At 36.4% G+C, this 72089-nt stretch overlaps 1 long non-coding RNA gene across 1 annotated transcript; it reads left to right on the top strand.

The window, feature by feature from the left end:
* The first annotated feature begins 38234 nt into the window (after positions 1–38234).
* LOC139356966 (uncharacterized) lies at positions 38235–59583 on the top strand. The gene is made up of 3 exons (XR_011609535.1): positions 38235–39678; positions 42486–42620; positions 57695–59583. It is a non-coding gene; the product is annotated as an uncharacterized lncRNA (long non-coding RNA).
* Positions 59584–72089: the final 12506 nt, after the last annotated feature.

Raw genomic sequence — 72089 nt, 5'->3', positions numbered from 1 at the left:
TTTCACCTTATTGTGGAGCCATAAGCAACACTCATTCTCTTCCTCCTCCACTATTAATTCTAAATGCCCCCTCGCTCTCAGCTTTTCCCTGTCTGCTCTTGCAGACTAACTAGTGTCCAAAACTTCATTCCTGAGGGGCTGAACTCTTGGCAACCATACCTTGCTACATGTACTCACAGTTACAATGAAATGAAGAAATGCCAGGTAAGGCCCAAGTTGATCACCTGAATTCCACACCTATCTCCTCCCCATGTTCTACTGCGTGAAAGCAGCCCTACCTCCTTCTAATCAGGGTAAACTAGGAAGATGGTGACTCCACTTTTCACCTACTGGCTCCTAGACACAAGAAATCCCAAGTACTCCCAGATGATGGATGGTGCAGTCTACCTGTTCAGTGTTTCCTCCAAGACAGGACTTGAGCTATGTTTTAGAAGGCTGTTCCTGCATTCTACTCGTCCATCTGCTCTGGAGAGTGTGGCATGCCACAAAACTCATAGATGCCATGGTCATAAGTCCCCTCCAGCACCACCACTGATGTGGATCCCCAGGTAAGATATTATCCCGTATAAGATTCCTAGCTTTAAATCATTCTATAAGTATTCCATGAGAAATTGAATAATGGGTTGGTTTAGGCTCTTATAGAAGGAAAGGGAAATCCTTGTTCATAGTAGGTCTATATGTCTAAGAGGAAAAACCTGGTCCAATGCAGTTGACTTGCCTTCAAGAGTCTGGTTTGTCAGCTGAGTGCAGGGGCTCACACCTGTAATCCCAGCACTTTGGGAGGCCGTGGCGGGCTGATCACGAGGTTAGGAGTTCAAGACCAGCCTCACCAACATGGTGAAACCCCGTCTCTCCTAAAAATACAAAAATTAAGCAGGCATGGTGGTGCACGCCTGTAATCCCAACTACTTAGGAGGCTAAGGCAGGAGAATTGCTTGAACCCAGGAGGCGGATGTTGCAGTGAGCCGAGATCGCGCCACTGCACTGCAGCCTGGGGGACAGAGCGTGACTCCATCTCATAAACAAAAGCAAAACAAAAAATGGTCCAGTTTCCCTTCTTGAGGAATGATAATATTGGCAACTAGACATTGGTCTCTATTGTGGATAAGCTTGACATTCAGAGGCAGCAGTAGCTAAATCTGCCTTTTTAAGTGTGAGTCTGTGCCTTTGACACATATGTAACTTTCATCTCTGCCACCCTGGCCACTCCATTCGTGAGCTCATCATGTTGTTCCAGGGTGCCTAACGATCAAAGGTTTGCTATTGTCAAATGGCCAAGTAATTTTATATCCCTCATTTTTCACTGCCTTTTCCATAATAGATGCTTTCTGGTAAGCATTAAAGTTTAGTATAAAACCCTCCAAATCCTGTGCTCAATCTTGCATGCCCATCTCTATAGATACTTTTACCACAGGCTTCCTTGTCTCTGATCTTTCAATCACTTCCCTAGTAAGCCTCTGATCAGAGAGAATGTCAGGTCATTTTTTGACCTCTGCCCAAGAATCTGTACATATTCTTGTCCCATACCATCACTTTCTTCTCAAAAGTAGGTGGGCAAGTATATCACTAACATTTCTGTCCATTAAGATTTTCTCTGTTCACTGTCTTTCATGTGCACCCATGAATGTGGCTGTAATGCCATTGTTATCCAATTTTTGTTTGCATCTATGTACCAAGCTGACCTATGCATAAATCAAGGTTGGATTTTTTTCCTTCTTCAGCTGTTCTTACAAAGTCCCCTGATGGCCATAGTGCAAGCTGGAACAGAGGTGTTATTGCAAATATGGGGGTGATGTGAGGGTATGGGCTTCCTGCTCATGCAGTATACCATGTCCTCTAATCCTGTTCTGTCTGAAATCTAGATGTTCTATTTCCAACTTAAAATGAACTACTGCTTAGCCTGTTTATCCGTTGACTCTGTATAACTTGGATCTGACAGAACTCAACTCATGATAAAAAGCTTCAGATGCATGGTCACTTTGTATTCCAAGGTCAAGAATTTTATTTCTACCATGCTAGGTAACACTCTGGTATCTGTTTCTCAAATGGTATATCATACTCTGCTAGAAACGTTATAACCTTTTTCTAGAATTCCAAGAGTCTGCACTGGGACTTGCCATGAGCCCTATCCTGGCTTTTACTTTAACATTGACATCTCCATCATCATACGATTGCCCAGATTTTATGACCCAAATCCAGTGACCAACCACACCAGTTTGTCTAAGACTTTCCTAATTTTAGCATTCCAAGTCTCATGTGCCAGGGAATTCTTTATTTCCTCTGTTAGTTTTTAAATTTTCAGCACTTATATCTCAATTTCTGAAGCTCTTCTGTCTTTACCAAGACCTCTGGCATACTAGCCACCTCTTTTACATTTTGTTCATCAGCGTGATGTAATCAGTCTAATGATCTGTATAATGTTTTTTTGGATGTCCAGGTGGTACAGGTTTCTTCAGACCATATCATGACAGAGCATGAGAACATCAGCATAAAAGTGAGGCAAAACTATAAATAAATATTGTTGTCTACCCCACCTGAATGCAAACTGTTAGATATACTTTTCTATTCTGAATGGAAAAGAAAGCATTTTCTAAATCAGTGGCCACATACAATGTCATGAAGTCTTAATAATGTGTTTTTGCAATAATATTATATCTGGCATAGTAGCAGTTGCAATCTGTAATGTCTATAGTCATATCCAGGATCCATCAAAGTTTTACTGGGGCTGAATTGGTGAATTAAATGGAGATATGATAGGATCCTCACTCCTATATACTTTAGGGCATTAATGATGACTCCAAACTCTGTCTACCACACAGTATCATATTGTTTTTGATTTATTATCATGGTAGGGAAAGGTGGGACAGTTTCAGAGGTTCCTACTTAGCCTTCTCCACTATGATAATTCTTACTCCCCAGAACATTGTATTAGGTACGCTAAGAAACAGATGGCAAGAGGGGATTACATGTCCAAGAGATTTACTGGAGTAAATGCCGTGAGGGAAAAGAATGAGGAAGCCAAAGGAGGATGGGAAAACTATCAGTTTGTGATGCAGGTCTAACCACTGTAAAGGAGAGAGGGAAGAAAAGAGTTTTGGATAGGCAGATTTCACACTGCAGCACAGTTCTAAGAATTCTGCTAGGTTGATGGGGAGTCCATAGGTAAAAATTTCCTATTGAAGGAATCCTACACTTCACAGGAAAGCCATTTACTTAGTGTCCTTGCCACACTTGTTCACTGTGAGCAGCCCAGGAAAACATGGGCTCATCACGTACCTGGTGGCTTCAGAGTGCAGCAGCTGGGATTATCCATCCATTGGCTTCTGCTCACAGGAGATCTGAGTGATACACTTTTATGGCCACCACTTCCAGTAACTCTAGCAGAATATTTCGTATAACAAAAAGACTTCAGTCAAAGATCAAATCCAGGATGCTGTGAGAAATATGTGGTTTAAAGATAAAAATGAAGCAAAGGATGACTGTAACATCTTTTGTAAGACTTCTGAAAGGTTTAAGGTGGTGTCTCAGAGACACCACCTTATATATATATATATATATATATATATATAAGTGTATATTTGAAAGTATAGTATATAAAAGGTCTTTCTCAGACCTGCCTTGTTAAATAAGCACTAGGGGTTCTAAGACTCTTAAGGTATTATCTCACAGAAGCTTTACAGAGTTTTTGAGAGAGAATAGACTTTTAGGTGTGGCTTTTGTCCAATAAAGTGGATGATAGATCAGCACACAAGAAACACACAAAGTTTTATAATTTTTATACAAACTTGGACTTGAAGGCACACAGACAATACAAAATTTAAAAAACAACTTTGGACCCTTTGCTTTTTCCAAGTCAGAATCAGGTTGAAATATTTTTTCAGCTGCAAACAGGGCATACATTAAAAACAAAACAAAACAAAACAAAACAAAACTCAGGAGACAGAACAAGAGCCCAGAGTGGGAGGTAACAGGCACAGATAACTCTAAGGCTGACAGCCAGAAAATAGGACTGGTCACTAATTTAGAAATCAGCAACTTATACTTGTCTGGATTTCAGAAAAGCTATGGATCAGTGACCATTGTGTAATTAATTCCGGTCCTTTTCTTCTCTTTCTCCCAACTGTTTATTTTTGAGCTGCACTACCACTGTAGTTATCCTATGCCTATTCCATCAGTGTAGTTTGGTTCTTTAGTTCTCCCATCTTCAGATGGAGAGGAATTGGACTCAAGGACTAAAATTGTACTAGAGGGATCACACCAAGGAAACTTATTCATATCTGGACCTGATTCAGATGACAGAATCTTGGACCTTGAACTTGAACTCAATTACATACAAAGTTGAGACATCTGGGGGGTCTTGGGAACATCTGAATCTATTTTGTAGACGTAATAAATATAAATAACTTGTGACCAAAGACAAACTTTGGTGGCTTTAAAAAACAATAATAGCAAATTATTTGACCCTTCTCACATGAGAGGTAGTTTCATGTTTTCTTGCCACCAGTATGGACGGGGTTGTATTTGCTTCAACCAGTAGAGCCCAGCACAGATGATCCTGTGTCAGTGGTGTTCATTTATAAAAGTCTATGCAACTTCTTGGGATGCTCACTTTCATGACTCTTTCTCCTGGAAGCCAGCCATCGCGTTGTGAGAATCCCAAACCACATGAAAAAGCCTCGTGTAGGTGCTCCAGTTTATATCCTCAGCTGAGCCTGTCCTTTAAGTCACCCTAACTCTGGTGTCAGAAAGCCATGAGAAGAAGGCTCTAGAGGAATGTAGTTCCCCGCTGGAATATTCCCAGGTGAGTCTCAGACGTTGTGAAGCAGACAGGCTAGCTCCATTGTGCCCTGTCCTAATTTTTGACCTGCAGAATTCTGAGCACAAGAAAATGGTGTGCTTTCAACTCCAAGTTTTGTGTGGTTTGTCTGGCAGCAATAGTAACTGAAATGTCATGGAATATTTTTTATTGGAAAAGCTAAAAGCAAAAGATCTAAATTCAAAATAAGACTCTAACTTAGGTTTCAAGTCTATTCCAAATCAATTGCCTGTTTGTTTATTTTTTTCCCAGAGTATTTGAAACTACAACAGTCATTATGCCTGTTGAGTTTCTAACCACATTTGTCCATAATTTTGACTTTAGAATGTGAAAGAGACATCTAAAATGATGCTCCAGGAAACATTATTATTCCAAAGTAGCATATTTTGGAATGCAAAATAATATTTGGCACTTATTCTTGAGTCATTACTAAATAATTATTAATCTGACAATATTTTGTTCTCAGGAAAATGAGAAAAATACTTGCATTGCTAGAATATGCATAGAAATATAAGTATTCACTGAATATTTTTAAACTTTAATTCATCAAAAAGAAAATACATGTATCTGTTCACGGAAGTGAAGGTGTGCATGCATGAGAGAGAGAGAGAAAACAGAGGAGGGGGAGAGAGAGAGTGATGGAAGGGGAAAGGAGAAAGGAAGCATATAAAGTATGAAACAGTACTTTTGTGTGCTTCCATGAACTACATTTTTCTAAATTTACACAATACGAGGCTACAGAGATAATTTTCTCATTCATCAATTAAATTTAGTCAATTTTACTTGACTACTTTTTTTTTCTGAGTAACAGTATTTTTGGAACTTAAGGGATATTTAGGTTCTTTCTCAGAAGGGCCTTTGAACAGCCTGTGGTGATAGAACAGACCTTCATTCAGTGAAATCTTGCTGACAGCTGAGAGCAGAACATTGCATTTTGTACCCTCAGGATAATATAATTGCTGGGATGCAATTGCTCTTTCATCTTTTGGTGGTAATCAATCAGTGATTGACAAGTCTAATTAGAAGCCTTGGTATGTGCAACATGATAGCGCTTTCTAGCAGCATTGTAGCCTAAAACGTCTTTTTAACAATCCTATAAGAAAAAACATAACATTTTATGGATATTTCAATTACATTTCTGTCATTATTGTTTGCAGATATGGAAAGGGTTCATTGGGGTAGGAGAATGCCACCTTTGGAAGTATAAACATACCACTCTAATGGTTTTATGATGTCTACTAAGGCCTCAGTATTTCTGCTCTAAAGGTTTGATTATTTTTCAAATTGGCAAAGATAGATTTTGCGTGTGTGTAATTTTTTATTGTATTCATAATATAGTGTATTTCAGGTGCATAGATTTACATTTTAACAAAAATATTTTCCCCGCCTTCTTCCCAATAGAGGTAATTCATAATGGGATAGAGTAATCTGAAGAGAAATGGCATCTGCTAAAAAATATGGTGCTTGGTTACAAAGTCAAGATAAAATATCATATTTTGTTAGGCACTGAAAATATCTAGAAAACTCAGTGCTTATTTCTTTCTATAATATGACATGCGTTAAGTCTCTGAACAGATTTTTTTTTCACATAGAAATATCTTCAAAAATGTTAAACTTCAAACTGGATAATTACACTGTATATTTGTCTTTTAGCATTTCAGTTAGGATCTGTTAATCTTGAACTTGTGCAACTTAATTTGTATGCAGAAGGAGAAAGTGGAATTACAGGAAGTATTAAACCATTCTTTTTGTTCTTGATAAAATGATGAAATAATGTACAAAGTGCTTTCCTTCACTTTTCTGATATTTCTTTTAGAAAATGAGCCTTTCCATCATACAGAAAGTGATAAATTACTGAGAAGGCATACTATCCTTTCTTGCAGAATGTGGATTGTATTGAAGACATGGATTTTCCTGAAATGTCAAAGGAAAAGACAATATAAAAAATACAATTATATTTTTACTCTGAATGTCTTAGTACAATGTTTTGAATTAAATGTCTCCTTAGACATTCTGCAAATTAGTTAACACATAATTTCAAAACTAATTTTAAAGCTGAAAACTAAATTTAAATCTGAAAGGTCAGTACAATCTCTAGAAAAGCACCAAAACAGTCTTTAGAAATGTTTTGATAAGTTGACTGGGGGATTCATTTGAAAGCACAACAGAGAGGATACAACTCAGCATTTTTCCCTCTGAAGATGATTTTTGATCTTTATATGAGATATTTATCATTTTTTCATACTTTAAAACACTACAAGTGTTCTCTTTAATATGGTCACTCCACACACTGCTGTGGTACATCTAGAACTCAATAGAAATATCCCGTTTCTGATTACTTCACCTTGTCACCACCCCCCCACCAATTATATGATTGCTTTTACATTCAAAGTGAAAATACTACCTGCATATGATATTTGATGTGACCCAAAAATCAGGTTAAAAGACAGCAAGAGAAAGGCATTTATTTTATTTAAAAAGAATGTTTAGAGAATATATGTGAAAATCATTCTCTGTCTGCATTGGAAGGTAATCACAATTAAGATGAATCACCTTGTGAAATCACACCAACGTATTTCCAAAGAAAAATGTCTAGAATCTGTACTCCCTGTACATCCTCCATCATGATATCCTGTCGACTGTGGTTTTCAAAGTACCTTTTTACTTTACATGTATGTCAAAATCCTATTTCCAAATGTGCAAATTACTTCCACAAAATATTTTAAGTTATTGCCCAGAGATCCTATGTATCCCTCATTTACACATAAAATTACATTTTATATCACCACTCTATTTACAACCATTGTCTAGTGTGCATGTAATAATAAGGCCATGGGAAAACATCATCTTGCAGATTGTTTAGTTTGAGTCCTGGAGGCAGTAGCCTAATGTAGTTGCTAGTGGGAGATGTACAAGGGAAAAAAGACTTGTGAATAATGGTGGTGTTGCAGACAGCACACATTCCAAAATATATTGGTCTGCTTGCCCAACCCAGTGAGGTTTGTAACATGCCATGCCCTAGTGCAATGGACAGCCTTTACAGGCCAGGAAATTTGTCCAGCCTGCTTATATTTGAAGACATCATTCACTTGCGTCTCTTAGAATCTTTAATTTGCAGGCTGGGTGCAGTGGCTCACACCTTAATCTCAGCACTTTGGGAGGCTGAGGTGAGCAGATCACAAGGTCAGGAGGTCGAGACCATCTTGGCTAACACGGTGAAACCCTGACTCTACTAAAAAATACAAAAAATTAACCGGAAGTGGTGGCGGGCGCCTGTAGTTCCAGCTAATCAGGAGGCTGAGACAGGAGAATGGCGTGAACCCAGGAGGCAGAGCTTTCAGTGAGCCGAAATCATGCCACTGCACTCCAGCCTGGGCAACAGAGCGAGACTCTGTCTCAAAAAAAAAAAAAAATCTTTAATTTGCAGAGATTAGTTCAAAGCCTTTTGTTCATAGACAGAGCCATTAAGTAAGAGCAGAAATGTGTCAATTTATGCTAAGATGATGTAAAAGACTTCATATTTAAAATATTAACTTTTGTTTAATTGTAGTAAGAATCTAAAATACTGTTGATATAGCAACTGATATCAGACAACAGTCAGAAGTAATTGATTCCTGCTTGGGGTATGTGGGTGAGAAGAACAGAATGATAAAAAGGGAAAACATTTCAGACTGTGACTAAGACACAGAAAACCCTAGTTATTGCTTGCTTTAGAAATATTTTCAAACGATTAGGAGGAAATAACTTCAGATCCACCTTATAATTATAGCCATATATTGTTTGGAATTTGCCACTAAACATTTTTTTCATAAGCTGTTCTCTTTATTTGCTAATGTTACTTTATATATTTTCAAGAATACTTTATTTGGTTTTATAAGGTTCTGAATGTAAAGAAAAAATAAAACTGGAGGCATTTTAGGGCATGCTTCAAGAACTAAAAAGAGCTCCTGCATATATTGCCAGTCACCTTGTCTCCAGCATCCTGTTGAATATTCCCCCTACGTGAGCTTCAGCTAAATACTGTATCATCATCATCATCATCATCATCATCATCATCATCATCATCATCATCATTATTCTGCAATCAGTCTTCATTGACTAGCCTCCAAAAAAGACTAGGCATTGGGAAGATTTGCTTAGATTTTGCATTAGGTTGATGCAAAAGTAATTGCGGTTATTGCATTGTTGAAATTTGCTGTTTGATATTGGAATACATTCTTAAATAAATGTGATTATGTTATACATCATTTTAATACTCATTTCTCACTTTATGTTTTTTTGCTAGTAACTACTTGCTATTTATTCTGTTTATTTTAGACTATGGAAATAATATTAGACACTAGACAAATTTCAGTAACTTTCTTATTCGAGTTCAAAATGGGTCATAAAGCAGCAGAGACAACTCACAACATCAACAGCACATTTGGCCCAGGAACTGCTAACATACAGTGGAGTGGTAGTTCAAGAGTTTTCCAATGGAGAGGAGAGCCTTGAAGATGAGGAGCATAGCACCCCGCCATCGGAAACCGGCAACGAAGAAATCATGTCGTTTGCAGCAACATGGATAAAATTGGAGGTCATTATCTTCAGTGAAATAAGCCAAGCACAAAAAGACAAATTGCATGTTCTCATTTATATGTGGGAGCTAAACATTTTGAACATGTAGAGGTAGAGAGTGGAAAAATAGATAACAGAGACTGGGAAGGGTGAGAAGAGGGGAGTGAGGAGAATGAAAAGAAATGGGTTAAAGGGTAAAAACATACAGTAAGATGGAAGGAATAAATCCAATGTTTGATAACAGAGTAGAATGAGTAACTCAACAAAAACATACTGTGTTTGGGTGATGGACACCCTGAATATCCTGATTTGATTACTATGCATTTTATACATGTAACACAATTCTCATGTGCCCCATCAATTTGCATGAACAAAAGAAAAGAATATCATATAGGAGGAGTCTTATGGAGCTTTCAACACAAAATCAAAGTTCTTCAAGTAAGGAATCTTTCTTTGGTTTAATACAGTAGAACTTCCATTTTCAAGAAGAGTTTTTCCATATGTGCTTGTAAGAGAGGGTGCTCTTATTAGTTTGACATATTTTTAATTAGCTGACAAGTTATAATTCCCTATGTTTGTGTACAGTGAGATTTCATCACTTTAACAAAAAAAATTCAGATTGTCCATACCATGAATAAAATATTCTGAAGCAGATTGGAAAGAAAGATGCCAAATATTCATTCTATTTTCCTGGATTCATTGGTGAAACTGCCCTGTATCTGAGCACTAACTGTAAGCATTTTGATACCCAAAGCAGAGCTTGCCCATGTCAGTTCCTCACATATGCTCTGTGTCTTCTCAGCAGTATTTTCTTCCCAAATATTTACTTGGAGAACTATAAAGAACATTTAGTGCACTAAACTCATCAACAACAATGTTCTAAAGAGCCTATAGTGTCTGACTAAAAGGGTAACTAAATTTAATTGTAAAATTCTTTGAATAGTGAACAATATTAGGTGTTTTAAGTGGAAATTGAGATAAAGCATCATTGATTCTACCTTAAACTGTCTAAAATTAAATAAATGACAAAGTTTCCATTTAACCTGCATTTCTTTATAGCATATACCTAGTGCAGGCAATCTCTTTAAACTCAAATGTTACTGAAAACCATGAAGTACAGTTTGGTCATGAACCGTTGCTTTCAACCTTTCAGGCATAAGTTGAAATTGGGTAAATTTGACTAATGGGCAAATATGCTGAAACATAAAGTATAAACATTTTGAAAATTTACTAAATATTCCAGTTCCTAGACTATTAAAACTTCCTAGGCAAGATATATGACATTTCTTGCTAGAGTGAAAATATTAGGAGTGGAAAGTAAAGGACATTACTATAGATACAGAAAAACAGAAAAATAATCTTCAGCTGATGGAGAAAAAAAGATATATGGAAGAAAGAAACACAAAAATTACTTAAAGAGGTAACCTAATTGGGATGATGTTAAAGATGTATCTTAAGAAATAATGTAATAAGGATAAGAAACCCATTGGGGTCAGAGGAAACAATAAGTAGTAAGTCTCTTTAACAAACAGACAGCTGGATGCCTAAGATGAGTCTCAGAGGAGGGTGATTGAACAGTAGGATTGGTGTTAACCAAACACGAAAGTAATGTTTACATCCCTCCCTCCCTTCTATTCAAGGATGAGTTTGGTTTTCATCTTACCATGGATCAGCAAATATCGTTGTATTTCAAGGAATTAAATATCTCATTACAAATTAATACAATGGCAATTTGCTTAATTGAGGATACTTTGAAATAGTTAATTGGAATGGATTCTCATACCAGACTGTCTAGTTTGATCATTTTCTGAGTATATTGAAACTAAGCTCTTGAACTTGTAAAGAGAGGACCAAACTCACTTTAAATAACAAGGAAGTATTTAAGGATGTAGAAGTTACATTCATATCTGGTTAGCAACTTTGTCTACATTTCAAATCCTATGTAAATTATTTTGTTCAAGAAAAGCTTGAGTAAAATTCATCTATTCTAAGATGCCTGAGGGTTTTCATACAATAAAGATAAGGGAAGAATGATAAATCTCAATATACTTAGATTTTCTAATCTGTGTAAAGGGGAGCAATAATACCTACCTTGTCGTGTAGGTGTATTAGTTTACTTTCATACTGCTATGAAGACATACCTGAAACTAGGTAATTTGTGAAGAAAAAAAGAGGTTTAATGGAGTTACAATTCCATATGGCTGGGGAGGCCTCATAATCATGGCCGAAAGCAAAGGAGGAGTAAAGGCATGTGTTACATGGCAGCAGGCAAGAGAGCCTGTGTAGAGGAACTGCTCTTTATAAAACCATCAGCTCTCATGAGACTTATCCACTACCAGGAGAACAGACCAGGAAAAACCCGCCCCTGTGATTCAATTACCTCCCACAGGGTCCCTTTCCCAACACGTGGGGGTTATAGGAGCTACAATTCAGGATAAAATTTGGGTGAAGATGCAGCCAAATCATATCAGTAGGTATGAATTGTAAATAAGATAAGGTATGAAAGCACCTTTCCAATTAACTATTTCAAAGTATCCTCAATTAAGCAAATTGCCATTGTATTAATTTGTAATGAGATATTTAATTTCCTGAAATACAATGATATTTGCTGATCCATGTTAAGATGAAAACCAAACTCATCCTTGAATAGAAGGGAGGGACGGATGTAATTCACACAATTAGTGTTTGTTTTCGTAATTGAGATGAAGATGAAAGAAAGTGACAATAAAAGGAAAGGCAGAAGAACAATGTTCAAAATTTAATTTTCAAAAAAGCCAAGGTCCAGCAGATAGAAAAATAAAAATAAAGCATTTGATTGAAAGTCAAAAGTTTGCCTAGTTTTTGTTCTGAAAATGATCTTACAGAATTTTGTTTCACTTTCTAGTAAATGTTTCTTCAGTTTTACTTACATGTTATTTCCCACAGAATATTAATATCCATTGGAATGTAAAAGAATTCACACTTCAGAAATAAAAAAGCATATTAAAATAAAATTTTAATAACATAAATAAGAACAAAATATAAGAGGCCTTTATTGTGATGTTCACATTTAACAAGATAGAAAACAAAACAAAACAAAAACCTGGCTGACCATATTTTACTTATTTATAATCTGTGGAATATTAGATTAGGAACAGTGCATTTGATAAATACCTCTGAAATGCATTTAAGCATTTTTATTATCTTGGCCAATAATACATGTAAAACATTTTACACTAAGGTTTATAGTAGGTTTAGAAGGAAAAAAAGAGACTTGAAAATAATCTACCAAGCTCAAAGAAGATTGTAATCCATGAGTAAAATATTTCACTTTTTCCCTTAATCTAAATGGACTACTCAATAACTTGGTATTAAAAGTCAGTTCTAAGTTAGGTCTAAGTTCCAACTTTTTCAATTTTATGGTTATCTATAAACCTGGATTTAGTATATGACTCTTTCCCAAAAGCTATAATTTTGGACTTACTGTAATTAAATTTAAGTTCTTATCTACTAGAAAGGATGGTAAAATATCTTTCAAATACACTTAGGGTCAGGTCTTCAGAAGGTTGTGGGCAAGGGTGTTGAGGGTACCTATGATAAGAGCTCACATTTTCTTTCACCTCAGGAGAAATGCTTGCAGGATAATAACTATTCACATTTAGTTCACTGAAGGGAACCGACAACTGTTGGTGTTTTCAAATAACTAGAAAAAGCCAAATTAATTTCAATTTAAATTGATTGGTGTTTGTGGCATATTGAAACCGGGGGCCATGACTGCAATGTTCCTGGGGGTTAATTGTTCTATGATTTCAACCTGTAGTGTTACGTTGTCTATCAGAGTAGGGAATTAATAGTATTAATTAAATTGGAAAGGCAACAGAAGTGATGACAATAAAACCAAAGTATAAAATATAAAATTTGGAGATAGATAGATCGACAGTTGATAATATAGATACAGACAATTTAAGCTTGTTTTTTATTCTGAAATAAAAGGTAATCTCTAGATTCTCAAATATTAATAGACAAGAGGCTTTTAGATTCTAGTTTTTGAGTGAAGGAGGAAAAATATAAAGGCAAATTTATTAAAAACAAAGTACAAAGCAAATACATATTCAAAAGGATAAAAATAAAATAATGCATTTAAAGTGAAATAAAGTCAAGTAATAAGTCTATGAGTTCATGTAGCACAACATAAATTTTTATCAAAAGATAGGAAGATTCCCAAGAAGATCTCAAAGGATAAAATATTTCTGTAAAAAGCTATAGAAACAAGGAGGGTGACATCATCTGGTGCTAACAAATGTGGAACACTTCACTGAGTACTCTGAACAGTTTTTGCAGCCTGTGATTGTGAAGAAAGAATATTGTCTGAGGAGAAGGAGAGATAAAACTGAGACTCTCAAGGTCTTCTCCAGTCTCATGAATTTATGATAATATGAAATATAAAGAAAAAAATAGCTTGATGGTAATTGATACAATGAACCCCAGATACAATTAGGGAAAAAAAGATATAGACAAATAGCAAAGAGGCAAGGACATTTTCATCTCAAGGCAATCATAAATTTCTGTCAGGTAAAGATGGAATGCGTCTAGGTTTAGTTCCTTCTTTTGCTTTTGGGATGAGATTTTCATAGCTTCTGAATGTCCAAAAAATTCAACCCTATATGTTTGATCTTATATCTTAAATTATTTTCCTTGGTCTAGACATTGAAAATGTGCTCCTTGGTCTGTCTTCCTTGGTCAACCTCAATGACTTATGTATAAATTCAGCAATAATTCAACAGGGTTTGGAGCCCCCGTAACACAGATTGAGATGAATGGCCAGCTCAAATTTTCCTAGTTGAATAGAGAAGGGGGAAAATACTACAGCCACAAATCATGATGTCAGGTTGATATTCATGGCTTCAAATATTAGGGCTTCGAAGGGATGAGAATTTTAGTTAAAAAGCTTTCTTCCTCATTTTTATGTCAGCTTCCCTTTGGTATCTTTTCCGTTTTTCTGAGACTAAAAATCTCTAGATTTGACCTTCTGTTTATATAATTTAAATTAGTTATCTGAATAATCAAAGATTTTTATTGCATTTTCTGGAGCAACAACAGCTGGGTCTGCTCATAGGAGGTTTTAAGATTCATAGGGTTAAAGATTATCCTCTCTTTCTCTGTCAAACACAGCAATAATGTAGCTATAATAATCAGGTTATATTTTCTCTACTATGTTGAAAATGGAAGATATCACAGTCTGATAATTCCTCCTGAGTGAGACTTGAATATTAAGAGTCTCAAAATTCTGTGGAATAATAGTGGTAGTTTTATATTATACAGTAGCCAACTAATCAAACCTTTTTACTTTGGGGCAACAATTTGTATGTATTTACATGTTCAGTTGGAAGTATATTTTAACTGAAAAGGTAAAATATTTAGGGGTCTGTCCTCTAAAAATACCTCATTAAGGATTGGATTTGGCCCTATTTTGTTTTTTAGATTAGATTAGATGTACTTCATTAAATAAAAAAAATTTAAAAAGTGTTAAGTAGAAGATATCTACAGCCTCAATATCACTGAAAAGAAGGGAAATGCATTTTTAATTTAAAAATATATGAATTACATAAAACATTCCTTCTGGACTTTTCAACTCTGAGTCAAATTTGCTACTGCCTATTAGCAAAAAAAAAAAAAAAAATACAAGTATGTTAAGATTATAGTTGGAATATTTGATATATCAAAAAAATAGAAGGATAAAACTCTGGGAGTGGGATACAGTCATCAGCATTCTGATTTGTTTTACTTATTTATGTTTTAATGCTCAAATGAGTTAATAGTATGCAGTTAAAGTTGAAAATTACTGAATAAGATTATTTGACCAAAGCCTTAGTGTGTCAAAACATGGTCTAAAATACAGCTTCCTCTTAATCCAGAATAATAATTAGCCTTGGTCACCAAACCAGAATTACCTATTTTGTTTGTAGATAACAATATGATGACTTTGATAGATGAAACGTATGTAATCAAAAGTGGAAAATTAATGGCAAATTGATGTTCTGATATGAATAGAACAACTTGTTTTCCATATTTTCATGGTGCTTGCCAATGACTATGTCTACTGGGCCCAAGTAATACTGGAAATAGCTTTCCAGGGTCAGTAATATCAGCCAAAATAATGAAATAGTGGCTGTGTCAGGAAACAACCTCACCTGACTTCTCTATTAGTTGGGAGAGAATATAAAGTGACCTGCCCTCTCTAACATGATCTTAGACCAATTATCATAGTGCATCTCTTTCAAAAGGCCAAGATATCTTAAACAAATGCCCATCGATAAAAGCTTTTCCCATAAACTCACCCTATTAATTAAATCAAATGTAGCTTTTAAATTGATGAGGCTGTAAAGATAAGTTGTTCCTTAAGCTCAGTATATTTATAAATAAAATAATGTAAAGCAAAACAATGAGGAAGAGTACTGAAACACTTAAGAATCATGCTATCCACATTTAATTGTCACTTTGTGTTCCTTTAAATGGAAAACTAGGGTTACTGAATAAAATTAAAATGAACCAACCAACAAACAAAAAATCTCAGATACTTGGCTAATATTCAAAGCATAAAATGTGGTTGCAAGTCATGTCTAAAAAACTGTTATGGAAAATGAAGGGTTGTTCAGCTAATATCAAAAGTGCTAGATAAAAAAAAAACTAACATTATTTTAGGAAAAAACGATTATAAATTGATATATTTAAAATGTGTATTTTGTTTCCAGCATCAACTCAGATAGAGAAAACATTGTGGAGTATAGAGAGAGGCTAAAACATGGATTTCTGTTGCTCCAGAAAACTAACATACATGGACTTTTACAAACTAGTTTCAAAAATCTGGCAGATGTAAAAATAAGTAAAACAACTTATTTTATCTATTTGAACTTTCATATATCTTTCCATTCAATGTGTATTTAGAACTGAATTTCTGATACTTATCTACACTAATTCTAAAGATTCTGTGGAAAATTCTGATGCCTATCAAAAAAATGGAACGATATTACTGCAGCTTTATGCCATTTCCAATTTGCCTTCAATTTCCAGAATGATGTAATATAAATGTAGTTAATTTCACTAAGCTCGTAAGCAGAGTGTTTCATTAGGACTGAATTTCAGACAGATAGTTCTACTTATCTTGAAGATGAATAGAAAGTGACTCTGAATTTAATACAAGCAAATAAGTATCTCCCACCTTCCAAAAATATTTTGCATTAATTGCATAAAAGTAAGACGTTAGGGAAAAGCCTGCTTAGATCAAGGCAAAACTTCTCTAGTTGGAGGCTTCCGATTTCAAAATACATTTTGATACTCATAATATTAGGATTTCTATAACATAATTTAAGGTCCTCAGAAATATTCACTTTTCATTAAAAAATTTTTTGATGTTACTTCTCATAACCAAAGAACATGTTCTAGTTAATGAATAAAAGTTGAATATTAGCCTTATCAACCAATCCCATTTTCTCCCTTGAGCATCGTTAAAAGCACTAAAATTTTGAACTCAGTTACTGACACATATGTGGAAAGACAAAACAGGTTTTTGATTAGGCAGCTGTAGAATCATCTTTTGGCTCCACTTCTGACAAGACGGGCAGCATTGTGTAAGCTTATAATAAATAGTAGTCACATTTTTCTTAACTCAAAAATATTGTTCACTCAAAATCTGCTTGTTGAGTGCGAGCACCTTTTGGGTTATCTAATTTTGAATAGAACAGACACAGTGTCTGCCCCCATGGAGCTTATAGTCCAGTGAATATTTCTTATGTTTATCTCCTGTAATGTATTGATGTATACATTCTGAAATTCCCTTAGCTTCTAGGATCATACGTCCTCTATTCAAATTATATACCACATTGTCAGCTGTTAGTCTCCACAAAAACAATCTAGATTTAGGGTAGCACACTAAAGGCGGAAAATGGTCTGGCTTACAAAATGTGAGAAAATGCTTTTGACTGTGCTTCCTAAGCCATTGCAGGAATAAGGGAGGCAATGCTTTTATTTCAGCACAACCCAAAAAGATTTATTTAAAAATTCCCTTCTTATTGCTTGTTCTTAACTTCTTGGTCTGATTTCCGAGTTCCTTAATAATTATTGAAAATAAAAATATTTAGAATATTATCTTTTGCTCAAAACAGCTTTCATTTAGGAGCCCATTTAGCTGTCACATTTTTTGAGTCATTTAGGCTCAAATCAGCAGCACAATATTCGGAATTTTATTTTTTTATTAATTTAATACCAAGTTAATAGTAAGATGAATGTTAGTAGCTGTTGAGTGTCCCTGCCTGCTAGCCACTATGTTAAGGAGTTTACAGATATCATCTTGTTCCTGGAAGGAGGGCCTTGAGTGTGAGATGTCCAGGTCCTTCTTGTTTTGAATGAATAACTGGACAAAATGCACAAAGTAACAAAGAAATGAAACACAGAAACGAAGTAGCAAAAGGGGGAATTTATTAAAGTGAGAAAGCACTCTACTGGGTGGGAGTGGGCCTGAACAAGCAGCTCAAAGGCACAGTTGTCACAGTCCTTAGGGTGTCATTTCACCAGCTAGAAACTTCTGTGGCTGGTGCCACCTCTGCTTGGGTTTTGCTTGTGCTCACTGGGTACTGGGCTCATTCCACCCACTCAGCCCAGCAGGCTGCACTCATCTTGAGCTACTGGCCCAGATCCCATGCTTGCCAAGGACAAGCCAGGCGCAGAACGGCAAAGGGTATGTGAGCGAGTGAGCGTGGGGTCTAGCCACCTTGCACAGCCAGGCATGCTGGATGCTGCGGCAGGGCGGGCAGCTACAGGCACTGACACAGGTTCTGGCTCTGTGCTAGGTTGCAACTGAACCAGACATACCTCAAGCAGCTTCTGCTGCAGGTACCAGCACCCGGACAAGGGGGACACGATGGTGCCAGATTGTTCAGAGATGCCAGAAACTGCAGAGCCTCAAAAGGGTATTGTTACAGAATTTCACAGCCCTGGCTTAGGGAGGTCTGAAGGTCTTCTCTCCTCATCACTCACAGTGTGGCAAGCAGGGAAAGGGAATGTTTTGTGGGCGTGTGTTTCAGTTCGTTTCTGTTACTGCTCTTTCAGTCTCACTGCTCCTGTTGTGTTGGGTGGTTGCCTGGTGGCAGAAGAGAATAAGAGGGCTATAGTGTTACCGCAGCTCTGGCTCAGGGAATCCCAAGGTCTGCGCCCCCTGAAGTATCACCATTCTTCATTCCCACAGTCTGGGAATGTGTCACTGTCTGAAGCTCTGCAAGCCAGCCAGGAATATGTTACAGCTTCTTTGGCTCCTACTGTTTGGTGGATCCCAAGTTCTTGTCCCACATCCAGGAAGAATGAGGTTACACAGACAACTGGAGGGTGACCAAGGCAGAGAGGAGCTTTATTGAGTGACAGAACAGCTCTCTTGAAGTGGGTAGCTCCTATCCACAAGCAGGTTGTCCCAAAGAGCATCTGAGGCTGGCTGAGTCCAGGGATCTTATGGGCTCAGAAGGCAGGAAGAGTGTGCTGACTAGTCCATTAGCAGCCATGGGTGGCCCTGGAAAAGGCACCATAAGTCCTCACTCCAGGTGGCAGACTCCACTTGAAACTGGCAACCTGGCACCCAGGCTTCAGGCAGTCTCTGGATTAAAGGTGGAGCTTCACTGGGGACTCACCCTTTCCTACCTAGGAACCCGTCTGCCTCCAGCCATCCTCAACATGCTGTCCACAGTGCCCAGGCTGTCTGTGCTGAGGGACACCTACTGCCCTCAGCCTCCTGGCCTCCTTTCCATGCTCGTTGGCACCCAAAGTCCGGAGGGGACCAAGGAGGCACGGGGCTGATGTGTCAGTGCCGCCCCAAGGGAGCAAACACCTGGCCATGTTACAACAGTGCCCAGGCTCAGCCACAACTTTGCTCTGCACCAGAGTGGGCACCAGGAGCGGGCACCAGGAGCAGGGAGAGGTCAGGGAGAGGGAACAGGAACTTTCGAACCTGCAGGGACAGGGGACTTCCTGGGCCCCTGAGAACACATGGATGTCTGGGTCCACAGCCATGTCTGGACAGCTGCAACTGTGCCCAGGAGCACCGAGCTCCTGCCCCGCCAACTCGGTAGGGAGCAGGGCTTCCACCTGTTCCTGGCTCCCACTGGCTCCATGGAGCTCACAGTGTTGGCCATGCCTCCCTTGCTGCAGCTGGCCATCCCGGTGGTGGCTGCTCCAGATGGCCCCCACCTCCATCACAGTTAAAAAGTTCTGTGGATTTTAAGTACTCCTTTTGAGGTTCCTATTGGTTACCCCTTAGGTGGTCTGTGAATAATTGAAGGCTGAGGTGAATTGGTACCCTGTGCATATGAAGATATCATCCCTGCTTGACCCAGGGCCGGTCCAAGGCACTCTCCCTTTCTATCTGCTATCTGAGATGTGGAGGAAGGGGAAGTGTTGTAGGGAGAGTAGCCTTTGATCCTTTATTATTCAGTGTAGGTTTTTTTTTTTCTTTTTTCTTTTTCTTTTTGGCTTAGCTTTAGGAAGTTTGTGTTAACTGGCCTTAGGTTTCATTCCCCAGACCCAAGTGTTTTCCTTTTGATCCAGCTTTGAGAAGTCAGCACTAAATGGCCTCAGATTCCCTTCCCTGAGACCTTGGTGTTTTTCCTTGATTCAGCATCAATTGACCTGAAGTTTCCTGCCTCAAGATCCTACTCTTCTCCCTCAATCTTACCTAGTCTTCATAACCACCAGGTGAAGTAAGTATCATTTTCATTCCCATTTCACATTTGAAGCAATGAAGGCTAAGGAACATCAAAACATTACTAAAAATTCACCAGTTAGTAATTGAGAATTGAACCCAGGGCGTGTGACTGTAAATACCATTTTATTTCTCTACATTCTTCTTTGCTGACTGAACTGTCTTCAGTTCTTGATTCTTCATTTTCCCTTTATGTCTACTTATTGCTAAGGATAGTCAGCTTTTAAAATGTGTATTTCTTTTTTCAATTGGTCACTTCTTTTGTCTTGTCACAGCCATCATCTTTTTACAGGTTTTCATTAGCTCACTACCTATTTTACTGTTCTAGGTTGTGAATCACTGTCGAACTTACCTTTCTTTCAAATTGCCACTAGATTAATAATCCTAAAACCTCACTTTGTGGAGGTACCTTCTATCAGCTTTGACGGACTGTAGACTCCTTACTCGCCTCTCAGTGACTGCACCCATCTTCGTCCAGCTTTATCTCCGTCTGTATCTTCTAGTTTATCTCCATAATGGAATCCTTTACTTTACCAAAATTGTTATATTCATTTAGTCCTGAATATGTAATTCTACCCCGAAGCTTTCCTTATGCATTTCTCCTTTGAGAAATGTTTCCTTACACATTTCTCTCATCCTATTTGTGTATTCAAACCAAAAAATTCTCCAAAGTCCAGTTCAAGTATGAGTTTTTCTCTTAACATTTTTCCTTTAAAAATCCGTCCTAATTAGTCATCATTTACTTTTCAAAATTTGTGTAATATTGACTTTCCTTTTGACATTTTATATACAAGCTATTATATAATTAGCATGATTATTTCTTATTCACTTATATGATAAGTATTTATTAAGCATTAACATCAACAGAGCCTGTGGTCGATTTTGTAAGATGTTCTAGAATCCACAAATAATTTTTTGTCCAGTAGGGAAGTTTAAGCTGGATTATACTTAACAATTTAAAATAATATTAGAAAAATACCACATTTCCCTATAGCTAACAAACCAATTGTTGTAAGATGCATCATTGATTTATATCAGATTTGGGTTGTGCCAAGTATTAACTCATTACATTGTAGTCAGAATAGGCAGTGATACTTAAGGACACAGTTTCAGGAGCCAAACCTTTGGGATTCAAAGACTGAGGGTACCACCCACTAGGAGTCGGAACTTTGGGAGGATGTTTAACTTTTCTATACTTAACTTTCTCCATCTGCAAAATGTGTAATAATGGAACTTACCAAATAAAATTGCTGGGAGAATGAATGAGTTAATATATGCAAATCACTAAAAAATAGCTGACATATAAGGACTGTATATTAATTACTATCATTATTTTAATTATGATTGCTCTTAAATCATAAAATATGAAAATAATTACACATATTAGAATTGTTGACATTCAGGTCAAGAATAATCCTATGGGGGAAAATAAAGTGCAAAAGTCTGTGTCTAGCTGAATGAATCATTGTAGGTATAGAGATAGTGGCATTTGAAATATACCTTGATGGTTAGGTAGACTATTGACTTGTATTGTGCTAAAAAGCTCAGAGACATGATAGAATGGAGTATATAGAATTAACCTGACATTTATGGTTTTTATCCCCTTAGAGAATATTGTAATCTCTTTTGGAGCATAGTCCTTGCTCTAGACTTCTTTTCAGGTTCTAAGCATCAGCTAGATATTAAGCCCATAGTAGGTCCTCAATAAAGTTTTAATGAAATGAATTAGATATAATGCTGAAAATTACTATAAATGTGCACACTTGTAATTATCTCTGTACAAATCAGATTTTCATCTGCAGGAAAATTAGCATGGTTCATAATGACTTGTGCATTGCACCAATTTTATTAAATAGAAAAAAAAAGTTTGTGATTCTACTCAAGAGGATGACTATTCTCTCTTAAAATAGTAGTTTTTAATATGGGAATTTAAATTAACTAAATAATTAATAGTGAAAATTTAGGTCCAAGGGCAAGAACATTTTACTTGTCAGAATATATTACAGAAGAGGTTGAATTAGAAATTTCATTGTCTTTTCACTGGTGGTTCTTCAAATACAATTTGCCAGAGATATAAGTAATGAAAGGAAATGTGGATACCCATATGCAGCTCTGTAGAATATTTTAACATTATTTCCCACTTTTTACTATTTAGAAATACCCATGATTATTAGGGATGAATGAGTATTTCAAATTATTCAGGACCATATCCTTTGCTAAAACTCTGACCTAGAATTTGCTTCCAAAGGAGTCAAAATTCAAAATAAGTATAAATATACATTTCACTTCATTTAAATTTCTTAATATTAGCTTTAGATAAGGACCAAAGTATTACATAGAAATGCTTTCTGTTTCCCTAGATCTTTTCAGCAAAAATCACCAAGTGTTCAAAGCTTTACCTCTACATGAGAAAACTGAAATTGTTTCTTTACTGTCAATTTACTTACAGAAACATCACTTCACTTATTAGCTTAGCATTAAACAGTTTAGGCATGTTGACTTCTCTCAAAACTTGGTTACCACCAATCACAATAAAAATGAATTAAGTTCCGTAACCACTTCCTGTGATTTCCAGTAGGTGAGGTGAGGTAAACTGACAACATACCATTTCCTTGCATGTTGGTGACAATCAAATAACTTTGGAATACAGAATGATCTTTATGAAATTATAATAATAAATATTTTTTATCCACAAGTGGACAAAAGTAGGCTTTGTTTTAAAAGTTGTTGAGGATTCATTTTATCCTGAGTTACTTGAAATTTTTCTCCCAGATTTGGCAACATTTTAGAGATTCAAAACTCTTCATCCTCGATTTCCCTGTAGAATGTCATAAGTAGGAAGTTGCCCAAGAAGATGGAATACTAGTGTTTTAGCATTGTATATTTTAGTAAAATAATTCCATCAATGTGATCAGTTGGCTCCGTTTCACAAGTATGTACATAAAACGGATTTTTATCACAACAATCTGTATGACCATTTTCACTTTGGAAACTAAATGCTTGGTATGAATTATTTAAAATGCATATAAAATGACCCATAGTAATTCTTATTCTTGATGGCTGAAAATGAAGAAGACTGAATATTATCTTTTTTCTGAAGAGAGTTTCAAGGAGATATTAGGAGTTCCCCAAAATAGGTCTTTGGAGTTGCGGTGTTAGATCTACACTTTGTTGCTTTTGTCAGTAGATTTTGATTCTTTTGTCATGAATGAAGCACAGTTGCCCTTTGGATACTTCAAACATTATTTGGCCAGATTGACATGGCCTCCCAAATGCTGCCTTATACCAAAACAGAGAAAATAATCTCAATTAGAAAAATGCTACACAATCATTTTCAGCAATCACATTCAGATTTACAGTGGATATTCTGGTACCTTTACATTTGCACAATTTCCTTTTCCTGCAATACATTTTAATCAGATACTTTGTACCCAGTTGTACTCTTGTCTGAAACCTTCCGAAGTGCTGTTGTTGCCAAGGAAACGATTTCCTTGCTATCTGTGCATTCAGCAGTCTCACTGTCTGGCTCATTTTTCTGCCTCTCCCTTTCACTCATTCCAGGACTCAATTGGAAGCTTTATGTCATTGCATTAGTTAAAACACATTGCTCTCCTCCTCGTTTAAAAATGCAGAATACAAGTTTCAACAACGACTTCCTACCATATTATGTTTTCGTTTTCTGAAATAAAAGGAAGAAAAGTTTTTAATAAGAGAAACAACTTTTGTTTCATGTTTTACTTCACAATAAGCTGAAATGTGTATGATGTCTTCTTTTTGATTTCCTAGCTAGATAAGTACTAGGAAAGTCTGAAACAAGTGCTTTTTGAGTACTTTTGAGCTCTGTCTGTTTGCATACACAGCATAAAAACAAAAAGGTGAAAAGGAGGCACTCACATGACAGCAAACTTTAAAATAGTAAGCTGGGTTATGGTTAAACATTGTGTAAACTTCTTGCCTGCTTACCCTCTCACACCCTTTCCATTCCCTAAAGTCTTCCACTGAAAACATACTTCATTGTTAGCCCTTTCGCAAAATGCACTTGTGAACATTTTATATAAGAAAAAAAATGCCCCACAGTCTTTGATGACAGGATTGATTTTCTTCTAACAAGTTATACAGGCTTCACACATTGAGTAACACCACACCCAGAATTTTGCAAACATAGATGAACTTCCCAGGATGTGAACAATGCCTACTGAAAATAATGGCAAAATAAGAATTTGATTGCTGATAAAATAAAATTCAGGAAAATCTAATAGTTACAGACTCCTTATACACACACACACAAGCACACACACATATACACACACACAAATATGCATGCTATTTATCATTACATTGTTTATATTTTATACAAGTACACAGGGCTGTGGCTGTTTTATGTCATAAATTAGATATTTTCTTAAGAAAAATGCTTTTAAATTACAAAGGTCATAGAAATTGTTTTTCTTCAAATGTATACACACATAGAAAGATGTAAAAACTTGATCCACTGAAATGCAGAGAGATATGACTCATTCTGGATAGCTAGGTTTACCAGATGGCTAATGATTGCTCTTCCTTTCAGAAAGGTTTAATTTCAGTCTTGTAGAACTTAATTGTCTTGAAATACAACTTTTAATAATGATGGGTTAACTCAATTTAAATTAATTTTCCTACTAAAGACAAACAGAAACACTGGACAAAATATTGGTTTTGTTTATTTTATACTTTTGAGCATCCCTTGGGACTGCAGGAAGAGTGTGAGGGAATGAAAATTTAAGTTCTGAGTCTTCCAAGAAGGAGATGACCCTGGTGAGTATCTCAAATTCACATTTCAGACTTGTGACTTTTCTAGATTCATACACTTCAGAGTAAGAGATCAAAATTTTTCCAGCTATCACAAAGACAAAAACTCTAGGTTTGACTTAACTTATCCCAGGATTCAGAAGCAAAAATAAATAAGCATTTAACTCTCTGAAGGAAAGTTACAAGATTTAGAGACTCAAATTATCCATGCATTTTAGGAAACATTCCGGACAATGCCTGATATTCAATAAGAAAAGTTAACCTTGAAGAAAGCAAAAACTAAATGAAAATTAATAATGAAGAAAAAACATAATAAACACAATACAGACAGATATTGGACCAGTTTTAAAATAACTGAGAAATTTGTTTAAAAAGTTAAATGAACATATGAGGAATGCCAGTGGTCAATAAGTTACATATGGAGAAAGATCTAATGGAAATTTAGAACTGAAATCTATAATATGTAAAATTAAACACTCAAGAAAGAATGTGTTTTAAAGCAGGTTACTAAACTGAAAACTAGATCAGAGGAATTTGTCAAGACTGAGGCAAGAAAAAAATAAAAAGAAGGAAAATACAGAAAAAAATTTAAGAGACATAAAAGTTCAGTCACTTAGGCTGGGCACCGTGGCTTATACCTTATAATCCTAGCACTTGGGGAGGCTGAGGCAGGCAGATCACCTGAAGTTGAGAGTTTGAGACAAGCCTGGCCAACATGGTGAAACATTGTCTACTAAAAATACAAAAGTTAGTCAGGCATGGTGGTACATGCCTGCAATCCCAACTACTCGGTAGACTGAGGCAGGAGAATCACTTGAACCTGGGAAGCTAAGGTTTCAGTGAGCCGAGATCACACCACTGGACTCCAGCCTGGATGACAGAGTGAGACTGTTTCAACAACAACAACAACAACAACAACAACAACAACAACAACAACAAAAACTTATGCCACGTACGTTAATTGGAGACCCCAAAAGAATGTATAGAAATGATTAAACAGAAGCAATGTATGAAAGGATAATGGTCCACAATATTTCCAAAATAATGAAACCCATCAACACAATGATTTTAAAAATGCTACAAACACTAAGCAACGTAAATAAAAAGAAAATCACACCTAGACTTAAAATAAAACTGCTGAAAAGCAAAGAAATTGGGAAACCTTAAAAACAGCAGGAACTGAAAATAAAACATATACATGCACACAACTATCTACTATCACAGAAGCTATAATAAAACTGGCCGCCAATTTTTCAACTAAAACGTAGCAAGCCAGAAGAAAATTGAATTAGACATTTTAAGTACTGAAAGAAAATAACTGCCAAGCTAGAATTCTAAACCCAACAAAATTCCCACTCAATATTACAGAAAATAAAGATATTAAAAACAAAACTACACAACAAAGGAGTAGATAATTAAAGCACATAATAAGAACACAAAAGGTGGAAGAGATTTTAATGAAACCAGAATATTACTGAATATAATGCAAGGTTATTGTAAGGTTATTGCATCTTGGAAATGGTAACTGTACTAATTTGTATTAGATATTAATAAATCAAGAATGCATGTTTTAATCTCGGGAGTAACTACTAAAAACAATAAAATAGTGTGTAGTAACAACCTAATACAAAACAATATAAAATAATAAAAAAGGTATAATGAATAAAGAGAAAGTAAAAGGTGTTAAAAGGGACATAGAAAAAATATGACAAAGAACATATAATGAGACAGGTTATTTAAGCCCAGATAGTTCAGTGATTACATAGTGTATTAAAGATTTTAAATAAATGACAAAGATTACCAAGGCAGATAAAAGAAAATAAAGAGAAATTTCTCACAAGAGACATAACTGAAATAAAAATGTTGAAATGAAAAATGTGAAGCAAGATATTCATACAATCCAAAATAAAATAAAGCTGGTATTTTCACATAAATATCAAACAAATGAAGACTTCCTTGCAACAAGCATGATAAGTTAAAAGACATTTCATACTAATAAAATGGTCATTGTAGAAAGAAAGCATCAACTCTTAATTTGTAGGCAAGTAACTAATGCCTTTAATATTTAAGCAGAGAAAAATAGAACTAAAAGGCAGTTCCACAATCAAAATAGAGGATTTTAACATAGTAAACAGGAGACAAAGAAAACAAAATAATTTATGAGGATATAGTTTTTATGTGCATCAATTTTGTTTAACTTAAGGTTTAATGAACATTTATCAAGCACCTACTATGCTCTAGGTAATATTTTAAGTATTATATCTAGTCATATGATGATATATAACACAGACAAGTCTCTTAATTTCATCAGCCTTATATTGTAGTGGGGAGAAATGAGCAAACGATTCAATGAATAAGATAATTTAAGATGATTAGTGCTATGAGGAAATTAAAACCAAGTGCTGTAATAGTGGGCAGATGTGTGTGTGGTGGTGGCCTACTTTAACACAGGAAATTCAAGGAAGAATTCTCTGAGGAGATTACATTTGAGCAGAGACCCTTCTCTTTGGAAAAGGAGACAGACACCTTTAACGAGAGTGCTCTAATATAAATTAACACATGTTTGAAGTGTCAATGATCATATCTTATGAATATAATGAAGATATATTAGAGATGTTACTTTCAGGTAGCTGTCACAAAATCTTAGCTAGAACCTCCAATTCTGCTAATATCACATATATAAGACCAATGACTGTTGGACTGTAGTAGATGTTGTTGCTGTTTTGCTTGTGAGATGGAGGAGGATACACACTTTGTAGGACTTTTGAAGTACACCTGTTCCTCTCAGCTTCTTCACATAAGCAAATGAAATGTTTTGTAACTCTGGAGTTATAAAGGCTTATACTTTTGAGGTACAATAGACAATTAGTTTCTATTTCTATGTGACTGAGCTGAACACAGCTGGAGGTACCATAGAAAGTAGGTTGGGTAACCATATTCTTTCTGCTTCAATATATCTTCATTGCTTTTCAGTGATCTTATTATTCACTGCTGAATAAAACAGCAAACCTGCCTTGCCTCTAATTGTAGCCTTTCTTTTTTAGTTGTTTTCTGTATTATGTGGCAGTTGGGGGAGGATAGGCTACAGAAAATCCTGCCCTATGGATCTCCCTCCTTTTTCTGAAATTTATGTAAGAGAAAATCTCTCTTTGAGATGAAATCAACTAATCCTTATGGAGCTCAATGGTTTTATTTGGAGGAGAGTGTTGGGAAGCATGCAGAACATACCAAAAAATAAGTCAAAACATCAATCACTAATTTTAACAGTTGTCTTCAGGTGGTAGGATGTTGTATCATTTTTTAAAAAGGTTTTGCTTTTGTCACTATTTTCTACATTTGGTAAGGAACACACAGTGCTTTCATAATACAAAGAAAAAGACAAAATGTTAAAAATTGAAAATGACGACATTACCCAGAGAATAATTGTTAAGTTGCTAAAAGACAGAAGGCAACGACAACAAAGTTAAAACATTGATAAAAACAAACATCAGTTGCTTGCTGTTGTTGGCTGTCACAGTCTCAATTTCTATAACTGGTGTCAGTTGGCTGTTTTCCTAGGCATTTCAAGGTGAACACATGTTCTGATGTAAAGGAAAAAAATCAGAGACTATCATTTCCCCATTGTGTATTTTTGGTATCCTTGTCAAGTCATGTTTTTTGTTTCGTTCTCTGTTTTATTGGCCATCAGCAGGCAGCTCTTAGGTGAGAATCCTAACCAGTGAATTTATACACTTTGTTTCTTTTGCACAGTGACCTGAGGAAAAGCTGTCCGTCAAGTGTAGTTATCAGTCCTTTGACGCTTGGCAGTATTGTGCTCAAGTGTTATCTGCCAAAGATGGTCTTTTGCTCTTTGCAACTAATTCCAGCTTCTGCACTGATCTTGAATCTTGTAGATCCCCAAAAGCTGATCTCCGAAGAAGCACACATTTTAACATGTACATAAACACATAGAGGTGCACACTTAGACAAATTCTGAACCCTGGACGTAAAAGGAGAAATGTGAGAGAAGGGATAAGAGGAGAAAGGAGAAAATAAGACGGGGAAGTGAGAAAAGTCAGATGAACAAAACTAAAATAAAACATAGGCATATCTAAAATCAAGTAATTTTGAAATAGAATGTATGCTTGTGAATATATAAAAAATATGTATCATAATAGGATGAAAAGCATGCCAAAGCTTGTTTAGCTTTTCATAAGTTTCATTTTAATCTCTCCTGCTATGACAAAATATACACAATGTTTCCCTTGCCATTATTGGTGTCATTTGCAACCAATACATAGTAATGAATTATTTTTCTCTAGAAAATAATGGAATCATTTAAGATTTTTATTAATTCCTTTTTCCTGGGTATTACATTCTCCCTATAGAGATCTTTATATAAAATTATAGACCCATGGAAAGAAAACAAACAATATAAACCATTAAGTGATAGAACCCAAATATTAGTAAACCCTCTATTTTAACCATAAAATTGGAACGTTATTGCTATTATTGCTTTAAGTCCTGCTAGCTTAGTTACTCTTGTCCTATTGCCGTTCTCTGTTGAGTAAGTTCTTGTCAGCCAAACCACTAAAATTCACTTTTGATAAATTTAAAAAGGCACTTTGCCCTGTAAAAGCATGTTATACCTTTCAAATCAGATATTGGAAAGCCAAGGAAAAGGCAATCTGTGGAGACAGGTGTAATTTTACATAAATAAATTGTAGAGTTTAATAATGGATGTACTTTACCTGTGCTCTGTGGGATAAAACTGTCCTCATAGTCTAAGTGAATTTCAGAGCTGGAGCAGACTGCTGAGAGTGGCCAGACAGATCTCTGTGCTGCTGGAGCCATTTTTAAAATTGTGTTTTATTGTGGTAAGAACACTTAACATTACATTTTCCTTCTTAACGAAATTTATAAGTATAAAATACATTATTGTTGACTCTTGGTACAGTGTTTTACAGCAGATCTTTAGAGCTCATTCATCTTGGTTGACTGAAAGTTTATGCCCATTGGTTAGTAGCTCCCCATTTCCTCCTCCCTTCAACCCTAGGAAGTCATTATTTTGTTCTTTGATTCTGTGAATTTGCCTTTTTTAGATACCTCATGTAAGTAGAATCATGTGGTATTTGTCTTCCTATGACTAGCTTATTTCACTTAGCCTAATATTCTCAAGGTTCATCCATATTGTCACGTATTGCAGAATTTCCTTATTTTTAGGGCTGAGTAGTATTCTATAGCATATGTATACCAGCTTTTCTTTATCTATTTATCTGTCGATGGACATTTAAGTTGTTTCCATATATTGGCTGTTGTATTATATATAGTACTGCAATGAACATAAGAGTGCTAATATTTCTTTGGAATCCTGATTTCAATTTTCTTGAATAAATACCTGAAAGTAGAATATCTGGATAAGTAGGTCCTGTTTTTAATTTTTCGAGGAATGTCTATATTATTTTCCATAGCAGCTGCACTATTTTGCCTTCCAACCTTGTGCAAAGATTTCAATTTCTCCACATCCTCACCAACACTAGTTGTCTTTTTTTTTCTTTTTTTTTAATGAAAGCTAAATTTACAGATGTGAGGCAATATTTGATTTTGGTTTTTATTTGCATTTCCCTGATAATTAGTGATATTGAACATTTTTGTTCACCTATTTGCTGCCCATTTGCATGTTTTCTCTAAATAAATGTCTGTTTAAGTTCTTAACCCATTATCATATTAGTTATTAGTCATTTTTTTTCTATTTTTAGAGGATTTCCTTGTATGTTTTAGAGATTAAAGCCTCATCAAATACGTTCCTTGAAAATATTTTCTCTCATTTCTTAGGTTGGCTTTTCACTCCACTGAATTTTTCCTTTGCCATGCAGAGGGTTATAGTTTGATTTAGTCCTACTTTTTATTTTTTAATTTTGTTGCCTGAGCTTCTGGTGTCAAAAAAATCCATGAAACCATTGCCAAGACCAATGTCATGAAAATCTTCTCCTATGCTTTCTTCTAGGTGTTTTATTGTTTTGAATCTTACGTTTAAGTCTTCAATCAATTTTGAGTTGATTTTTCTGTATGGTGTAAGATAAAGGTTCAATTTTCTTCTTTTTCATGTTGATATCCACTTTTCCCAATACCATTTATTGAAGAGACTATCCTTTCCCCATTGTGTATGCATTTCACCACTGTCAAAGATCAGTTGGCCTTATATACATGGATTTACTTCTGACTTCTGTATTCCGGGCCATTGATTCATATGTCTATGTCAGTGTCATGCTGTTTTGATTATTAGAGCTTTGTAATATACTTTGAAATCAGAAAGTGTGACACTTCAAGCTTTCCTCTTTGTCAAAATGCCTTGGTTATTCATTGTCTCGTGTGATTACATACAAATTTTAGAAGTGTTTTGTCTACTTTAAAAAAAAAATCCATGGCAATTTTGGCAGGAATTACATTGGATATGCAGATTACTTCCAGTGGTATGGACATTTTAAAAATATTAATTCTTCTAATGTATGAACATGAGCTGTCTTTTCATTTCTGTGTGTCTCGTTTAATTTCTATTATCAACGTTTTGTAGTTTTTGTTATATAAAATTTTCACCTCCTTAGCTAAGATTATTTCTAGGTATTTTATTTTTTAGTGCTATCATTAATAGGTTAGTTTTTCTAATTTTCTTTTTAGATAGTGGTCAGCATATAGAAACACAACTAATTTTTGTGTGTTGAATTTTTATCCTTCAACTTTACTGAATTTGTTAGTTCAAACAGTGTGTGTGTGTGTAGTCTTCTGGGTTTTCTATATAAAAGATCACATTGTTGGCAAACACAGAAAATTTAATTTATTCCATTCTGATTTGCATGGTTTTTATTTTTCTTGGCTAATTGATCTGGGTAAACTTTTAGCACTACATTGAATACAAGTTGAGAGAGTGGACATCCTTACTTTGCTTCTGATTTTAAAGGAAAAGCTTGTAGTTTTGCACCATTGAGTATGATTTTAGCTGTGGGCTTTTCATAAATGGCCTTATTGTGCTGAGATATATTCCATCTATTTCTAGTTTCTTGAGAGGTCTTATAATGAAAGGGCAATACATTTTGTCAAACACTTTTTATGCATCTGAAAAGCGGATGATCATGTGATTAGCTTTTATCCTGCTAATGTGGTTAAATCACATCAGTTGCCCTTTATATGGCTAACCATCCTTGTATCCCAGGGACAAATTCCCTTTGGTCATTGTGTATGATCCTTTTAATGTGCTGTTGGAGTTCAGTTTGCTTGTATTTTTTTGAGAATTTTTGCATTCATATTCATTCTAGATATTGGCTTGTAGTTTTCTTTTTTCATGGTGTTTTTAATCTGACTTTGGTATCAGGGTAATGCTGGCCTCATAAAAAGGAGTTTGGGTGTGATCCCTCCTCTTTGACTTTTTGAAGAGGTTTAGGATTGGCATTAATTCTTTTTTTTTTTTTTTTTTTTTTTTTTTTTTTTTTTGAGACGGAGTCTCGCTCTGTCCCCCAGGCTGGAGTGCAGTGGCCGGATCTCAGCTCACTGCAAGCTCCGCCTCCCGGGTTTACGCCATTCTCCTGCCTCAGCCTCCCGAGTAGCTGGGACTACAGGCGCCCACCACCTCGCCCGGCTAGTTTTTTTGTATTTTTAGTAGAGACGGGGTTTCACCATGTTAGCCAGGATGGTCTCGATCTCCTGACCTTGTGATCCGCCCGTCTCGGCCTCCCAAAGTGCTGGGATTACAGGCTTGAGCCACCGCGCCCGGCCTGGCATTAATTCTTAAAATGTTTGGTGGAATTTAGCAGTGAATACATCATTTCCTGGGCTTTTATTTCTTGGGAGGTTTTTGATTACTGATTAAATCTTCATATTGGTTACAGGTCTATTCAATCATTTTTATTTCATAAGAAATAGGTAAATCTTAGGAACATACCATTTGCCAAGACTAAATCATATACATTTTCCCTTTGCCATACAGAAGGTTATAGTTTGATTTAGTTCTAGTTTTTTTTTGTTTTTGTTTTTGTTACCTGTGCTTTTGGTATGTTATTGTGTTGCTGTTAATGTCCTTTTGTTTCAATTTAAAGAATTCCCTTTAGCAGTTCTTGTAAGTCAGGTCTAGCGATGAAAAACGTCTTCAGTTTTAAACTGGAATACTCTTTATCTCTTCTTATTTTTGAAGGACAGTTTCACCAAGTGGAATATTTTTGGTTGGCATTTTTCTCTTTTAGTACTTTGAATATATCATCCTATTCTCTTCTGGACTGCAGTTTTACTGTATAAAAATCTACTGATGGGGTTCCCTTAAATGAAACAAGTTACAATTTTCTCGTGCTTTCAAAATTCTCTGTTTTTGACACTTGACAACATGATTATAATGTGTCTTGGTATGGATTTCTTTGGCTTTATCTTATATGACATCCTTTGAACGTCTTAGAATAGATGTATGTTTTCTTCCTCAGATTTGGGAAACTTTCAGTTATTATTTCTCTGAATAAACTTTCTTGTTCTTTCTCTTTCTTTTCTTGGATTTCCAATATGTGTATATTCAGCTGTTTGATGGGTCTCATAAATTTTTAAGCTTTCTTCACTCTTTTATATTCTTTTTTCCTTTCACTCCTCTAACTGAATTATTTCCAGTGACCTATCCTTGAGTTCACTGATCCTTTCTTCTGCTCTATCAGTGAGCTGTTGCACTCCTCTAGTGATATTTTCAGTTTAGTTATTTTGTCCTTCTGTCACATGATTTTCATTTGGTACATTTTATATGTTCTATGTCTTCGTTAAAATTCTTCCTTGTCCATGAATTGTTCTGTTGTCCTTGGTGAACATCTTTATGAGAATTATTTTTAATTCTCTGCCAGGTAAATCATATAGCTCCATTTCATTAGAGTTGTTTTCTTGAGATTTATCCTGTTACTTTGAAACACTTTGCCTGATCCTTGATTTTTTTACTCTTTGTGGTATTGTTTGTACATTAGATAAAGCAACTACTTCTATTCTTCACAGACTGGCCATGTGTAGGAGGTGAGCCCCCTTGCCCCTGCCAACACTCAGCCTGGCCAGAAATTCTGGGGACCTCTACTCTTTCCCTCCCCTAGAGAGAAGCAGGCAGCTATAGTTTTCATCTGTTCACAGTGAGCTGGCAGGTGGGGATGAGGGAGGGCTATGGTGTCTAAAGGCTGAGCTTCCATCTCCATTCTCCCCCAGGTGGGCTAGACCATGTTGAACTCAGCAGACCTTTCATATGTTACAGCTTTAAGGTCGGTGAGATAGATACTAGTTGTTTTTAAAAAGGCCCAGAGAAGCTGATGCACTAAATACATGGATAAACTCTTTCCTTCTATAAGGGGAAGCTGAGAGCTAGAATTTTTCATCTGCTCACTCTGTGATGAGCAGGAGGGAGGATCAATTGCATCTAGTAGATCAAACCATCTTCCCCCTTCTGCCCTGGGCAGGTAGACAGGTCCAGACCTATCAGAGCTCCAAGACTGGCAAGACAGAAGCCAATTCTCTGAGTAGTCCCCATGGAAGAGTTGGGATTCTAGACATAAGGACCAATACCCCCTTTCCTGGGTGAATCTGGGAACTTGAGGGGCTCTTCCTGATTGTGTAACTCTGTGCTGGGGGCAGAGTCTCTGGCAAGAGGGTGTCTTCAATCGCCTTATGGGCTTCAGTGATTCTGGTATTATATTTTTCCAGGGCACAAGAGCCTTTCAATTAATTTCTGATTTCTCAAAAAAATGAATTTGACCATAAATTCCTCCCTGTCTGGAGACAAGGAGGTTCCAGGGCTTCCTACTTTACCGTCTTGCTGATGTCACTTCTTGCTGAAGCCATTTGTAATACAAGTGGGTCAGACAAAGTTTATTTTCTAGCTTTTTAAATTTAAATTAAAGACACAGGTTGAGTTTTGGAAATGTTATTGATGTGGGTCTCCAGCAGGAAAAATAAATAAATAAATAAATAAATAAATAAATAAATAAATAAAGGTTTTAGGCATGTGAATCAACACCGTCACTCTGTTTCATTTATTTACTTATTTTATTTCGCACAATAAATTGCTTTTATTTTGGTATGCATCAACATCTCAGCAGTTAGGAGTCCTGAACAGAAAGTGGAAAAATGCAGCAATTTGCCAGGAAGTCAAGCCCGTCAATTTCAGACGTCTGCTGTGTACACTGAATTCTTCCTCAATCCCTGCTGAGAATCTTGAAAAGCAGCAGCACCGAAACCAAATATGCACTGAATTCAAGGTTTTTTTGTTCCAGTTTTCAGATTCCAAACTAGACCCCAATAGATTGCAAGGACAACCAAATGAGAGCTCTGCTTAAAACTTCTTCAATTTTTAAAAGCAAAAGCAATGCCAGGAAAAGAAAGCAATTTGGAGAGATCATGTGTGCTTACAAGTGTCTTCATGTGGCCTTTCTCCAGGTTTAACCGCCAAGGACTCTCAGAGCTGGCAGGTCTGAGTAACCCTGGTTGACTGTTCTTTTTACCTTATCAAAACTTGAGCTAAAAATTATATCAGCTGATTATGACAGCAAAGGGTGACAGGGCTGAGAACCTAATATTCATTTCCCAGGTTGGGGAAGAGTGAATAAATGTAGTTTTAAAACAAAAAGAAGGAGGTCACAGACTCTTTCCAACCTCACCTGATGACTTCTAACCAAAGCACGGAAGTGAAATGGAAAGTGTTGGGTAGTGACAGTGCAAAAAAGGAATTGAGGAAGAGCGAGGAGAAAGCAGCACGTCTCCATAAAGGTGGGGGAGAAAAGATGTAGGAAAAGTCCTAAATTCCTCACCAAAAACCAGTCTCAGAGGGGAGCAGAGGTGGTATAATCTGTGCTTCTGCCGTCATTTAAGACCTAAAGAAAGAAACCAAGGGTACACACAAAGTGCTCCACACATCAAGCAGTAATACCGCAGGCTGCAAACTTGCAACTTTCCTATCTACTCTAACAAGCGCCCCCAGGCTAGAGGGCTGTTGCAGGTAGGGTGGGAAGCAGGCAGAGGAATAGGGGGAGAAGGCCGGGACCCCAGGCCTTGTCATCAGCAACAAGGTGATTGTGTGATGTGTCTTTTTACAGTTGAATTAGATATGCCCCACTAGTAATGATGGGAATCAATTTAAATATACTTTCTTGATCCCAGAAGCTCAACTGTATGGACAGTTGGTTACACTTGACAGGATAATTTGTTACAACACACCTTACATATTTCAAATGGACAAAAAATTAATATCATTTATGGTATCTTAATATAAATATCCTTTGAATAGAAGCTTCCTTTCCAGCACTTTGAGGTCTAAGGATGTATCTAGAAAATCTACTACGGTGGAAAATGAAGCTTGCTTAAATGGAGTAAAGGGGAAGGGGAAGGGCCTGTGGCTTTTGTTTTTGATTAATTGCTGGAACATTGTCCTTCAGGCATCTGAGCCAGTTTTATGTTTTCTTTAGATGTCATTAGGCACCAAAGCTCTTGCAGGACAACTTTGAAGCTATGTGAATTCTGTCCTTTTGCTAGCACTATTTGGCTCTAGGGTCCACAACTCAATTAGAACAATTAGCTCCATTCCTATTCACTTTTTTACAAGTCTCACAATGGGGGCTGCTTCTGAGTCTACAGCTTCACTTTCTATTTTAAGGATGTGTATTCAGTTTTCATAAATTGTCATTTAGAGGAATAAAACAGCATGAGAGGAGGTTCAAGTATATAAACTGAAACTGGTAAAAAAAAAAAAGATATAACATTGGCAAGCTTTTTAACATAAGCAGGCTAATTTTTTTTATAAAAGGCACTGTAAATTTCAGACATTGACATTTATAGCCATCTTGTAAGTGTTATGTCTTCATCATCTACTGGACCTCAGCTAACAGTGCCATATCCTACTCCTTTCTGGTCTTTGAGTTTTTCCATCAGTTGGAAATTGCCAGGGACTTTTACTCCAGCGCTCCGGGTGGTTCCCATGGGTGGGAGCCCCCATATTGCGTCACTGTCACTTGAAGGCCAGCCTGTTTCAGGCATTGATAAAAAGGAGGAAAATGGAGTGTAAAATTGTTATTTTACACTGAGAACTTAAATGAATTATCAACTGTGCTATCTGCAGTTGAACCAAGGACTCTCATCAGTGTTCAGATGATGTGTTTTGGGGGATTACAGTATAGAAGAACACTCAGTAACAAAGGACAGTAGAAAAGACTGTGAGAGAAAAAGCTGAAATAGAAGGAGCTTTAACTTGGCAGCAACCACATTATAGATATAAGGCTTGACATCTGAATATCATCCTCCCTCTATTCTCATTGCTGACCTAAGATCTCAAACAGTAGAAATATTTTGAGATTTATATTTTACGAAGCACTTAGTATGACACTAGGCATGAAGTAGACACCAAATCACAGCAAGTATTGTTATCCACATGTGTTCTAGGCTAGGTGTTCAGGTGCTACATCATGCATACTTAGCACTATTTAACCAAAATAAATGGAAGCATCTCTTTAGGGTCAGTCACCTGTCAGGTTTCTACTTGGAGAAACTACAGTAATCCACCTCCCCTGGAAATGTAATACCCTTTCCCCTTTTCCCCTTTGTTCAATCATTTAACAGGTTATTTCTACAGATATATTATCCTTCCTTCCTTCTTTCCCTTCCTTCCTTCCTTCCTTCCTTCCTTCCTTCCTTCCTTCCTTCCTTCCTTCCTTCCTTCCTTCCTTCCTTCCTTCCTTCCTTCCCTCCCTCCCTCCTTTTTTTCATTTTTATTGTCATTACCGTCCTAGAAAGCTAAACTCTTGAATGATTTAGCTAAGAGAAGCAAGACTTGTATGAAAGAAGTCATTTGTAAATGACTGTTTTCAATTTATTGTCGAAGACATCACTCAGATTCTCAGATAATTCCCTCATGATGCTTGTCTAGGGAAGAAGAGCAGAAATTATTTAATTTGAAAGCAAGGGAAGTGTTCCCTAAGCTATGAGTAAACAAAATATTGTGAAATTTATCTTTTTTTATTCTGTGGCATTCTGTCTACTGCTTTGGATCTTTCTGGCACCCTGCTTTCTCCAGATTTGTGGATCCAGACATCTTTTACACCTGAATCCCATACGCCCTTCTTTTACTATGTAAAAACTAAAATGTATCTGTAAAAATGTATTAATTATATTCTAATGGCATCTAGACAGCAATGGGTCTGAACTTTAAAAACTGAATGCTAGAACTCAAATACTGACATCAGAAAAGCCAGCTGCCAAGCAAACATTCATGCCAAATGAACGGAAAAATTCTAAAATAGACAATTCAGGGCACACTTTCCAATATTTATTTTGATATTAGAAGTTACTTTGTTCTTTCTTTTCTTTTTTGGAACTTACCTCTTGACAGAGCCTTGGTCATTAAGAGGAAAAACAGGCCTAACTTGTCTGAACATCTTAATTACAACTTTTACCTAAGATCTCAAAGAGCATTGAGAGGTTTTGCCAAATTTCCTATCAGAAAGCATGATGATTCAGGATCTGGCTTTTCACAAGGAGGAGTACGCTGTGAGCTAAAGAAAAGGAAAGGTCATTATGGAAACCTGGCCTAAAAGGAGCAGGATGAGCTTAAGAGCTGTCTATAAACAATGTAATTAAAGAATTGTTGTCCTATAAAGCTTGGCCGGGCTTACATGGTCATGTGATATGCCACCTGGTTTGAATAGCTTTCATGAAATCTGTGTGTAAGGTATTCTTTTTCCTATAATTGTTTACATTACTATGTATCTGTTTACCCAGAGCCAAAGGGAAACCAAGTATTTAAACTGAGAAGAAGTCTAAAAGATTTCCTTTATATTATCTCTTCTAGTTTTTGCCTAATATGAAACAATTTTGTTCTCATTAGGTAGAAAAGAGGCAGGACCTGAGTACGTAGCTGGTGGAACCATGGTTCGCTTAGCATCTTATGTTGGAAGCTTCTAGATGCCCTAGATAAATGTGGCAGGTCAGTGCTAATTTCTCCAGTGGGGTAACTTTTGGTCAATTCTGCAGCACTTCATTAGCATGATATTAAACCCATACAAGGTTGACAAGCTGTGTCCTTTGTCTCTTAACTACCCAGTTTCACCTCTGCTTCCACAAGTCCAGTTCTCTCTGATTAGTTCTTTCAGTGGCAAATGAAATAAAAATCCATGATATTAACCTGTCATATTAAGAAACCTTTTTTGCTTTGGCGCATACATTTGGCACGGCTGTGCATTTTGCATTTAAATATCATTCCACCAGTGGGCTGCTTGAAACTATTGCTTTTCTATGGGAAATTAAACAGGGAGCTGCTTAATGCTCCTTGTTAGTTTTTTAATAAAAATGAAAGTAAGAAGCCAGCAGTACCGGGAGCAAATGTCTGCAGGACCCCATGGCTGTGCTAAAAGCAAAGAGGAGGAACCAAAATGCATATTACTTTCAACTACCCCTGCACTGGTGGCTTTGCAATACCCATTCCACGGTGGCCCTATAAAATTGCCTCTCAAATGTTTAGAGGTTAAGTTAAATTGGGAGAGTCTTCTCCTGGGATCATTAGGCAGCTCTCAATTTCGTTTTCTAATAAAATATTGAAAGTTACAATTTAGGGGAAGAGTTGCAGCTATTGAATTTGTGTGACTTCTGCGTATTAAGGAGTCAAGAGAGAAGGGCAAAAAATAAAGGGAATGGAGAGAAAAAAAGAAAATCAGAGACTGAGAGATTCAGACACAAAAAAGGAAAACAGAAAGAAAACAAGAGAGACTGGGACAGAGACTGAGTGAGAGAGAGAGATCCAAAGACAGCAGAGAGACACCAAGAGAGAAAAAAGGTCAGCACCTGTCCGGAGCTGCGTGGCCTGGCCATAGCGATTATAACTGACGACTGACACCTGAGCTCTATACGCTTCCACTCTATGCCTCCTCCCTAGATTTACTTTCTTCCCTGTTCTGCTGTCTCATACGCCAGTACAAAATGGTGCTCTTCTTGGTTCTTCATCACCCATTTTCCCGTGCCCGGGAAAATGATCAACTTACAGCGCAGGCGCCATCCCGCGCCCGGGAAAATTACCAACCGACAGCGCAGGCGCAACATGACGTCCGACCGAAGAAACCGAGACCTACCTGGCCACACCCACCGCAGGGCCACCATCATCGCCCTGGCCCAACCTCCGCCCCTGCCGGTCTATATAAGGCATTACACTGCCACCACTAAACGAGACTTGATCAGGATACTGTCTTGTCTCCATTTCTCGTGTCTCTTGTCCCCCCGAGTTCCCCCTCCCTCTTCTAGGGCCTACATTGACGATCCCGCAGGAGAGAGAAGGGCAAAAAATAAAGGAAATGGAGAGAAAAAAAGAAAATCAGAGACTGAGAGATTCAGACACAAAAAAGGAAAACAGAAAGAAAACAAGAGAGACTGGGACAGAGACTGAGAGAGAGAGATCCAAAGACAGCAGAGAGACACCAAGAGAGAAAAAAGTCAGCACCCTGAACATGAGTATCTCTCATGGCATTAAAGAGAAGCAGTGTGTCCAGACTTAGCCCTTTGTCTCTTCACCCCCATTTCTAGAACCAAATGTCAAACTTTTAGTAAAAGTAATTCCAAATAGATCTAACTGCAGCGTCCTTATTTCAAATGCAGACCATGTCTGGGAGAATGTAGCAGAGATTTGTAATTGTAAACATGAAATTAGTGATTAGCAGCGATGTCCCAAAGCAATAAAGTTTTATTTCTTTTCCTTCTTTACCTTTGCCATTTCTATGCTAACATGCACACAATTAAATATATTGAGATGACAAAAGCTAACTATCCAGTTTTAAAAATATGAATTAACAGTTGACTCTGCGACATGTCAGCCACTTTTCTATAAAGGGTCAGCAAATAAATATTTTAGGCTTTGCCAGCCACAGGGTCTCTGTTGCAACTATTCAACCCTGCATTGCAAGGTGAAAGCAATCATAGACAACAGTAAACATGGCGTGGCCGAGCTCCAATAAGACCTTTTTTACAAAAACGAATATTAGAATGGGTTTAGTGTAAGGATCAGGCCCCTGCTATATAGCAATACCTTTCAAGTAATTCAGGAAACATTTGCACTAAGATTCCAGGTGGAAACAAATGCCCAGTAAGGAAGTTTTTCCTTATAGTTCAAATTATTTTGCATCAGAGAACAAGTGCCTTTAAAATTTCTGATATTGGAAAAATACTTGCTCATTTAGCAGTCACACGGACCACGGACCACATGTGGCTGCATTTGACACAATTGAAGAGAAAGCTTCATTTGACACTGTTGAAGAGAAAGCTTTATCTAGCTCCTCAGAAGTACATGTCCAGGCTCTCATGTCATTTTAAAAAGATGATAATTTCGATAATCTATGTGTTATTTTAATTTCTGCTAATTTTAATACTTCTCTAAACTTCTTTGATGATTTTGTGTTCTTTTGTGTTGTTTTCAAGCATTTACCCTTTTGTTTTTTAATCTGTGTTTTTAATTTATCTATCTTTTCATTAATGTCTGGATATAAAACATTCAAATACAGGTTTTTTAAAATTTCGCAAAATAGTAGACATAATATTTGCATAATTGGAGCACATATGACTATAGTATTTCACAGTTGAGGTTAAAGTTAAAGATAATGTCTAAATCACTGGAATCATCTGTGTGGGCGGATATTTCTGTAAAACGTATTTTGTTCTGACATCAAATATTCAAGGGAGAAATTAAACTACGTAGAGTAAACTCTTATGGGATCTTTCCTGAAGATTAGTTTTCTCAACATTGTTTCCCCAAGGAACAATATAAAGGAGTATATTGACTGATGTCAAGAATGATATTCATTAGGGAAATTAGGAGTGTTCTTATGGTGAAACATGTAGAATTGGAATAAAATACCATGTAAGTTAATCTGACAAATACCCTTTAGAAGTTAGGTGGAGAAACGTTCACAGCACTAATCTTGACTTGAATTTTTGAACAAGAAACACCATCAAAATAAGATGATGGTGTTGTTACCGGAAGGAAGGCCTTGAGTGAATTGTCCAGGTCCTTGGCGTTTTGAGGAAAGAATTGAACAAAATGCACAAAGTTTGTTACTTGGGAACGAAACACAGAAATGAAGCAGTGAAAACAGGAATTTATTAAAGCAAGAAAGCACTCCATAGGATGGGAGTGGGCCCGAACCAGCGACTCAACGGTGCAATTACAAAGTTTTCTGGATTTTTAGTGCTCCTTTTTGAGGTCCCTATCAGTTACCCTTATCTAGATAAAGGGTTTGGTCCGTGGCTAGAGACAGGTGGATTGGCCCATGGCTAATTGAAGTCCAAGCAGATTGGCGCCCTATGCTGATGAAGGGATGCCCTGTGCTTGGCCCTTGGCCACTCCAAGGCACTCTCCCTTTCCATCTTAGATGTGGTGGAGGCAGGAGGGTTGTAGAGAGAGTGGTGGATCCCTTCTTTCTGGGGCATAGGGAGACAGGGTTTTCCCTTTTGATTTAGCTTTAGGAAGTTCACATTAATTGGTCGTAGGTTCTCTGACCCCAGACCCAGGTGTTTAACCTTGGATTTAACTTTAGGAAATTATCACGAATTGTCCTCAGATTCCTCGCCCCCAGACTTTGATGTTGTCCCTTGATTCAGCCTTAGGAAGTCAGCACGAATCAGCGGCCTAAGTTCCCTGCCACCAGACCCTATTCTCCTGCCTCGGTGGTCTCTGCATCATTTCTTCTAGATCAAAAGAGAACCAAAAGTCATCTCTTCTACATCCTTGCTTAAGTAAGATAATGTTTATTTACACATAAAGACGTGAATGTACCTTGAATTTTATAAAAATATTTTCTACCATTTACTCAAGTAAAATAATTTATGAATTTTAAGACTCTCTAAGATAGATATTTGGTAGGGGAGAGAGAGAGACAGAGAGAGAGAGAGAGAGAGAGAGAGAGAGAAAGTGAAAATAATGCACTCACAAATTATTTCTGTGGAAAAAGTTCTGCAATTTCCATACTTCTTTCTCATCTGTCCCTCTGACTTGGTTAATTGTTTGGGTCATAGAAAATAATAAACACATTTTCAAATGACTTGCAAAGTTGTAAGTTAGACATTTTCAGAAGGAAGATGCTTCAACCTTCAACCTAAAAGTTGATTGCAAAATCTTGTAGCCAAGCATTTCTCTTCATGTTAGCCTAGAGTATGAACAAAAGGCATAAAAGACTAAAAAGATTTCAGTTGAAACAAGGAGCATTTGGGAATGGAGTCGCATACTGAGCATATCAAAGATTCCAAAGCCAGGTTCTTGCTTTTTAGTTTTCTGTGGAAATGACATCTCAGAGGAGTAAATATAAAGAAGAAGAATGAAAGAGAGAGGGTATTGGTAGTAGGAGATCAAGAAAAACATTATCAAAAATGAGATTTTTGAATAGTTCATATGGATTTTGTTCTTCTTTTATCCTGAATGGGCACCAAAATCTGTCTGGTTGAGAGACCAAAAAAAAAAAAAAAAAAAAAAAAAAACAGAGAAACCTTTGATTCATAACAATTGACTAGCAAAGAATCTAAGAGAATCTAAAGTTTTAGGTGATAAAATGATTTTTCAGACACTCTTTAATATACTTTTAACAGTATTTCTGCCTCTGTTTTTTTCATATTTTCTGGTTATATAATAAAGAATTATCTGATTGCAGTTTTCTTTTTCCTAGCCTTTTTATATCTCCAATGCATTTTAATGTTTCTACATAGTCAACCCAATATGCCAATTTTATTCAAAGAACAAAATTTCTAACCTATATTATTTCTCTGTTTGCCTTCTTCCCCTTCCTCTCCAACCCACCCACATACTGACAAACTTATGTATCCTTTATTTGAGTTCCCCATTCTCCTAATTTAGAGTATCTTATGACTTACCAGGTTGTAATGTGGTATTCATGTTGTCTCACTTGAAATCGGAGTAAGTTATGCACTAAGGGAATTTTGCAAGTGAAATCGCTTAAAGACAGGACGATGACACATCACAATTTTCCTTTCCTAGTTGCAAGCAGTACAATGTATTAGGTGGAAATTATCAATGTCTCAGGAAGACACAGTAACTCAAAACTCCTGCAGCACAGTGAACTGCTACAGTGGGGGCAAAAAGGAATAAAACTGCCAAAGGGCATCAAGGAGTTTGAGAAAGTGATGAAGTCTGGAAATGCATTTATGAATGACAAGCATAGGAGTTTTTAGCAACTCACTTGTTGAAAAGTTGAAAAAAATGCAGAGGTTATATTTGTCTTCAATTCCTTTTATTATTATTGAATTATTCCAGCAGCAGATCTTTTTCTTCAACAGAATTTCTAAGAATTCATTAATTACCTGATATCATGTCAGCCAGATATTTTCCTCTCAATCCAGTGCACCATAACAGTTGATGCCTGGTGGCTAACCTCCTGGCAACCAATGCAGCTTCATTTGGTGATTAATTATTCATTGAGCGCCTACCATGCCAAGGGAGAAGCTTGCACTCTTGCTAGAAACTTGCAGCTTGCTAGACAAACACCAACCAAATGAAGCAAACAAAAATGTTACACATTTGTCCTTTTCCTGCGTATTCTGGATCCTCAAAGGGGGAGTGAATTTCTAAGATGGGACTAGTATCCACATCATTTTAGTAGTTTAACAAAATACTCTGAAAATGACTTGATTAGTGTGTTAGTGTGATAGCCACAAACCAGGGACAGTTCCACTATACAGACTATTTTTAGTGGATTTAAACTCTATATGTGTAAAGTTCAGGGGATAATATAGTCTGTGTATCTATTGCTTTTAATGGCAAAAAATGCAATTACTTTTGCACCAACCTAGTATCTATTGCATCTATCTAGCTAATCTATCTTGCATCTGTCTACATTTGTCCATATATACAGTCATGTGTCACTCAGTAATGTTGTGGGAACATGGTAGAGTGCACATACACAATCCTAGATAGTACAGTCTACCAAACAACTAGGCTGTATGGTATAGCCTAATGCTCCTAGGCTGCAAACCAGTAGAACATGTACTGTACTGAACATTGGAGGCAATTATAACACAATGGTATTTGTGTATCCAAACGTATCTAAACACAGAAAAGGTTCAGTAAAATACGGTAAAAAATAGTACACCTATGTATGGTACCTACCATGAATGGACTGGAAGTTGCTCTGGGTGAATCAGTGAGTGAATGTAAAGGCCTAGGACATTACTGTACAGTACTGTAGACTTCATAAACACCATACACTTAGCCTACCCTAAGCTTATTAAAAATATTTTTTCTTCAATAATAAATTAATCTTAGCTTACTGTAGCTTTTTTTACTTTATAAACTTTTTTTAAATTTTTGACTCTTGTAAAACACTTAGCTTTAAATATAAACACATTGTACAGTTATACAAAATTATTTTCTATAAGCTTCTTTCTGCCTTAATTTTTTTTTTTTAAACATTTTGTTGTTGTTGTTGTTAAAAATGAAGACACAAACACACATATTATCCTAGAGTCACACAAGGTCAGGATCATCAATATCACTGTGTTCCACTTTCACATCTTGTCCCAGTGGAAGGTCTTCAGGGGCAATGACACCATGCCATTGTCTACAACATCATCTCCTATGTTAATGATGTGTTCTTCTGGACCTTGTAAGGACCTGCCTAAGGCTGTTTTTCCATTAACATTTTTACAGATAGAAGAAGTCCACTCAAAAATAACATTTTGAAGTATAGTATAGTCAATACGTAAACCAGTAAGGTAATCATTTATTATCATTATCAAGTGTTATGTACTGTACGTAATTGTATGTGCTATCCGTTTATATGACAGGCAGCATAGTAGGTTTGTTTACACCAGCATCACCACAAACATGGGTAATCCACTGCCCTGTGACATTAGGACATCACTAGGCAATATAAATTTTTCATCTCTATTATAATCTTATAGGACCACTGTCATATATGTGATCTTTGACCAAAGCATCGTTATGTTGCACATGACTGTATGAAGTCCATGGGGTGAGAAGAGAAAAATATTGATGGGGTAAAATATTTTCAACCTTTGGTTATAATGAGCAAGATAAAATTGGCCTAGTGTTTTTGTATGGCTTTGAACACAATCCCCAAGCATGAATACCATTTTGAAGTGGAAGTGCTTCCTAAAAACAAAGCAGATGATGATAATTGTGAAAACCTCAAACTGTAAGACAGAGATGCTCAGAGGCTTTTGCCAGAAGGGACATGTAAAGGTAATAAAACCATGTTGCTGGGGGATGGGATTCAGGGATCCTAGTTCCACCAGAACAGTTGCTAAATGTTTTGTTGGCCTGTGAGGCATAAAATGGGAATTCTCTGTTTAGATTATTACAATAAGCCACCTTAGCATTCTGCCTCTTGACACGTGATTACAAATGTTTCAGGGAAACTCACAAATCCATGGAATGTACAGAGCTTTGGTCTGCTCTCTGTATTACATACCGTTTTATTGATGAAATAAATGGAAGTGGGAATGGGATGTTGCTCCTAAATTTAGAAAATAAGTATATGTTTGGATGCATGAGACTGAATAGCCCTTATTTAATTTCTAGCTGAGGTGACTTATTGAGTCCTATTCTTATTGTATTAATTGTCTAAAGTTACTAGCTTCATTAAGTTTTTTTGAAAACGTGCCCCTTTTTTTTTCATTTTTTCAACAGTCAACATTATAAAATGTAAGTGACACAGCTATACACGGTAAATCAGGAATCTTATTTAGTTTCTAAGTCTTAAAAGTTCCCCAAAACAGAGCTTATGTATACATAAGAACACTGATCAAAACAATGCCTTACAGTGACAAAAGTTAGAAAATCCAGGAGTCAAGATGGATATGATATGTGGGCCTGTGTATTTTTGGTAAGGCAATAGCATTCATAGGATCTTCTGCATTTATCTTTGCAGAACTGGAAAACAACTGAGTTACCCTTATTATCAGGAAACTCTTTACATTCCATGCCTAATGTGCTTTAGCCCAGAAAAATGTTAATTCTCTGGCTAATATATTAGACCTTTATTTTGATACATCCATTCTTCTTCCTAAAGAGTTATTGAACCATCATCTTATTTTCCTTATTTCCAAAATGTCCTCTGCTTGATACATTTTCTAGTAGTGTTAAAAAATTAAAATACAGAATCCCCGTTGATTTTAAATTTAGGTAAACAGCATTTGTTTGTTTGTTTGTTGCTTGTTTTAGAAAGTAAGTATTTCTCATGCAAGATTGTGGGCATCCTTATGCTAAAAACCTTCACTGCTTATCTGAAATTCCAATTTAGCTGGGCATCTTGTAGTTTTATTGGCTAAATCTGTCAACCCTAAACATTGTAATTCTTGGAAAAGGTGCATACACTTTTGAGAGATTTATTTATGCTAGCCGACTCTATCATACTCTCCTTAACTCTCTCAATTGATTAGTTTAAATAGAAAACTCATTTGTACATAATGGATGAAGATAATTTTTATATTTATTGCTGGCCCTAACATCTCCGAAAGAAACACATGTTTTCACTTCCTGTGGTGCAGAACTCTTTAGCAGAAATCTTTGAGGCGGAGTCTCTGCCTTGCGTGGCTGCAAAGTGCAGAGCTAGGAGAAGTTCATTTGACCTCTTCACTAACCATAGCCATCAATGTATTTCCACTTCATTTATTTTTATCCCCTGAAGTCACAGCACAAATAGAAAAACTTCAGCAGAGTAATTATATGACAGTGGGTGCAGAGGAAGGGGCCCAAAGTGACATTCATTGGAGCATTAAGAATATTGTAATCAATGAGACTTCTTACTCAATGATATGATTCATTTGTTTTTTAAATATCTTGGGGCCACATATGGTCTTTGACTGGAGGCAGAATCACAGCACTAGCTTTTGAGGAAACTTCATAGAGTCTTTACATCTTGGATGAATTGTTTTCAAATAGTAATTGTTTATTTCCACCTATTAAAATTTGTGGTGGTCTGGTGCATTCCTATAGTCTCAGCTGCTTGGGAGACTGAGGCAAGAAGATCACTTGAGTCCAGGAGTTTGAGGCTGCAGTGAGCTATGACCACAACTATGAACATTTATGGAACTCTAGCCTGGGCAACATAGCAAGAATGTGTCTCTAAAATAATAACAATAATAAAGTAGTCCCTGGCATATGGTATAGGCATAAGATTATAGGCTTTAATAAATCCTTTTAAAAATAAAACAAAATTTGTGATGATAAAGTGTCTTGCATGAAAAAAAAAAAGGATTATCTCCTTTCCTAGACATTTAGAAATCTTTGTCTAAGAAGGTTGATGTTATCTGCTTGGGCCTGTTTCCTTAATGCTTTTATCCATTTTTTTTTTTTTTTTAAACACAGAATGACTTTAGGCTCCAGTTTTCTCATTTTTAAAATCATGATAGTAAAACTTACCTCCCTTAATTGTCATGAGGATTAAATGAGATGAATGTCAAAGTTCTTAGCTTAGTTCTGAACCACAGCAGCTTAATAGATTATTTGACACTGGCTGACTAAATGTCTTCAGATGTGCTACTCTTACCATTCTGCAACTTAACATTCACACACTCAGGGAAAATGCTGTTCCTATTCAATACTGATGCAGGATTTTTCTTCTTGGTCACTTTGCAAGCCAGGGGGGACCCTTGGCCGGAGAAGCCCCGCCCAGGCCTCGTTAGGCCATGCTTGCATGCCTCAACTTGCATGTGTTATAGCTTGTACCCACATTCAGCGGTTCCTGAGCTCTTGTACTGTGCCCAAGAAGAATGAGGATATGCTAGGCATTGAAGGGTAAGGAGGATGAAGAAGAATGTTATTGAATGATGAAACAGCTTTCAGTGGAGAGGGGATGCAGAGGTGGTCCCTCTACCCAAAGGTGGGGAAGACGCCCGTGTGACTGGGTCCGGGGGCCTTTTATGGACTCGTTTCGCTGATTGGTTTGTGAGTATGTACAAAAGGTTAAAGCAAAGACACCACTCAAAGGTGGGCATGACAGTGTAGAAAAACCAATTAGGAAAGCGTAGGTATGTATAAGATAGGTGAACAGGAAGAAAGAAACAGGAAGACAAGTTCTCAATTGGATCTCGGGATTTAACTTGTAGCTTGGCTTTCAGGCTTTGAAAGGTCTTCGGCTTGGAGGTGGGATTTCACCGGGGACCCACCCCTATTTGCCTAGGCATTTGGCTGCCTCCTGCTGCTCTCAATATAATGCTTCTGACAGCAAATGTGTGGGTTTTTTACACACCAAACAATTCTCCAGATTCCTGGGCACCTGCTGGGTGTCCCGCAGTTTAATTGAACTTTGACCCTATCTACCTGGCATTAGCATCAGATCCCATAAGTAAAAGGACTCAGTCCCACAAGACTGTCCTCACTTCTGATGCCAATGCACGTTTGAGCCTCCCATACATCTGACAGACAGGCTATAAATCCAGAGTTACTATGACAACTGCCTCCTGTTCAAAGTTTGCTAGAATGACTCACCGAGCTCAGGAAAACACTTCGCTTACATTTACTGGCTTATTACAAAGAATACAACTCAGGAACAGACATACAGAAGAGATTCACGGGCAAGGTTTGGTCGGTGTTGCGGGAGGCGGTGTGATGCTCCCTCGTAGCACCTTGATGTGTTCACCTACCCAGAAGCTCGTGGAATCTTGTGGCTCAAGAGTCTTTATAGAGCTTAATCTCCCTTTCTTCCATCCTCTTCCTGGAAGTCACCCTGCGGGGTTCAAAGTTTTAACCCTCCAATTACCCATTCTTTCTGGTGATCTGCCTCATCCTAAGGCTATCTAGGGGCTCTATCCTAAGTCACCATATTAACATAAACTTAGATGTGATTAAGAAAATGTGGCACATATACACCATGGAATGCTATGCAGCCATAAAAAAGGATGAGTTTGTGTCCTTTGTAGGGACATGGATGCAGCTGGAAACCATCATTCTTAGCAAACTATCACAAGAACAGAAAACCAAACACCGCATGTTCTCACTCATAGGTGGGAACTGAACAATGAGATCACTTGGACTCGGGAAGGGGAACTTCACACACCGGGACCTATCATGGGGACGGGGGAGGGGGGAGGGATTGCATTGGGAGTTATACCTGATGTAAATGACGAGTCGATGGGTGCTGACGAGTTGATGGCTGCAGCACACCCACATGGCACAAGTATACATATGTAACAAACCTGCACATTATGCACATGTACCCTAGAACTCAAAGTATAATAAAAAAAAAAAAAAAAGAAAACATTTGAAAAAAAAAAAAAGATGCTTGTTAGGAATAAGAAAGGAAGAAAAGACACTCATTTATCTTTTCCAGTGTTTTCTGTGTCTTTTCCTGTATTTTTTCCTAGTGTTTTAGGAGCCCTGTACTAAGAACCGGGGACATAAAGACCAAATGTATTTATTATACCATAGGTTCCTTCTATACAGTGTTAAATATATAATGGTTATAATTTCAGTGTTACTATGCATTTGTTCTAAAAGACTTGGTGGCTTGTGTTTACTTGTTTTAGTGTTGGTAAACTTCTTTATAAACATTCTATTATCAAATTGAAACACATTTAGATTTCTTTAACTGATGGAAACTTCAAATGAGAAGCAATCTGAACCTTGCCTAATAATTACCCTTATAGTTCGTAACAATTAAACACTTTTCAAAGAACTTGAAAAAATGTCATATTTCTACAATGAAAGCATAATCTGAGGAAGGCAATTTGTTTAGAGTGACAGCCTGATTTATTACAAAAATAAATCAATAAGACAAAAGATTGTTCAAATGTACCCCATCCTCTTTAAAACATTGACAGGCTGAAGAATGGGGTTTGTTCAGAATAAAATGATAGCAAGCTCATCACAATAGTTAGCATTTTCAGCAATACAAGATTCTTAGAACCACTACAGCTGGGAAAATAAATAAACATCTCAAAATTAGATATAACATTGGGTTTTGTGTTATATAATTTGTAATATAGCACGGAGCTATTGTGACAGAGAAAAAGCAAATAAATAAATAAATAGATAGATAAATAGACAAAGAGGATCAAAGGGAGCAGAAAGCTTAAAAAAGAACATCAATATCCTTGTGAACTCATTTACACTTTAAGTAATGAACACCGATTTTATTTTTGAAATTTCCTATCTCCTATACTAGCCATGTTTTATGATTTCATGCAATTACCCAAAACATATGTCACAACTACTGAAGAACATTCAATTTTAAAATGCATTTTTTAGCAAGAAGATAAGCATAAGAGCTATAAATATTAGTGAGATACATACCTCCTAGTATTTCATGGGTCAGAAAAATGAGTGCAAACACTCATTGAAATATAAGAGTATTAAACAATACAGCCTTCGTTAACACTTTTGCTCTTGGCCCAAGTGCACTAGGTATCAAGGGCTGTGATCATAATGTATTGAAAATATTCAAGTGCACAATTTACTAAACCTGGTCAAACAAAAGAAATGAGTAATTACTTCATACTTAGTCTTTAATTAAAACAGAATTCTTTCTTGAAAGATAACTCATTAAAAAATGTTTGTTCTTCTCAAAGGAGGGTGTATATTTTCCCTTTCTACAGAATCAATATTAAAACCTAATGAAAAACCCTACATGAGTTACAAATACAGTGAATGAATGGAACAGACACTGCTTTTATGAATATGGCTTACAAGAATACAGGCCTGGTATTGGCCAAGCTTGTTACAAATATGGTCCAGCTCAAAACTCTAGGTCAGTGGAATTAGAAGGCAGTTCATTATTATAAGCGTGTTTCAGATTAAAAGGCAAAAACTAATGATGGCTGGTTTGGATGAGTTATCAAATAGACTCAAGGAGAATATTTGACATAAGGCTTAGAGGCTAGGAATTAAAGAGCCTGGGCGAGTGTGAGTAAGCGAAAGTAGGTGGCATTAAATGGGTGAGTGAAAGGCAGTCTTATACAGTAATCCCCCAGTATCTACAGGGAGTGGTTCCAGGATTCCCCCAACTCCCCAGGATAGCAATAACCTCAGAGGCTTAAGTCCCTTATATAAAATAGCATAGTATTTGCACATAATCTATCCACTTCCTTTCATATATTAGTTATCATACTTAGTACAGTGTAAATGCTATGTAAATAGTTGCTAGGCTGTATTTTTGTTATATTATTTTTATTGATTTTTCTGAATATTTTTGATCTGTGGTTGGTTGAATCCTTGGTTGTGGAACCTTTAGATATGGAATAATTATTCTATAACACTTCTAGAAGCAAGTGTTACTATATGGGATATAACGGTTAAAAAGATGAACTTTGGATTTAAACACCTCTTGGTTTAAAACTTGACTCTTCCCTTTACCAACTGTGGGACTTGTCAGTTCTAGAAATCTCAGGAACTGCATCTCTGTAGCAATGAAGATGATGATAGTGATATCTGTCACAATATTTTATATCATGAAGTGAGACGTGTAAGCAGAGATTATAGCACTCATTACACATAACAGTGATAGCTCTTTCTATTTCATGGGTGGGCCACATCCATTTCAAAAGACTTGGAATGAGCAGAATGCTTGCAACTATGTAATATGCAAGGAGAAAATAAAACTGTGCAGTCAAAGGTGGATAATGATGCTCATTCAAAATAAGAAGTTAATGTAGAAAAATTTTTAATGATAAAACACAATGAATTTAATATATATTCAGTATGAAAAATATCCAAACAAAAGAAATTATATAAAAAAGACACCTGTACTTGTATGTTTATTGTAGCATTATTCACAATAGCAAAGGCATGGATTCAACCTCACACTAATCTGTCAATGACTGATTAGATTAAAATGTGGTGTATATGCACCATGGAATCCCATGCAACCATAAAAAAAAATGAAATCATCACCTTTGCAGCAACATGGGTAGAGCTAGAAGACATTATTGTAAGTGAAATTAAATAGCTCATGTTCTCACTTATAAACGAGAGCGAAACAAGGGGTCACACGGACATGAAGATGAAAATAATAGGTGGGACACAGTGGCTGAGGCCTGTAATCCCAGCACTTTGGGAGCCTGAGGCGGGTGGATCCCTAGGTGAAGAGATAGAGAACATCCTGGCCAACCATGGTGAAATCCCGTCTCAACTAAAAATACAAAAATTAGCCAGGCGTGGTGGTGGGTGCCTATTGTCCCAGCTACTCGGGAGGCTGAGGCAGGAGTATCGCTTGAACCCGGGAGGCGGAGCTTGCAGTGAGCCGAGATCGCGCCCCTGCACTCCAGCCTGGGGCGACAGAGCGAGACTCCATCTCAAAAAAAAAAAAAAAAAAAAAAGATGGAAATAATAAACACAGGACTCTAAAAGAGAGAGAATGCGAGTTGAAAAATAAGACACAATGTTCACTGTAACCTAAAATGATTTAAAAAAAGATAAGAGAAGAATTAGAACTATATGATATAGAAAATGAAAATTCACCACCGTAATCCCAAAACCTACGTATAACCACTTTTAACATGTAGCTTTGTTTTTAAATCAGACTTTAAAATATTATTCAAAAAAAGCTCTAATTTATACACTTTTTTCAAAAATACAACTGTGTTATGAATAGTTATCTTGCTTTTTTTAAAAACGGATATGGATATTTTTCTTTTTTGAGATGGGGTCTTGCTCTGTTGCCCAGTCTGGAGTGCAGTGGTGTGATCTCAGCTCACTGCAACCTCTGCCTCCTAGGTTCAAGTGATTCTCCTGCCTCAGCCTCCTGAGTAGCTGGGACTACAGATGCATGCCACCACACCCGGCTAATTTTTGTATTTTTAGTAGGGATGGGGTTTTGTCATGTTGGCCAGTCTGTCTCAAACCCTTGACCTCAGGTAATCCACCCACCTCGGCCTCCCAAAGTGCTGGGATTACAGGTGTGAGCCACCGCGCCCAGCCTGGATATGGATATTTTTCTATGTTAATAAATATGTTAACATTATCATGTTATATGTTCCATATTACCCCATTGTATGAAATTTCATATTTTATTAACTAATCACTAGAAATGAACTTTTAAAATATTTTCAAAATTGTGCCATTATAAATATCAAGATAAAACTTCCATTAGTCCATACTGATGTAAACAGATTATTGAATTAAAAAATGGAGAATAGGCAAATATCTTGTGAAGAATTTCAAATAATATATGTAGATATTCCAACCTTGAGGTAGGCTTCACAGAGTGGACTTCCTTTCAAAGAAGAGTACAGTATGGAAAGAGGAACAGAAAGTAATTTTGTAGTAGAGGGAGCTGACCATCACTTCCTCATCCAGGTGATCAAAGTTACATTGATAGTGATTAGTTATCTTGTCTTAGTGTATTTGTGTTGCTACAAAATGATACCTGAAGCTGGGTAACTTACAAAGAAAAGTGGTTTATTTGGCTCATGGTTGTCCAGGCTGTACAAGAAGCATGGTGCTCGCATCTGCATCTGGGGGAAGCCTCGGAATGCTTCCACTCATGGCAAAAGCCAGTGGGGCAGAGGTACACAGAGATTACATGGTGAGAGTGAGAAACAGGGACAGAGGGGAAGGTACCAGACTCTTTTTAGCAACCAGACTCTTTTTTTTTTTTTTTTTTTTGAGACAGAGTCTCGCTCTGTTGCCCAGGCCAGAGTGCAGTAGTGCGATCTCCGCTCACTGCAACCTCCACCTCCCAGGTTCAAGTGATTCTCCTGCCTCAGCCTCCTGAGTAGCTGGGGTTACAGGCACACAACACCACGCCCGGCTAATTTTTGTATTTTTGGTAGAGACGGGGTTACACCATATTGGCCAGGCTGGTCTCAAACTCCTGATATCATGATGCACCTGCCTCGACCTTCCAAAGTGCTGAGATTACATGTGTGAGCCACCACGCTGGGAGAGCAATCAGTTCTTCTGGGAATTCAGTAAGAACTCACTCACTACCATAAGAATGGCAACAAGCCATTCATGTGGGATCCACTCCTATGACCCACACACATCCCACCGGGCCTCACCTCCAATATCAAAGATCAAATTTCTACATGAGATTTGGTGGGGCCAAACAAACCATATCCAAACCTCAACAGGATGATGTAACAAAATACCAAAGCCTAGGTGGCTTAAATAACAGGCATTTATTTCTTCCATTACTGGAGGCTGAAAAGTCCAAGATCAAGATGCTGACATATTTGGTTTCTTGTGAGGGCCTCTTTCCTGGTTTGCAACCGGATGATTTTATATTACTTTCACTATGTTCTCTTATGGCGGAGACAGATGGAGCCCTGGTGTCTTTTCCTCTCCTTATGACGACACTGGTCCCATTCTGGAGGCTCCACCGTTGTGAGCCTAATCTAAATCTTAATTACCTTTCTTAAAGGTCCCACCTCCAAACACCATTTCACTGGGGGCTAGAGTATCAACACATAAATTTTAGAGGGACACTATTCAGTCCATAGCAGCACTGTTGTTATAAAAATGGTACTTTACTTCTGTTGTCTTCTTTTCAAAAACATGCAACTCCAACCTAGACATGCAAAAATAAAAATTTAAAATTTAAAAAATTCGACAAATGCTAATGGTGGAACACTCTACAAAATACCAGTTCTTTTCAAAACTGCCAAGGTCATCAAAAATAAGGAAAGTCTGAGAGACTCACAGCCAAGAGGCGTAACCCATGGGGATATAACAACTAAATGTAAGGTAGTATCTTGGAAGAGATTTCAAAACAGAGAAAGGACATTAGACAAAAACTAAATAAATCTGAATACAATATAAACTTCTTTTTTTTTTTTTTTTTGAGACTGAGTCTCGCTTTGTTGCCCAGGCTGGAGTGCAGTGGCACCATCTTGGCTCACTGCAACCTCCGCCTCCCGGTCTCAAGCAATTCTCCTGCTTCAGTCTCCTGAGTAGCTGGGACTACAGGCTTGCACCATCACACCTGGCTAATTTCTGTAATTTTAGGGTTTTACCGTATATTGACCAGGCTGATCTTGAACTCCTGACCTCCAGCAATCCACCCGCCTTGGTTTTGCAAAATGCTGGGATTACAGGTGTGAGCCACCATGCCTGACCTACAATGTAAACTTTAGTTAATAAAAATGCACCAGTATTGGTTCATTAATAGTAACAAATATACCAGACCAAAGTAAGGCGCTCATAATAAAGGAAACTGGGCATAGGGTATATGGGAGCCCTATCTGTGTAACTGGAAAAAAAAAAACTAAAACTGTTTTATAGAGAAACATTTATCAAAAAACGAATAAACCTTCTTAAATAATTTTTTATTGCTAGCCGAAATATACAATATAAATTTCTAGAATGTGGAAAAACCCTGGGTCAAAACATTTTCACATTTGAAACACTTAAAATATATTTTTAAATTGTCCTCCAGTAGGTTGTACTACATACATGAAAGGAGTTCGTGAGTACATGCTCAGCAAAGCCATCCTCTACTCAGAATATTATAATCCTTTAAAGTATTTTTAATTAATTAGATTAAAAATCTCTCACTTTAAATTTACATATAAGATTTCAGTAATAAAGTTGACTGTCTTTTTACATGTTAATTGGCCTTGTATACAGGTTTATAAGTTTGTCATGTTACATATTAATTGGCAAATTTTACATACTAAATATATGAGGTAACAGGAATATTTCAGCATTCAAACTATTTCCATAGTTTGAGACAGGTGTTATTCTTGCCTCTACCTTTGTTTAAAACTATATCTTCCCGGCGCCTGGCAGTATATTCAGGTTGAGACGAAAGTCTCCAGAATGGAGTCAGCGAGAGTGTTCACACACTGCTTTATTTTTCATATTGTTTCTACCTCTGGGGAAAAAACATTTGAAGCTGCCTTGTAGCTGTAATGCTGCTGTGGAAGATAAAGAAAGATTGTATAACCAGCCGATGACTGCAGTAGATTTATGTGTCATTTAAATTGAGAAAAAGGGAAATATTAAGTATTTTCCTGTATATCATTTTTTGTTTGCCAATGGATAATTCTGTGCATATGCAAAGGAAACATGATAACCAAATACATATGGTGAATATGATAATCAAATACATTTAATAAATATAATAACCAAATTTAAAATATACCAAAAATTCAATATAATTATGAAGAGCAAATAATTTTAAAAACTGCACAATAAAAAGATGCCAAATATTTGTCCTCTTTTGTTCCAATGTGTTAGATACATTGTTTTTTATTCCCACTGTCTCTAGACTTTGTAATAGTTTTTCCAGAATCATATCGGTGTGAACTAGAAAATTATGCAGTTGCAATAATCCTCATTAAAATAAATATTTTCTTTAAAAATCAAGTCAAGAATAATTGTGTTCTCCATAAAATCCAGTTAAGCAGTTTTTACTGTTAGATGACAACAAAGACAAGGCTCAAACTGAAAATGTCTACACAGACTTTTAGCATTTATACCAAAAATGGATGGTTGACCAGTATTTTGTCATTTTCTTCTTTAGAAGGGTCTGAAGATCTGAGATATCCACTAAACTGTCATACATCTGGGACAATGTCCTTTTTCCTGTATTCACTATAGAGTTTATAAAAACTGTATGATTGATGAGGAAAAAATGCATGGTTTTATAAACCAATTTTTTGAACAGATTCCAAATTTCTCCTACGGAACTGTTCACACTAACCAGTCTCAAAAATGGAGCATCTGTACCAAATATTGCACTACATATTGCTAAAAATGTCCAATATGTGAAAAATCTGATAGGGACACTTACTGATATTTATTGTGCATGTATTATGTGCTGTTCTAAAGTAGTTAAATAGTTTTATTTAATTTTCAACAACCTCATGATACCAATTGTTTTTAATCCCCACTTTTACAGATGAAGGAACTAAGACATGAAGCAATTAAGCAGCTTGCCAAATATCTCAAGGTTACAGGAGTGGAGAAGTCATTTGAACCATGCCACCTTCTGGACAGACCATATTCTTGACCTTGGTTTGGCTTCCTCGTAGATCAAAAGAGATATTGAGGCAACATTGGAAGACAGATGCTATTAAAGCAAACTTCAGATTGTGGAAAAGTGAGAACACGCAGGGAATACAAAGCAACTATAGTGATGCAATTCAGCTTGATGATGCATATGATAAACCGGATCTTTAGATATTCAAAAAACATTTCTTAAGTGCCTAATATATGTTTCAGCAACCGGGTTATCACTTAGATGAATACAAATAGACATAGATGTTACCCTGTGAAGCTTATCATCTAATTAGTGACACACATGTATAATCATAAATTATTATAACAATTATTATAAAGAGGGGACAACCATGAGAGATTGTAATGGGAGTTATTTCTAGGCTGTGTATATTGTAAGACTCTTCTTAGGGAGATATGGTAGAACTGCGATGATGAATGAGAAGGATCTAACTTGCTGACGGTGGTATTATCTCAGGGTGGAGCTGGGCAATAACATGAGTAGGAAGGTGAAAGTGAAATTTTTAAAGTCGGGATATGAACCTTGAATGCAAATTTATTTCAGGAACTATGGACATATTTGAAAGATTTATAGCAAGAAAACGTACACATATGTCTATCTTTAAAATATATCACTCTTTTCTCACTGTGAAAACGGATTCAAAATGCTCAAAATTGGAAGGGGAAAGGTGAGATGGAATCTGTTGCAGTAGATCCAAGTGAGGTAGAACGTTTCACCAGAGTGGTGGTAGGGATGGACCACTTATTTAGAAAATGTATGTGACAGAACATGGAAATTGATCTGAAACGGGGAGAAAAGATAAAAGAAGAATCTAAAAATCTGGATTTCTAATTTGCTTAACAAGATAGATCGTGGCCCATTCACTTAAACAGGGAATGTCAGAGGTGGTCAAGATATTTAATAAAAAATATCGAGTTCATCTTTGGATGTGATGAGATAGAATTGTCTTTTGTAAAGTCCAAATGCAGCTGTCATGTAAAAAGAAGATGATGAATTCAGAAGGAAGCTCAGGAACAGAGAAACAAAAAATTTAAATTCACAGATGTGGATGTGATTGTGAAGGGAGAAAGATATCATAAAAAGGTGAAAATAAGGACCAAATCTTGGGGACAAAGACCTCAAATGTCTAAAATCTAAGGGGAGGAGGAAGTAGTAAAAGTTAATGTGGATGAGCCAGAAAGGTGGGAAGTGGGGTGGATTAGAAGAGCATATTGTTCATGAAAGCTGAGGGAGAGAACATTTCAAAAGAAAGAGGATGATTAATAGTGTCTAATGCTACTTTGAATTCAAATAGATAAGGACTTAAAAATGTCTATTGAAAATAACAACCTAGAGATAACCAATAATCTTTTTTTCAGATAAGCTGATGGAATAGCTTCATTATTGTTTTACTTCCTCACTGTCTCTTTCTCTTTCTTCATAAATTGTGTGCATTCTTTTTTATTAAGACAGGTGAAATGGAGGTAAATTGGGAAAGGATATAATCAATGGTGTAGACTGCTTGTAGCTTGCACAAGGCAGTATCTATCATGTTGTAAGTAATCTGTACAATCTTAACATTTATTTAAGTCTTCAACCTTAGAGAAATGTGCTTATTCTCAAATTAGCTATAAATGGCCTATAGACAAGGCATTTAAAATGTGATTTTCTCAGTTTGCAAAAGTTAACCGCACTTACTCTAAGTCAGTACTTGCAAAGTCATGCTGTTCATCTGGTTGGTGATTGAGTAGCCATCATCCTTCTCTGCATTCCTGCATGCTGTTCATGGTGAAAAGTTTGGTGGCAATTTAATATGAAAATTTGAGCAATGCTGTGCCCAGGAGGGGAGCTGATTCAAGCAAGATAATACATTGAGATAAACTGCAGAGACAATAGAATTGTTGTGCAGACAGTGTGGCTTATTGTTGCTCCTAGAGAGAGTAGTGGTTTGCCTTTAAGCTCTACTCTGATTCTAAGCTAAGGGACTTTGCTTTCTTTCACCTCTCTATCCTCTCTAATACTAATTATATGTATTCTTCTTATCAGACATAACCATTACACGGCATGGAATTGTTATTCTAATTTACTGGGCGTTGGTAGAAATTTTTAATCATTGCATCACATGAATTAAGTCCTGCAGAACTCCACAAAATAGGCTAATGTCAAGAAAGTGAAGCATTGTTATAAACAAACTAAACAGGGAAATGGAATTAGAATTCTGAGCACCGACTCCATTTTCTCAACACTTAGCTACAAAACTAATACTATGGCTGTTTGCGGCCATTTAAAATAGCAGCAAACATATTGCTGAAAGAGGCTGTGGGTGTATGTCAGGCACTGTTTTTTGGCCAAATTTCAAATTGGATAATTCTCTACCAACTTTCTGAAGCTTCCTATTATTTTACTGAAGTAATATATATTCCTCTTTACCAATCAGTGTTATTTGCTGTTAAATATTTGCCATGATATATTTCAAAGCTGGTTCACTGATATTCTTTAACAGAAAGTTCTAGTTAGTTTAGTTGAAAGGTGATGAAGCTATCCAATATATGTAAATTGAGTGTCTTCTTTGAGCAAGACACTTTGAATCAATTAGAACATCTAGAAATGTGTTCTCACAAACAAAATTTTATATTTAACCAATGGAGCTTTTCCACAGTGCTTTAACTTCAGGTCAAATTGTTGACATCCATTACTATCAAATGGGAAATTCTGCTGGTTGTGTTTTCTGTTTTTAAAGGCACTAACAATATTTAAACTCATATTTTCAACATAAACCTTTCTACTTCTTTGCCTTACTGCCCTCCTCATATTTTTCCTTCTACATACTTTTAAGAGGAGCACTCAAAGCTACATGGATGAAAAAGCCATCTTCACTTCATGTAATGACCAACATCTTAAGTGGTTTCCAAGCTGTGTTGATGGATACTGCTTATCAAGTCATTTCTGTCTCTCTGTTTAAAATCTACAAAACCAAATGTACTCTCAGAGACAGCAAAATAAATCAAATAATATACATTTGGTCCTTTTTGAAATGCCTGAAAGAAACAAGAGCAGCACTTTAAAAAACACACACACACACAACATAAGCACTTTACTGGTTTTATTATTATTTTTCTTTATCAGGCTTGAAATGATTTCTGAAAAGGAAAAAAAAAAAGGTTACTGTGGAATTTCTATTTCAGCAAGATAGCTATTTTGAACTAAGTAGGATCAGCAAGGTAAATACAGAAAATAACTTTAAATGGACACATTTACCTGTAAGAACTAGAATGCAATTGATACACTTCTAAAAAGCAGATTCTGAAGTAGAAAAATAATAATAATAATTACTCCACTTTTCCCAGGAGAAAAAGGAATACAAGTAAACAGAAAGCATTAGCCTCTTTACATTAAAAAGATTAAATGCATTTCATTGACTAATTGTCAATGTATTTATTTTGAGAACTATTAAATAATTTTAAATCTAGTCCTGCTTGGCAATTATACAACAAATATTATGTATTTAACTACTAGAATAAAACCAGCAAATGCACTTACAACATTGAGATGCTACCTAAACATCTCCATATAACCAGACTATCAATGCTCTTCAAACACTGATAGACAAAACTAATACTTTAGTGTTAGCTCTGCTTCTTCTTTGAAATGTTCAGTCAGTAGAAACTGATGCAAACTTTCAAATAGCCCAAACTAGCTGGTCTGTAGCATTCAAGCCAGTAGCTAGTGTCCAGCCTCTTTATTACTCTATGGTCTTCAGCATCTGTCCCTTGCTCACCTTTGTTGTTCAGTTCACTTCCTCTGCTTAAAATGCAGATTTACAAACCCACCTCCTATTCCTTCGCCTCCTCCATCTCCTCTATCTCCTCCTTCTCATCTTCCTCCTCCCCCAATTCCTCCTCTTCCTCACTTCTTCCTCCTTTTCCTCTTCTTTTTCTCCTCCTTGTCCCCCTTCTTCATGTTGTGACCTACTTATTCCAACAATACTATCTTTTCTTCAACCAGTCAAAAAATTTCAAGTCTTTTCTCAGAATTTTGAAATCTTTCTCTCGCTCTAGAAACTACAACAGGGATTTACCATGAATCCCCTCTACCTCCTATTATAATTAATTAAAATGTCTTTTAATTGTACAGTTGTTTGGTTGTCTACTTCCTATTAGTTTATGTGTGCTGTTTATACCTGCCCTATAGTAGACCATCCCCAGATATTAATATTAGTAGTAATATTTCTTCACCTAATCATTTAAGAATATCAGTTTTTGCTTTTTCTCAACCATATTTAATTGTATGTATAATACTTGTTCTCCAGCATAAGTGATATGAGACAAATATGAGCCTATTGTTTTCAGGCTAAAGTTTATAGAAAGACTAGGGATCAGATATTTCCTTATCAGTGTCTGTTCCTAATGCACAGTACTGGGACAATTCAGTGTTTACCCTCAAGGTTTCATATCAAAATTGTTACCATAGAGTCCATTCTTGATATTCTGATCTAAATTACTTCCCTAGTTTTAATTTTTTATAGCCCCTTGCACTTCTTTTATGACTGGGAGGTGGAGGTCGCAGTGAGCCGAGATCATGTCATTGCACTCCAGCCTGGGCAACAAGAGTGAAACTCTGTCTTAAAAAAAAAAAAGCCACAAATTGAAAATGCATCTAATATACCTAACCTAACAAACATCATAGCTTATCCTACCTTAAACATGCTTGGAACACTTACATTGGCCTACATTTGGGCAAAATTACCTGGCAACACAGTACACTGTAGAGTATTGGTTGTTTGCTCTCATGGTCATGCAGCAGACTGGGAGCTGCTGCTTACTGCCGATGCCCAGCATCATGAGAAAGTATCGCCCTGCATATCACTAGCCTGGGAAAAGATCAAAAGTCAAAATTCCAACTATGGTTTCTACTGAATGCTTTTGTACCATCTTAAAGTAGAAAAACTTGAACCATCGTAAATCAGCACATTGTACCATCTGTATTACAATGATTACTCTGGCTTTCTCTGAATTTTTACACTCTTTAGATTTGTAATTACCTAAAACATTATAGTATCAACATGTTTCTACTCTATTTTCTGTAACTTTTACAGCGTAAGAAATGTGCTTCAAAGGCCTCCATGGTTTTAGAAAAAAATAAGAGCTTTCCTTCCCTGCTAGGAAATGTGTCAACAAGGTACGTTAATTGTGTTATAGTTTCCAATCATTTGCCCCTCTTTTCCAGTTTCAATTAGAGGTTTGCATAGCTTGGCACATTGCCATGTGGCTTGCATTGTCATCCTGTAAGTGAAATATACTTCCTCTCCTCAATGTCAAGCTTGGCCATGTGACTGACTTCTGCCAGTAATAATGAACCAGAAGTAGTGCAAGCCCATTCCTAGAGGAAGCTTTATGCACTGTTGACTGTTTCCACCAACTGCCCTGCTCTTTTCCCTTTGCTCTAAGAATAACATGCTTCCAGCTGGAAACCGTCATTCTCAGCAAACTATCGCAAGAACAGAAAAGCAAACACCGCATGTTCTCACTCACAGGTGGGAATTGAACAATGAGATCACTTGGACACAGGAAGGGGAACATCACACACTGGAGCCTGTTGAGGGGTGGGGGAGGGGGGGAGGGGTAGCATTAGGAGATATGCCTAATGTATATGATGAGTTAATTGGTGGGTGCAGCACATCAACACGGCACATGTATGCATAAGTAACAAAATTTCACGTTGTGCACATGTACCCTAGAACATAAAGTATATATATATATAAAAGAATAACATGTTTCCAACAGGACTCCTTTTTTTTCACCCTTTGTCACCTGTGTTCTGGCAGGTGACAACATGTAGAGCAGCGTCAAAGCTCACCACAGCCAAGAACACAGCAAGAGCTAAACTAACGTTATTATATGCTACTAAGATGTTAGGGTTACTTCACAATAATTTCATAACCTAGTGAGGGTTGATTATATACATGTACATAAGAGACTTTTATTCTAATATACAAGCATATAAATAAAAGTTCTACTCTTTTTGGTCTGACGCTATTAAAATTTCTTGATAAGCATAATCTAAAAGATTATCGGCACCTCGGGGACATCTTCCTTCCTTCCCCTCAGGTAGGCTTTAACCATTACCAGATGCCACACCTGATGAGTTTGTCTCACGGAGTGTCCGTCATTATTCACTCCACACAGCTGTTGAGAGGAGCTAAAATGAAATGTCTAGAATTGATCCTTTCATCTTCTCTCTTTTTAAAATGTGAATTCTCATCCTTTCTCCAAATTCTTCTATTAATAAAAGCCCACAAAATGATGCATAGTGGAATTGAAACAGAGGGCATCCAAGCAGGACTTTCATTCTTTCTGAAATAATTGAACTAAATCAAAGTTGCCTGAGGAAGAATGAAATGTGATGTTCCCTCATTGCACCCCACCACATTGTGTGAACACGCCTCTGAACATCTCATAAACAATTTTACTGCTACTAATTAAAAAATAAGAAAAAAAAGTTAGAGGGTTTTTTTGTTTTTTTTTTTTTTTTTTTTTTTTTTTTTTGCTTTTGGGGACAGCAAATGAAATTGCTTCAAAAAACTGCATGACTTGGCAGGCTATATTTTATCAGAATTAAAAACAATTGCTTTTAAGATTAAGAAAAGATGATTTTAAGAGAACTAGCCTAAATGTACTAGATTTTACTCTTTGACTTGGTACATATACAGATACAATTTTTGTTTTTCCTTTTTTCCTCACACCGATTCAACTTCAGTAATTTACTTCTCATGCAATTCAAATTGCTGTCTTCCTTTTAGAAATAGATTAGTCATAATAAAGGTAGAAAAGGAGATCTAGGACTGGGAGATTTCATAGACATTCTTTAAGAATAGCAGTCATTTACTCTTGAAAAGGAAAATTTTTTAGGGAGAATGTATAAAGGGAAGACAGCACCAGAGCTTCTTTTTAATCTCCATACAGGAGCCCATGATTACCATGATGTGACTCTGTTTTAATCAGGACTAATTACTTTTAGCAAGTAAACCTCTTTGGGTAGTCATTAAAGAAATTCTTTATATGAAATCTCATGAAACACTAGGGTGTAGTGGAAACAATGCTATGTGCTCACTGTGGTAGGCAGAATAATGGCTCCTCAAGATACTCACATCCAAATCCCCAGAACCTGTGAGTACGTTACCTTCTGTGGCAAAAGGGATTTTGCAAATGTGATTAATATCCTTGAGATGAGGATACTAGCCTGGGTTATCCAGGTGGCCCAAATATAATCACACAAGTACTTAAAATAGTTCTCAAATAAGGCTGGAAGGAGACATTATTAGGGAAGAAATATTAGAGATGAAAAGTTCCTGCCTTTGAAGATGAGGGAAGGGACTATGAGTCAACAAATGTGGCCTCTAGAAGCTGGAAAAGGCAAGCAAATAGATTTTCCTCTAGAACCTCCAGATAGCAGCACAGCTCTGTTGACAGCTCGATTTGAGACATAGTTTAGACTACTGCCCTACAGAACTGTAAAATACTAAATCTGTATAATTTAAGCAACGGAGTTTGTGATAATTTGTTATTAGTAATACACTTAGCAAACACAATTGCCTTTTCTCTCTGCATACACAGGTAGACCACATTTCTGGTGTATGAACTACATCCCTGTGAAGGGACCTGTGCTTGCTTAGTTTAATGCTAAGTTGGCACATTGTCCTGAAATTCTTAATAATGCCTGAACAAGCAGTTCCATATTTTCATTTTGCACTGGACCCCCAAATTATGTCTATTGTCCTATTGAGACACTAGGATTGAGATCTGCCCAGTGACATAGTTTGAGGGATGGGCCCTAATATGAAATGACGAAATACGTTGAAACAAAACTTTCTCTATTCTCCCCTTTATCTCTCCTTCATTTGCCAACAGGCATTAGAGGATCCAGTAAGAATGCAGAGTTCCCAGGAAATGTTGGGCCCACTACATTGGGAAAACAAAAATTGATTCCCTGAATCACAGTGTGGAGCAGTGTCCCCTACTGTGGACTGTGATAGAAGCCGGAAATAAATTTTTATTATGTTAATCCTCTGATATTTTAGAATTGTTTATTACAGCAATTGATCTCATGATTAAAACCAGGAGCTCAGCCAGGTACGGTGGCTCACGCCTTCAATTCCAGCACTCTGGGAGGCCTAGGCGGGCAGATCACAAGGTCAGGAGTTTGAGAGCAGCCTGGCCAATACAGTTAAACCCCATATATACTGAAAATACAAAAATTAGCTGGGCGTGGTGGCAGGCGCCCGTAATCCCAGCTACTCAGGAGGCTGAGGCAGGAGAATTGCTTGAACCTGCTAGGCGGAGGTTGTAGTGAGCTGAGATCGTGCCACTGCACTCCAGCCTGGGCGACAGAGTGAGACTCCATCTCAAAAAAAAAAAAAAAAAAAAAAAAAAAAAGAAAAGGAGCTCTACCTAAATTATTACCTGAGCAAGAAATAATGTTTCTAGATGTAACAATGGAAGTAATACCAAAAATGTTATGCTTATTCAGTTTAGTTGATAAATAAAAATAATCCTGAAAAATGTTACAAAAACCTTGACCTTTTTTCTACCCAACCCTACTTCCTTCTCCACAGTGTAAAGTCTACAGGAAAAAGAAATAAAATGCATTAGCTAATTCGATTATTCTATAGTTCATGCCATGAGAAGTGAGCCTTTTTTTTAACCATTGTAAAGCTTAATATTTATTAACACATACACAAACGCCAAAATGTTATTAATACGTTTTAATAACACGTATTTTAACATATATGTTGAACTTGAAAACCTTTTAGTTACTATTTTCTGATTATTGATTTATATGAATATTGTGCAATGGAATTTCCTTCTTATTGAATTATATTTCCCTAGAAATAAAACCAGGATTTCTTGAACATGTTAAAATTTATATCTGACAAGTTTTAAGGATATTTGAGGGGTTTCTGCAATCAGCATTTATTTTCAGGATCCTTTACTTTTATAATGAGAAATGGCATTTAGATAACAATGTGAGTACTCAAAGTGATCATGGATATTAATAGGGAGTAAACTCACAAATTCTACATATTTTCAAAGAAAAATACTATAAAATATATGTTTACAACAAAATGTAACATGAGTTAATGTTAGTGTTTAAAAGATTTTACGGTTTAGAGCATATTTGAATTGTTTGAATTACTATTTGTACTTGATTTGCTTTACCCTGAAAGCCTTGTGACCAATTTGCAGTCTTATTTATTTATTTCAACACATCAGTGCCAAGTGTTCACCAGAATATGATTATGGACAAGGTTTTACAATGCTTTATTTTTGCTTTACATATCCTAGGTTATTTACTTGGAAGTATTTTTGAAGTGATTATATTTTCACAAGCCATTGTAACTAATAGTACAAAAAGGACCTTGTCTATACTCCTCAGTTTCCTTTTATGTTTGTATGTTGAAACTGTAAAAATGCAAATATATAATAATACTCTTGGCTTTGATATATCCTATATATTTTGAATAATTCTCTTGTTTTACTTATACTAATTTGTGTGTGTTTAACTCCTGAATGTTATGGATTATCAATTCCATTTTGATTGAAATGACTTCGTGGTTTTGTAAAATATTTGCATGTGTAAAAATCCAAAGCTATGTCACAGGAAACTTCCGTAGAAGCTTAACTTTCATCTGTCTGCCATATTGATGATTTGTCTCTATGTCTATCTACCTCTGCTTGGGGAGTGAGTAATCCTTTCCCTGGTTTAAGTACTACTTTGAGAGAGTTAGACCTTCACAGTGATTTTATACCTATAAGATTTAACCTCCTGCTTGGCTTAACCCGCCGCCCCCGGCCACCCACCAGAGACCTTATTTTTATTTTATTTAATTTTTATTTTTATTTTTTGGTAATGATGTGGAAAAACAAGAAAAAGCCACAACGTTAATGTATAGTCTGTTTTGTTAGTCAAAGTCAAGCTTCCTTAAGGCAAAGTTTTCTGTTCCCTTCTCCCTTCACTGCTAATTAAATTAATAGCAGTTCTTCAAATGATTTAATAAAATACATACCTACTATGATTTGAATGTGTCCCCCATGATTACACGTTGAAAATTTAATCCCCAGTGCAACCGTGTTGAGAGAAGGGACTGTTACATCATGAGTACCCTGCCCTCATGAATAGACAAATGAATGTCAGTTGTCATGGGAATGGGTTCATTATAAAAGCGAATTGTGTCCCCCACTGGCTCTTTCATGCTTTCTTGCCCTTCTGCCTTTTGCCATAGGATGACATACAAAGATACAAAGAAGGATATTGCTAGACACAGGCTCCTTGACCCTCGACTTCCCAGCTTTCACAACTGTAAGAAATAAATGGCTATTTTTTTATAAATTGTCACTCTGTTATAGCAACACAAAACAAACAAAGACAGTACTTGAACATAAACCTTCACAGAAAGTGGTTAAATCAGGATGGGCCATGATTGCTTTTGCTCCTGTTTTTTAAGTGTTTTCCTCGGTTATTTATTTTCATTATTGCCTTTGTTCCAGACTTCTAATCAAGAGCACAGAATTACACAAAATGGCTCACCGACAAACAGGATTCCAGGCGGAAAAAGATACCTATATAGTTTAAGGTTTTTAGCTATTAAAAGATTGAAGAGCTCAGAAGATATTTTGCTATTATTAGCATGGTTAAGATAACTTGGATGTTTTGGTTTTTGAACAAATGAAACACATGTGTAATGTCTCAGTAGTTCCAAACAATGATTCTGCTTTTACTTTTCTGCTCCCCTGAAATGAGTGATTTTACCATCAGTGAAACCTATGACAAGGTTGGAAGGGAGATTGATTTTTGGATGAGCAGAGTTATATTAGAAAGCCGACTGACATTCACAAAACATAAAATTGCACATCATTGCACATTAAAATTACACTTATGGCCATCCAGGAACAAACAAACATTAATTGATTGAGTACTGTGTGCCTACCATTGACTCAGTCACAAATAATATGAAAAAACACTTCTCTACAGACAAAAAATTATACCTACTATAACATTATACTAAACATATTTTTAATAAAATATGTTTAAATCCTTACTAGACATGGTAAGGATTTAAACATATTTTGTTAAAAATTGAACTTACTGATTTTTAATCATGAAAGGTTAGTAACTAAAATCACATGAAACATGAGTTTGAGTAAAGTGAAAGAAAACCACACTTCAATTGCTTGTTAGGCAAGTATAATTACGGCTTTAGTTTTCAATTACATTCCTGGGAAAAGAGTAATATTTATTGATTTTTAAATTACAACCAGTAAAATTGACAAGTTATATTTTTATGTTGAGAATATTTTAATGGTGACTTCTGTTTGAAAATTGCAGACTTAACACAAATACATATTTCCTCTTTCTCTTGACATATCATTAAAATAATAGTAAAGCAATAAATTAAATATTATAATTCAGAACAATAAGGAAAACTAATGGCAGTCATGAAAAAATAAAAGATATTAGCAAGTTTCTGGAAGATGAAAAGCAGTAGACAGTGTTGAGTGATGACAGGTGGAAGCTGCAGTCTTGCTGACAAGCAGTGGGGGTTGGAACTGAGGTAGCTAAACTGTCTGCGAGGCTGCACAGAAGGCAGGGGCACAGCAGTGACTGCCCATGCCTACGCACGATTCCATCCCACAAATGGGACCATCTAGAAGCAGGTTTCTTTACTTTAAAACAACATAGTCAGTGCCATGACTTTGGCAGAAATAGTAGGAATTAATGTCCCTATTCCCATTCTTGTAATTAAGAGTTCCCCTGCAAAATGATCATGTGCCTGGCCCTTACCCAGAAGATATGTCCTCCAGGTGAAAAGCTCACATAGGTTTACGCAGCTATAAGTCAACCTTCATTTTATTAGTAAATGCAAATCTTTATGTGCCATCATGCAAGACTAACATGAAAGGGAAAACCGAGATAAACAAAGCAAAGCAACTTCTAAGAAAACAGAGAAAAATAAATAATACTAACACAAAACCAATATTCTAATTATTATATGATCTCCTGGGCAGGACTGTCTTTTACCCGTTTAAAAAGATGCAAAGAAGGCTAGGTGCGGTGGCTCACACCTGTAATCCCAGCATTTTTGGGCGCCGAGGTGGGTGGATTGCTTGAGTTCAGGAATTCGAGACCTGCCTGGCGAATATGATGAAACATAGTCTCTACTAAAAACACAAAAATTAGCCCAGCATGGTGGTGCACGCCTGCAATCCCAGCTACTTGGGAGGCGGAGGCAGGAGACTCACTTGAACCTGGGAGGCGGAGGTTGCAGTGAGCTTGGAGCATCCCACTGCACTCTAGCTTGGGTGACAAAGGCAGGCTCCGTCTAAAAAAAAAAAAAAAAAAAACAAAAAAAACAAAAACAAAAACAAAAACAAACAAAAAAACAAAGACAATCTAATAATAGCAAAGTATCCAGGGTTTTCTGCAAACTAAAAACAAAATTCAAAATAAATAAAAGATAAGCTTGAAGAAATCTCCCTGAATGTAAAACAAAACTACAAAGAGATAAATGTATGAGAGAAAAGACAAAAGATGAATAAGGATCAGCTAACAATGAGAAAGTTCAGAGAAAATTATGAATAATAATAAAATTGCATGAAAATTTCTCTGAGTTAAAGGCCTTCACATTAGAAAAGCCTGAATAGTAAACACAGTGAATGGAAAATTATCAACACATAGACACATTGAGGTGAAATTACAAATCACCAAGGATAAAGAGGAAATCTTAAAATTCTCCACAAACACAAAAACCCAAACTCACCTACAACAGAGTAAGAAACAGCTTGACATTGTTGTTCCTACAAGATAATGGAGCCATATCTCCTTGGCATTAAGTGAACAATGACTTTCAACCCAGAATATATTTCGTTGTAAGCTTTCTGGACTAATTGATTTCTGTTTTCTAGCTGCAATTAAATTGCTTTTATTGAGGTAATTGTAGATCTGCATGCAATTACAAGAAAGAATACAGTGAGTTCTCTTGAACACTTTTGACTCATTGTAAGGTTTTGTAAAACATAGAAAGATATCACCACCAGGGTATTGACGCTGCTACAATCCAACAATCTTATTAAGATTTCCTCAGTTATTTTACCCTTGTGTGTGTGTGTGTCTCTGTGTGTGTGTGTGTGTGTGTGTGCCCACACTAAGCCCTGTATAATTTTATCACCTATATACGTTCATGTACCTACCACTACAGTCAAAATAATGAAGAATTCCAACACCACAAGGTTCTTTCATGTGCTTTTTTATAACTAACCCCACTGTTCTTTTTTATTCCATATCCATCTCCAACCCCTGGCGACCACTAATCTCCCCTGCGCTGCTGAATGTGTCAATTTTTATTTTGATAATTATTGGACTGCTTACACTATCTTGACTGAGTTTTGGTAGTTTGTGGTATTTGAAGAATTGGTCTATTTATTTAAGTTGTAGTAGTTACAAGTGTCAATTTATCTGTAGTATTATATTATATTTTTGATGATTATAGAATCTGTACTGATATCCTTTTTCATTTCTGATGTTGATTATTTGTATCATCTCAGTTATCAGTAATTCACAGGAATTAACAATTTTATTAACTTTTTTTAAAAAACTGCTTTTTTCATTGATTTTCTCTATGGCTTTCTTATTTTTAATTTATTGATGTCTGCTTTATTTTTATTTTATTCTTCTGCTTGCTTTGGGTTTATGTTGCTTTGTTCTTTTCTAAGTTTCTGAAGTAAACACATAAGTTATTGTTGGATATGTTTGTGACTTTCTAATATGAGCATTTACAGCCACAAATTTCCCTCTCACCACTGCTTTAGCTGCATCTCACAAATTTGATGTGTTTTGTGGGTTCTCAAAATTCTATGTATTTTTAAAATTTTCTTTGAGCTTTTTTCTTTGAATCAGATTATTTAGAAATATGTTTCTTAGTTTCCGTGTATTCAGTGATTTTCCTGTTGTGGTTCTCTTATTGACTGCTACTTTGATTCAGTGTAGTCAGAGAATATACTCTATATGATGCTACTTTGATTCAGTGTAGTCGCAGAATATACTCTATATGATAAATTTATTTTATAATTGATAGTTCAAGCATGTTTATGATAGCTGCTTTACATTTCTCAAAAAACAAAAACTTGAGATATATTTTATGGCCCAAGATATCATCTATCCGGATAAATGATCTATGGATACTTAAAAAAATGCATTCTGCTGCTGTTAGGAGGAGTGTCCTGTATATGTCAGTTAAATCCTG

This window comes from Macaca nemestrina, chromosome 11 (assembly GCF_043159975.1).
Source record: "Macaca nemestrina isolate mMacNem1 chromosome 11, mMacNem.hap1, whole genome shotgun sequence".
NCBI lineage: Eukaryota > Metazoa > Chordata > Mammalia > Primates > Cercopithecidae > Macaca > Macaca nemestrina.
This window is presented reverse-complemented; position numbering and strand designations above follow the sequence as displayed.